The following is a 70,025-nucleotide window of genomic DNA, read 5'->3' as shown; positions in this document are numbered from 1 at the left end:
GAAGGAGCTCTGGTGTAGTATACGTTCCCAGTTGCTCTGAGCCCCCTACACTTGACTGACACCTATGGACGTGTCCTAGGAGGGCAGGGTACCCACCAAGTGCATGGGAGGATTAGTGAAGCACCTGTCGCAGCTGTGCTCTAATTCTTTTAATTTAAGGGAAAACAATGCACAAGTTCCCCAGGTGTCTCTTAGTTGTGGTGAAAGCCAAGGGTGATGCTTTCTGAACTTGGGTTTATGCCTCCATGCAAGTTACAGGATGCTGGGCAAGGTTCTTCCCACAGCGCTCCATAGCCATTTGTGCTTAGGGACTGATGAGCAAGACAAGCATCACCTCCTTGCAGGGACCGGTTTGGGAGAAGCAGGGGTGCTGGGGGAGAGGCAGCGCTCTGGCCTGGTCCCTGAGCCCACACCTGGGGAAAAACCTGCCCACTGCAGCCCAGGCTGCTCTTCTGCCCATGGCCCCACTCAAAGGAACGTGCCCTGGCCCTGCATTGAGATAGTCGGGCATGGAGGGGACCAGATCCAGGCTTTCTGCTGCTCTGCAGAGCAATGGGAAGAGCAAGGCCCAGCGGGTCTCACAGGACATCAGCGCTGGTCCATGGCCCTGCCCGGAGGGATGGGTGCTGCTCCGCTGCTCCCTCCTGTAGCAGCTCCTCAGTGCTCCCAAGGAATCGCCCAGCTCGGGGCTCTGAGAAGCGCAGACATGTGGCACAGCCAGCTCACACCCATCCTCTCTCAGTAAATCATCATCAGGAAAAATAGAGACCCAGGGGGAGCAGCACCCTTTCCCCAGCCTTTCCCCTAAACACCAAACGGTGAGCTGCTTCCTTGCTTTAGCATGAGCAAAAAGCTCAGGGAGGGGCTCTGTTGACCTCAGCATCCCCCAGCCCCACAGCAGCATTCTTCTCGGGGTGGGGGGTTTCACCTTGGGATGGGTACGGCAAACACTAACAGGCACTTTGTTCTTGTTCCTCGCAGGGCTTTGAAGCCGTAGTCCATTTTCTCCTGCCGTGGCCAGGCAGGGCCGTCCCCCAGGCAACGCCGAGAAGAGCAGAGACCCTCCCCGGAATGGACAAAAGATGTGGCTGTGTTTTTTCTTTTTGGTACGAGGAGTCATGGCACCAGCTGTTTTGGTTTTGTTATTTTTTTAAAAAGCGCTCTCTATCTTATATATATTATATATATATACAAACACTCAACAAGACAAGGGACAGTGCTTTTCCAAGAGACTGATGAAGCCAGCTGTATAACGTTGCTGTTTGTAAATTCATGTCATGCATAAATGTATTTATGTTGTAAAGCTATTTATATATTGTTTATAAAGAGATATTTATAAAAAATTATTTATGTAACTAAATGAAAAGTCAAGCATTGTAACATTTTTTTGTCCTAAGTAGTTGAAAAACTTAAAAAAAAAAAAAAATCATTCCATGTGGCATTTTGTAACCTGTCTTTATTTATCAAATTCACATACAATTTAAGTGTCAGATTGATTGATTTTAACCAAGTTGAAGAAGAAATTGTTCAGATGTTTTAGAAAAGTCAGGAGCGAGAGAAAGGCCAAGCTGATATTTTAAGCTTTGATCCCGTATGCAAAAGTAAACTCGCGCCCGATCCTGTGAAGCTCTGACGGACCGAGTCCCGCGCGGCGCTGCGTGCAGCCGCAAACCTCTGCGGAACCCAGCTGAGCAACTGCGAGAGCAGCTCTGTGCCCAGGCCCCGAATGGCATCTGTGGAAATAAGCCCGTCCTGTTCAAGCCTAGACCTGGATCGACAGCACGGCGACAAGAGCGGCGTTTGGCCTTGACGCGTTTTAACCGCTTCCAGTCTGCGGGTTTGGGTCCGAATTCCAGCCCGTGACTCGGGCTGCGTCACCGGGCGCTGTACGGAGATGCAGTCCCTGCCGACAGCAACAAAGAGACCGCGCTGGATCCGGTCCCCGGCCGCACTAGCGGGAACGGAGCTTTATGCCAAAGGCGCTGTTATTCTCAGGATCCAGCAGCTCACTAAGTATCTTGTTGATATTCCCATTTGCCAAACCTTCACCGCTAAGCTGTAAAGTCCCTTCCTCCGGCAGAGATTTGTTTAACTGGGACAATACATAGACAGACTAAAATATACTGAGGGCTGCCTGTAAGGATGCACGGACACAGCTGTTGCTGCAGCTTCTTGCTATGTAAAGTGCATGAAATAAATCGTTAAAATGACTTGGAGATCTAAAAGAAACAGCAAGCGAGGGGGCAGGGAGAGCAGCAAACACACAAACTCCTGCATGGAGGCTCTTTGGTCTTATTCTTCAAAGAGGCCTTAGAAAAAAAGAGCGGCAGGCGCGCAGCCCAGCCGTGACAGGAGTCACAAATTACGCCCTGACCATTGTAGTGAGCTGGGAAACAAGGAGCGTTATGTTCTGCTGGGCTCCAGTGCCTAGGACAGGGCAAAAAGAAAATCACCGAGACCTAGAGGCAAAGAGATCCTTCTCCTTAGCAACCACCAGGAAACCATAGAAACCTCCAGCCAGATTCTCCCCAACTCTTAGCGAACATTTGGTTTAGAGAACAAGAGGATTCATCCAGACACTCCACAGCTCAGTCATCAGGTTAGGAGGGCGCATGTGATGTTTCCAGCCTTGTGTGAGCGAAGCCTCAGAGACAGGTACCCGCCTCACGGTGCCCGCAGAGTCCAGCTGCGTGGGGAGCAGCAGCTGATGGACTATGGAAGAAGTCACTTACGGGGAATAAAATCAACAACCTGGGAGGGAGGGAGGTGGGACAAGGGCATCCAGCAGCTCCATGCTCTGTCCAAGGGGCAGCTAGAGCCCTCCAGAGATGTCTGTAGGCAACAACAACCCACTGTCAGGGCTCTGTAAGACAAACACCCGCAAAGGTCACCCTGCCAGCTCCACACAGCTGTAGAGGAAAGGAGGGGCTGTACCAGGAGCTCCCAAAGAGATGCCCATCAGACGGGACTGTCCACTGTCACCCAGCAAACCTAGGGGACAGTAAGGAAGCACTTACTGTCCAGACCTTGCATACCAGTTCTGAACAGCGGTGCAAGAAGTTGGTACTGCAGGTCCCCCTCAGTGTCCCTGTCCTTGAGCAAGAAGCCAGATTAGTGACCACAACAGAGTGCCAGGCTGGGACCCAGGTAGGGGCAATTCCCCTTCCAGCTTTGGCTTTTTGCTGCAAAGCCAAATAAATCAAATGAAACCATCTGCCTGGTGACAGAAGGCCTCTCCTCAACAGAGCAGAGAGAATTTGGTCTCAGGAATTCAGTCCCTAAAATTGGACAACTTATGTGAGGCACGACCTGAGCTCAGGCTGGGAGAGATCTCGGAGGTCACAGCCTGGGGTTGCGTACGGTCTGGACTTCCAGCTCTCCTCTGCACCACAGTCCGAGGGGAAAAGCACAGCCCTGCATCACGAGTCCCTTCCATCCGCTGGGCTTCCTGGAAAAGAGCAAGGCCAAGGAAAAGGACAAAGCTGCACTGCAAAAGGACACTAATTTGGCAGAAGGAAAGCGATCAGAGTGAAAGCTCCCTGCGTAGAGGGAGGGGATAACAGCTTGGTTCCTCGCTTTGCTGCTTCTGCTCTGATCAGGGAGAAGTCACCCTGTCCCTCGGCGTGCTGGTTTCCCAAACGCAGGACAGCAACGTCGTGCCCAGGTGAGGGTGAGAGCTGATGTGCAAGAGAGAAGGGGCGAAAGGGCACTTAGGAATGCTTTCAGATCCACTCAACCTCAGCACCCACCACTGGGGTCACAGGAGGGTCTGACGGCAGAGCTCAGTTATCAGAGCGCTGACAAGCCCCTTCCTCGGTTCATCGGACAGGCCAGGATGGGGAATGGAAACAGCTCATCAGAGCAGTGAGTGCCTGATAAGGCCACAGGTGGGTCTCCCTGACAAGAGGATCAGTGGGAAACAAGGCAGGCAGGAAAGAGGGGGCCCACAGGAATGTAATTAAGAGGGGAAGAGGCCTCATGTGCAGCAGAAACAAACTGATCTCAAGTCACTGCCTCCCCTGTGGGCCAGTTAGGTCAAATCCTCACAACATCAAGTAAAAGGATGCAGGGCCAGCACTGGAAGACTCCCTTCTCCACATGCCAGCCTGGAGACAGCACAACTGAACAGCAAGCGCTGTCCCGGGTGCAAGCTGCAGCCCCGGGGGTGGCACCCCATGTCTCAGCAGTGGACTCGGAGAATGGCATTTAGCAGAGGAGTGTGTACACACCTGGCAGCGAGGGCGGCAGGAGTCACAGAATCACAGAATGTCCTGAGCTGGAAGGGACCAACAAGGATCATGGAGTCCCGAGCTCCTCTGTCCACAGCAGGTCAAACAAGCACCCATGGGACCTACAGGCTTCCTCCTTTACCAGCTCAACAAGCAGTAGCCACATCCAGCTTCCCAGTGGGAGTGCTCGTGAAATGACACGGGAACAGCCTCGATTTCCCCTCTCCAGGAGCTATTCCTAGCGTGAGAGGAGCCCCGGCCCCCAGCCTGGAAAAGCACACTGCTCTTTAGTGAAAAAGGACACGAGCTTTCTCCAGCGCTGCTGTACAAGTGCCTTGCAAAGCCCAAACAGGCCGGAGCAGACCTTGGAGCTCCCACAACAGGGACACAGTTGCCCTCTAACCTGTGGGAAATCAGTTCTGTTCCCCCAGCCCGCATTGCATGTTTTTCCCTGGTACCATTAAAGCAGCTTTTCCAAAGTATTTATTGCTGAAGAGTTACAAAGCCCAGCTCAGGTGACAGCAAATCCCAAACCAATGAAGAAAAAGAAAAGCTCAGAGCCCCAGAGCAGGAGAGCAGTGGAATTTTCCAGCTGGAAAGAGACTTGAGGCGTTGAGCAGGGACTGCCAGGGGCAGCAGCACACATGCCCCTGCCTCTTGCTCTAGGATTTCTCCAAGCATGGGCTGCTTCCCTCAGAATGCAGAAAAAGCAAAGGGAAGGGATCACAGGGCAGCTTCCAGAGGGAGCCTGCACCTGACACAAGCACAAGTCAAGAACAAGAAGGGAATTGAATCGAGGCCCCTTCCCGTCAGTCAACAACTAACCTTGTCAGAAGGGATGGCGGCACTAACCAAATCAGGCAATTCATTAGGTTGGGGCACACAGCAAAAGCCCACATTCTCCAGAGCAGAACTACAGTGAAAATCCAGGGTAATGAGTTGCAAACTGCCTTTGTAAATGACATTTCTGCAGCGGCTCTGGCAGGCTGGGAAAAGAGCTAATAGGAAAATCATTAGGTAGCATCCCTTTGATACTGTTGAAAACGGCACAGGCTATTTTTCCTGTCCCCTCCATAATTAACCCGGTGTATTACCCATATAACTCCAGGCTGATATTCCCACCGTGCACCACCTTACCTGCACCAGGGAAAAAGAAGGGTATGGTACCCAGGAGGAAGACGACATCTAGAAAAGCTTAAAAGCTTTAAGATTCCCCCTTCCTACCCACATGCGTCTTCTATTCCATGAGCAACAAACCTCTGCCCAGCCACACCAAGGCACTTCACAAACCTCTGTCACAAAGTCAGCACACATGAGATGGGCTGTCCTGCGAAATTCAGCTGCAGAGGAGCTGATTTGCCCGAGGTTGCTTTCTGCAGCTGTAGCAGAGCTGGAATAGGGCACAGTTCTGCACTTTGCCCCTTATTTATATCACTGTCCTTGTCCTTAATTTCCATTATGCTAAACCAGGCAACAGCCTGTGCCTCCCTAGGTGCAGAACAGCTCTGAGCAATGCCTGCCCACCTGGCTCGTCTGCCAACAAGGAGAGGTGTCATCTCACAGTCGTGATGTAAAAGAAATAGCATTACGGTGGGTAGATGATCCTGTAGGAACTGCTGCTCTCCTACAGCTGCGAAGGTGACAACGAAACACCAAGATATTACTCATTGTATCAGCGCAGGGCAGCCTTAGGGCTGTGCTGATGAAGAGGCATCAACTGAAACACCAGGGCTGGTGAGACAAACAGCATCTTCGGGAAGAGTGTGGAGTGTTGGACAAACTTCATACCCATGGCCCTGAAGTCAGACTAGCTCAAAATACTCACAAAAAGGTCAGTCTGATGGAGTGAGGCTTCCCTTACCCACCACAATCAGTTCTTCTGGAAACAGAGAGGTATCATGTGTGCACGAGCATCTGAGCAATGCCCTAATGATAACGAGATGCACAACCCTCTCTAGGAGACCTGGAGCTGTCTACTAAAATTACACCAAGTGATGACTACTGGCAAAAATTCTTTTGCACTCTGTGGGGAAATACACATTTCAGGGCTGTGAAATGACCTTATGGCATCTTATTACTACCTAGAATTTCCAGTGTGAATGTTCATTCACTACAGCAGGGACATCTTCTCAACAAGAAAAAGCCATGGTCACAGCTATCATGCTCAGGCAATTTGCATCCTGGAGCAAATACATCAGGGCATCTCACGAGGTCTACACACTGTGGGAAAAAGAAGCATGAGCGTCTCTGTGTTTGGAGAAATGAAGCAAAATGCTGCTCTGCCTAATCCTTTGCCTGGTTTGCTGTCAGAGATGGGGGTATCACCTCAGTGTCACTAAGAAACAGGGTGCAGCAAACTGGGCAAGGGGGAAAATGCACACTCTCTTTACAGTCCACCTCTCTTGCTCCGATCACTTACCTCTGGTAGCTCTGTGGTAGGGCCAAATTTGATGAAATATCAGTAAAATATCAACAGTCCCTGAGAGACGCCAACTTTCATCACGGAGCAGAGTGAAACAATGACACATTTCTAAAAATTCTGTCAAAAAATTCAATCAGACTATCAGGTTAAAATTCCACAATAAAAATACAAGGTTGGGGTTACAAGTAGGAACCGAGATGACTCTAAACTTTAATTTACCTTTCTTGATGCCCTTGGGTTATTCTTCCTCGGATTACACAAAAACAAGCTACACAGATTCAGGTTTTGGTTCTCTTGCATTAAGCCGGGTGCTATAGAGGACTTAGTGTGGGAGGGAAAAACCACCAGAAAACTTTGTGTGGGAGTAGGTGCCAGAGATCTGGATAGCTGGGTCTATATACTTGGGTTGGGGTTCTTTAATTTCTCCACTTCCCCATTATTAAGAATAACAAAGAGCAATGCTGTTTCTCTTCATTGCAAAGTTTGCAACAGGCAGCAGCACCAACACACCCAGGAACGCACAAGTTTTGACTGTTTTACCTCAGCAGGACGTGGGTTTTATGTGGTTTTCAAAAAATCAGAAGCCTCTAAACAATTTCGATGCACTCGTAGAAATCTGTACAGAACTGAAAGTTTAGGAAAAGTCTGTTCACCCGTGTGTTTTGTTACATTCTAATACGGCTATCAAAACTGACAGCACTCTCCCTTCCGCCCCCCCTGCAATGGGAAAGCACACATGGACCAATGCGTTTTCCCATCACCGGATAAGCAAAACACTAAAAGCAAAACCAAAACCGCCCATTGGGTTCTGCATCATTTTCCATTCTTCCAAGAACAGAAAGCTGCTCAGCAAAATTCACCTTGCAGGGCTGGTGGGAAAATGGTCATGTCTTACTGCCGTTCTCTTCTATGGGAACAAAAGCTTCATTTTCCCCAGCCTCACCCGGGAGAGCAGCTCTGCAGGTCCTACTCCTGCACCCAGCCCATGGAGAGAGACCTGCATGCAACTCCACAAGCACCCATGAAGTCTGCACAGCACTGATTGCAGGATGGGTCTCAAATCTGAACACAGAATGGTCTGTCAGCGTTTACTTGTTTCCCCTCCTGCTCTCAACAGAAGACTAAGCTGGCATTCAACTTACCTAAGGAGGTGAGGAGGGAAGTATAAGAACAATACATTTCAAGTCAAAACCTTTTTTCTGTAAAAAGATTGACATCGGCGTTGCTTTAGCATGTTCCAGAATTGCCTGATGTTAGCTGGTATTAACTGAGTCACAGTAGGAATGCCAGGGACATTTGTTAGCATGAGGCACAGCTTTAGGGCTAGGGCAGCCTACCAGCGCTGCAATCAGCTGAGATCCTCGCTTCCATTTTCCAGCTCAGTGCTCAATGCCATATTAAACAAGTGCTGGTACAAGTGGAGCTGCAGAACACGAAGCCAGACAATAAAGCCCCAAAGAGCAGAGGGAAGGCAGCTCCGTCTACTTTGTCTCCCTCTGGGTGAAGAGGCAAACAGAAGTTCAATAGCTCGAAGTCTGTCCCTCTGCGATCTTGAAGTTGAGCTGCAGCTGGAGCAGCCCGGTGCTGCCATAAAATAAAGTCGAGCGGGATGCTCTCCCACATCAGCGAGCAGTCAGTGTCCAGCTGCAGTAGCTGCCTCCAGCAGGCACATGCCGCACATGGGAGTCTGCATCAAATCCACCTCTGATTACATGTCCCTCTTGTTCCCATAGCACAATTAAGCTCCCCAGGCACTCCCCGCTTGAAACTGTCTGCAATTCAGCTCCCAATTCAGGCAACTCTTGCTCTGAGCTGCTGCCCTCCCTGCAGTCACAGTAACCCAATGCAATCTTTATCTGTTGTCCTTCTCAACCAGCATAGCACCCCCCGCACCCTTCCCTGTTAACAACTGTGCCTTCTGCTTCATTCCTGGAATAGCTTCTAACTCTTTCCTTCAAGCCAGATTCATTAACCAGCTGCTGCAGAGCTGTTTGCCTCCCCCAGGTACTCTGTGCATGTCATTTGTTAATGACTCATCTCAGACTGGGCTCGTTGCAAAGATGCCCCCTCCTTTTGCGGCACCAAGCACATCGCTGGCACACCAGGAAAGCCAAACATGCAAACAGATCAGTTCTCCCCAACACCCCATTCCCTTCTCTGTCCTCTCTCACCATCGAGCATGGGACAGCTCTTTATTCAAAGTGCTATTTCCTCCCATGCTTCTTTGCTGATCAAAGGCAATGTGTACCAAAGCACAAATAAGATCTTCACCACCAGCCAGGCTTTGAGAACAGCAAAAACGTAAGAACGAACTCGAAAACTTCCAACACACTGAAGAAGCTTCTGCAAACTAATGTGACTCCTGTAACTGGCAGGGAACAAACACCGAGGATGCCAAATTCACATCTATTTCCCCAGCAGACTGTGGCTTGCCGAGGAGGCAAAACGATTTCCAAAGGCATTTGCATTCCTCCTGCCTCTTATTAAAAACAGGGAGGAAAGAAAAGAGCTAGTGAGGGCCACAGAACCACTCCTCACTAGTCAAACCTAGTGAGGAACTGGATGACCAGTACACTGCAGCCGCCCACGTGGGAAGCCAGAAACAGACTCACTCCATCTCCGTCACACAGATCTATTATACTTGGGTACACTCAGTCCACCTACACCCCTGAGCAGCTGTCAGCGGGGAGAAGCCAGTACAGAGGGTAGAACTGCCACTGCTTGGGAAACGGTTCCCTTGAGATCCAGGGGAAGGCTTCGTGCTCTGGCCTTATTCGCTTCTCATCCTTCACTGGGAGCTTTTTGGCTGGCATTTCTAGTGGGCAGAGAGCTGATGAAGAATGAGAAATCCAAGGGACTTGACCCAGAGGCAACTGGATGGGAGGTATTTAGATCCACCTCTCGAGACTGAAAGCTGGTGTGCCTGCACTGCAGGAGAAGAAATGGAGAGGCATTTACTTTCACAAGTGAACAAGTTGTGTGACTGAGGACTGAAAACACACAGGCAGCAAAGAATTCCAGCAGCAATAAGAGGAAAGCACGTGTGTTGCACAAGTGCGTGCAGGTGACAGTTGGCTGCAGGACTGGAGCACTGTCACAGTGCTCAGCTTAAACAGCTCTCCTGCCCGCTCACAGAAAGCCCTTCTCTTTACAGCACGGAATGAAGTGAAATGCAGGGGCCAAACTACAAAGCAGGACCTTGCCAGACCCAGCGGAAGGAACCGACTGGCCTAATACCAAGCTCAACTACAAGCCTTCCACAATCAGGCATCAGAGGTGTTTAGGCTCAGGACATTAGGCTCAGCTACCGGCTTTGTCGCAAACCCTTCTACACAAGTTGGACCTTCTGACAACATAACATCAAGAACTGAGTAAATGCTCAAGTGAACAAGTGCTGTTGGACAACGAGCCTAAAGCAGCCCCAAAGGCAAGACTCCAGACTCCAACATTAAATCAGCATTTTTAATTTTTTTCTAAAATGTGCTTTTTTTTGTGAATTGCTGTTTCAATGCCAACCCCATCCTCCCCCTTAAAAAAAACACCCACACCTTGCCAAAATAGGTGCAAATCACCTGAAGTTAGACCGTAACAAATAAAAAAAAACACAAAACAAAGGCTGAAATGCTTTAGAATCACAACAATGTACAAAAAAAAAAAAAAAAAAAGAGGGGAGGAAAATACAACCTGAAAGTGTTCAAAATTCAGAAAGACTAAATCAAGTCCATTGCTTCAGCAAGGGGATGCTGCTGCGACCCCTGCCAGTGGGTCCTGGGCCCCCAGCCTGCCACGATGCTAAATGGGCTCTTCTTCTATGCCGACGGCTGTCACGAGCATCCAAGGAAGAGCGAACACGTTACCCTTTGAAGGTTTGAAGGTATCAGTGGGGGAAACAACTCATAAGCAGTTCTGGGAGGACACATCACATTCAGAAGGAACACAGTTTCTAATATGCCACTAACTACCTGCAAGAAGGAAGGCTCGGAAGAGCAGCCTGCTCCCTCCTTATTGTATTGGTGCCACAGAGATGCAGAACAGTGCTTTAAATCTGTGCGAGATTAACGGGCTTGGTAAGGGCAGTAAACAGACAGTTAAGTAAACAGCCCAGCACTGGATCTCATCTTCACAGAGCGAGGTAGTGTGAATTTCACCCCAGTTTAAAATAGCCAGGGGTAGTGGAAAGGCTGAAGACTTCCATGTAAAGCAGTTCCTGGCCTAGAAACCCTTCTGCGCTCCCTTTGGGAATGAAAACATCTGTGTTGATGGCTTCCTCGCTCCCAGCCTGGCTTTGGTAGCCACACTTCAACCCTGGGATTCAGAGAATTGCTATAGAAGCTCTCCCAAGATCTGATTCAGTACAGCAGCTTCCTCAAGGTTAAGCAGCAATGGGACTGGCTGGGAGGGAGCAAAACTAGCCACAGATTTTTTTTTTCCTGCCTCTTTTGGTTACTCCCTCTCTTTGTAAGTCCCTCTGTACAGGACCAGAACAGGGACACCCTGGAAATTAAAACGGGCTGCACAGCGTAACTTAGCCAGGTGCTGCTAACTGGGAGCTGTATTCAAACAGGGCTTTTATTTCCCAGCCTGGAAGGGACTGGCCCAGAACCCACTGAAAAAGGAGACGCAGGCCCTTTCTTGTTCCTCCTATTGTCATTCATAGCTGAATGACATTTAGATGGTATGTTCTAGTGACGGCTGGAGACCAGCCCTTTGACTTTGGACATCTTCTTTGTGGGCTGCCTTTGTTCTGTGTGTGGAGGGCACTCTCGCTCTACCAGTTGCTGTTCCATCTCCTGTGCCGACGACGAGGCTGTAGCTTTTAATGTTTTCTTTATGTTTGTGACCTGGCCAAGAAGAGACAGTGGATCAGCACCTGTTTTTTCTTCCCCTTGCAGCAGAAATGCTGTTCATAAACATATTGAAAAACCTCTGGAGTATAGAGTGAAGATCATAAAATAAACTCTCGCACCAGAAACAAGCTCTGCACTTGAGTTTATTAAATGTAATGTTTCATCCTCACTTAGCACCAGAGTTGTTAATATTGCCAGTCTGGGTCCAATATGGAATAACCAGAGATTACTATTTTGTTTTTTTTTTTTTCCTAAAAGACAACAGCACAATATTGTACAACTTTTGGGGCTGTCTGGAGGCACCTTGGTGCAGAAGGCAGCCATCCTACCATTCTGTTGGCCAGAAGCAGGAAGGACAAAGGAGATTGTGAAAGGAACAAACTTGCACTTACGACAGTGCTCGAAAAGGGAAAATGCCATTTGGCCTGGCTGGCTGGCTGGCTGAGCCACAGATATTCACTAGAAGTGGGAACAGAAATTGGTTTTGTGGGAGGCAGCAGTAATGCTTCTGCTACTCTGGCTGAAAAGGACAGACAGAACCAGGCACCGCACTCTGTCCCCTGGAACCCTGTAGGGTTCAACAGAAACACAATGAGCAAACCTTAAAAAAACACCAAACAAACAATCACAGGCCAAAATAAGTTTGGGAGTCAGGTGTGCCAACTCCAGGCCAAAGGCATCTGGCAAAGCAAATGTGCTACTGGATGCCAATCAAGCCGCCAAGCATACGCTGCTTCAGAAGGTGAACGTAAACCTGCAGGGGTGCAGCACTCTGCAAGAAATAAACCCTGAGCAAGTGTCTCAGGAGGACCATTTTCACCTTTACAGCTGTATTAGCCAAGATTTGTTCGCACAAGTAAATACACATCAGCAGGGGCTCAGATGGCGTTCCCGTGCTGCCATCTACTGCCCAGCTCAAACGCAACAGGGGCAGGAGCTGAAGAGATCGTGTCAGAGAATCCGCTCTGGGTGCTCAACTTGATCCCAAGAGCCCGAGGGAAGCTGCTGAGGGCACTTTTTGCAAAAGCAGTGAGACTAGAGATTTCTGTTAACTACACTTCCAGGTTTAAAACAAAGTGAACTGGTTTTTCCTTCCTGCCTCCCTTGCCTAAAAGGAACAGAATTGCATCCAAGCTCTGATTTAAAAACATACTTTTCCTAAACAAATCAATTAATACAAAAACAAAAACAGCTAGTGCAGCCACCTAGTCTAAACTTATAAAAATTTATAAATAGAAGTTCCAGCCTGCTCAGAGTGAGCAAATTGGATGTTTGTGGTGTTACTAGTACCTGGAAGCAGATGTGTTTCCTTCCTACTGCAGACCAGCACATCTGATTTGCATGTTTGCTAGCCTACTTCAGACAAGCCACGACCATTAACCAGGGCCTACCAGGTGTTTTCTTCAGTGAACGAACATTTATCAAAAAGCATAGAATGGTCTGAAGTGACTCTGTACCCACCTCCATCTCCACCTGCTGTTGAGTTCGATGATGGTTCTCTTTGTATTGGTTGGCTCTAAGTACTTGCTGCTCAATTCCTAAAAGAACCGCTTCACAACCGTCACACCTGCAAGATATAAACAATGCCAAACAGTGTTTACAAGTTCTCTGTGGAGCAGCTCAATCAGACAATTTGAAAAGTCATGCTCGCCTAGAAGTTTAAGAGATTATGAAATTTATACTTCCTGCTTAAAGATTTGGGTTCCAAAAAGCTGGCAAGAAAAAGCTTTGCTGTTTACTCAATGTATTTCACAGCATTCTTTAGATAGTCCATGTTACTCTTATCTGCCCACCAAGAAGTAAGTGCAAGTTCAATGCATTTGCAACTTCCTTTTCAATCAGAATTACTGTTTAAATGGGGATGTGACACATTTTTCAAAAGTAAAATTTTAAAATTAAAAAAGTCAGACAAAGAATCTCCCAGCCTGTTAAGCATTCCAATACAGAACTTGTAACTGGAGAGGACAGAAAGGGAATTGGCAGTGGGCTCAGTGTTACCTTCCAGACAATGCTGTAAGGTCCTGGAAGCTGCCAGAGCTCTCCCGCTGAGATGGGACTGAGGGAGTTGGAGTAGAGAAGCAAAAACCTGCCCCCACCTCAGGACAGCATATTTGCCCAGCAGTTTAATTACTTTTCATGCACCCATTACCATAGCAACTAGGAAGCGATTCCTACTCAGCTCAGAACTTGCTACAGGCTCCACAGTCTATAGGGGAATTTCTTTGGGTGAGAAGGGAATCCTACAAAACTATGAGAAGCAGCTTCCTGGCAAAGGTACAAAAAGATAGCACTACAGTCCCAATCTGGCTGCATGCAGCCTGCATTTGCAGGAACAAAGAGAAGGCAAACAAAGGCATCTGAGACTTCCCCTCCAAAGAACTCTGATTCTCTAGAATTTGCCCATGCCATTTTCATCACAGTATAAAAGGCTGAAAACTAATGGACGGTTCTGGTTTTGTTATCAAGTGTAACAGCAGAAAGAGGAGTAGCTCCCACCATAAGACCACGAGTGCAGTTTTGTACATTTGTTTGAAAAGGCCTTGATCTCTTGTTGGGGTTCTGTCATGTAAAAGTTACAGAGAGAGCAGAATCTCAACACCCAGTATAGTCTGACTTGATAAGTAACAGAAGTTGAATCCCAGATGGGATCTTGGAAAACTTGCTCAATAGACTCCTATAAGTGCACACTTACAGTGTAAGATTTCTCATAATGGAACACAGCAAAATTGAGCCAGCACTTAAAACTTTGAGGAATAAGAAAAAGACAGGACAAGCTATGTACCAGAACGAGGAAGGTAGAGAGACTGCCTCACCATTCCTGGAGTGTTTTGACAATGTTACTGATGTCCTTCTTCTGAATGTCTCTGCCAATACAGAAATCCACTTCTAGCACCTGATTTCGTTGATCCAGCTTTCCTTGGATAATATCTGTATAAACCGCTTCAATAATCAGATCTTCCAACTCCCTCAGATTCCTCATATCCAGGTCCTTCAGCAACACAGAATAGGGAATGCACTAAAAACAGCAAGTCCAAGAATGAGTTAACAGTCCTATACCGAGAATGAACAGCTAAGTCCCAGAGGGTCAAGACCCAAATGTTTATTGCATTCTACACTTTAGCCTGCCAGTACAGCAGTGACTGACCATGGCAGAACAAACACCTGCTACTAGGCTACCTATTATTCTGACACAACTCTGGTAGTTCCTGAAGCTTTGGTATAGCGTGTTCTGGAGGAGAAAAGGTAATGGGATTGTAGAAGAAATTAGTGTGTTGCTTATTTTTTTTTCCAGAACAAAAAGTGATGTTAAGAATGATTCTCCAACTCCAGCAGTGAAAGAAGCCATACAAAATTTCACAGGCCTTACTGACCAATTTGCACAGCAGTTCTGACACTCCCACATCTCATCCATGGAAGTCCACTAAGCTCACATCCCAACGCACCACGAGAGAACACTGCACGTTACAGTTATTTTCCCAGTTGCAGGATTTTTTGTGAGTACTCATGCAGTCTGATACGACTTCAACACTATGGAATCGATGCCACTTTCAAAAACAAAGAAAAAGACAACTGCTGTCATACACAGTGTACTTTACCTTCATTCTGGAAGCCAGGCTTACAATTGTCAAGTGCTTCAGCTTGTTTTTCTGAGTCGCTGTTAATTCAGGCAGGTTATCTTTGTTTGCTGTTAATGTTAAAAAGACACAAGATTCAGGACTTTTCCTTCAAGAATTATAAAATCCAGGCTGCAGAACTGCAGGCTAGTTACTAAACCCTGAAAGGCTGAACTGCTCCAGCTACTGTGGGTGCTGGTGAGCAGAGAAAACTGCTGCTGCTGCTGCTGGAGAAAGGAAAAAGCAAAAACCAAGTCGGCAATGCCATTCTCTTCTGCTTCTTTAGTAATTCTGGTTTTTGAATTAGAACGTAATTCCTATCTACACAAGTGGTGTCCTGCCAAAATAGCGGGTCATTGCTTTGTTTCTACCACCATCTCATTATTTCATTAACAAGCGACAGGACAAAATCTTTCCCCTTTGCTGATCTGGTTGTAAATACAGCTGGTTTAATTTCTCTGAAGAGCTGCAGATTTTGGTGTAAAGTACGAGGCTGAGGAAGAGAGGAGTAATTATTAATCTAGATACTTACATGGCCTCACTTTCACTGTATTATATTCATGTGCCCCATGAATATTTAAAAACAGAAAGGAAACTGGCAGCTTTCCAAAGTGAAAAACAAACTCTTTAAAACATCTGCTTTAATGGAAATTAGTGTTTCAGGGCCACTCAAGTTCTCCCATCCACCCCACCTCATTCAATGCTCTACATTTTGACTACTTTCCCCTCTTTCTCTTTCCTCACTAGAAAAGAAAGAACAAACCACGCTGTTGTGTGCTGGGACACAAGACCCATGCATAGCAAACACGTCCTGTAATCAGTCACAGAATTCATGAGGCTCCTGTTGCTCCACAGCCACTGGAATTTCCAGTCCTTGTACTTACAGATGCCACTTCTCCTTACAGGAACTAGACAGCTCATCCACCACAGTGATGGCCAGCACTCTGACAGAATTATTTGTCACACTCTTTAATGGTCTGGATTAGGCTTCTACCCACAAATGAAGTAGTAAATTGTAGCAGAATGGAAGCATAAGCACCAGAGATAAAAGCACATCTCGACAGATACTAAGATGACTCACACATAGACTTTTTGAAGCTGTATAAAAGTCATTATTTCAATTTCTGTTCTAGCTAAGAAATACTTCATTTTGTTTCAACAATGCCGTCACAGAATAAAAGGTTACCCCTTAAGCTATAGAGGTTTTTATGAATAATGCAGAACAATTTTGTCCAAGTTTTCCGCACATTCCATAACCACTGTCATCTAAATTTCAAAACAGATTTCTGAACTTGCACTGCACAGAGGTAAGCAACCTGTGAACGTCGATCAACATTGCTACAGGCCAACTCAATGCAGTACTGCAGTCCAGTCCAAACCAGTAAGACACCATAGTTTCTAGCCCTTCCTCCTCATTTTAGCAATTAAAAAGCACATATGACCCAGAGATGCCCTACAAACAATTCTCCTCCCAAGTAAATTCTGTTCTTGGACTCAGCCACACCACACCAGGTACCACAGAAAGCAAAAAACTCCCTCTGACAGTTCTAAAGGGCAACCCAGTCTCTTACCTACATAGTCTGGGTACGTTCCATATGCAAACAGTTTCAGCAACTGAAAGTAAGCAGCATTAGACCCTTCAGCAAGCTGGATGGGAAGAAAACAAAGGAAATTACATGTAACACAGGAACAGCCAACATGACCCTGGTAGGCAGCTTCTCCAGAGAACGTTTTAAATCTACATAGGACAAGCAGTACCCAGAAAAGCAATTCTGTCCTGATCTTAAAGAGCTGGACCCTTTCTAAGGCCTCAGGAACAGCAGCAAATTTCACAGTTTTAGAGTCAAGATGATCCAGATGTTTCTATGCACTAGAACTTAACTTCAGTTTCAACTGTCAACTGCTTTGTGCGGCATCACAGGAGGTAAAAGAAAAAGGTGGCTTTTAATTTCAGCTGACATGCTACAGGGCCAGCTCTTCTCATCATGTGACAAGCGAGCAGGCGACAGTGTTGGCTGGTTAAGCATCCATGCTATTATTGGGAAAGCTAAGACAGCTCACCTGCAGAGCCACAAAAACTTCAAAGCAGAGCAAGCTAGAACATTTTAAGTTGAGTGCATTTGAAGGTAACAGCAGTCCTCTCACATGCAAACATCTCCCTGGAATAACGGCAGCACCAAGCAGTGACTTTCATTCAGTTTTTTTCAATACTATTTGACGCACACAAAGTCAGGAAAAAAAACATACTTGTGATTTGATGCTGAATAACCACAGAGGCATTTTTCAGCATATCTAAGAGCCCATTTGGAAAGTCAAAATTGCTGTATGCCATGCTACCCCAGCTGCAGAGATATTCAACCTCGATTCCCTTATTACAGTAGAGCGGGGTGCTGGTGAGCACTCAATAAAAGCTCTGGAACTTACTTTCCACCTTTGTTTGAAATGGTTTGGATTTGGTTACCACCCAGGCCTGATATGCTAGACATCTGTTCACAAAGACTTTTGGAGAGCATTAAAGTTATGCTTTCCAGGACAACGAAGGAGTAGAAAGGGATTTTTTCACTGTTGGCTGGCTAGGTGCCTTCTTAAAATTGTCACTGTGCTGCTGCCAGGTTTTTGCTGCACTAGCAATCACAATAAGGTAGCAAAGCTTTATATAGGTGTTTTTTAACACCTAATACACAAAGGCAAAAGCAACATCAATCTTTCATACACCAACATCTCAGAACCAAGATAAGTCACACCAGGCCCCTGCTGGCACAGAAATTTAACGCACAGGCTGTCTGTGGAAACTTCTGCGGATCCCTTACACTGGGAGTGCAGAAGGGGCATTAGGATAGAAACTCATCTCTTACCTCTTGCACATTTGTTAACTCCAATAGCTCCCCGAAGACATAAACCCCAGGAGCTTCCAGCACTTGATTTATAAGAGCAGTCAGAGCCGAGCCACTTGTACCTTTGGCTAGTAAAATAAACTGCTCTAGGAGATTGCAGGACGGTTTCTGTTCTCCTGCCATTCTAGGTTTTCAACCTGTCAATAAAAGAACACAATATTAATACATCCTTTCTGCTCTGCTGAATTCTGTCTGCCAGCAGATCAGAAGGTACGCTCAGCATAGCAATGTTTTGGCACCAGCAGAGCCAGGCTTTCCTTTGGCATTCAGAGGGCAGGCCAGGAACCCTGCAGGCTCCAATGCCGCTTTATCTGGGGAGCAAAAATAATTCAGAAAATATCTGAGCAAAATTTCTGCAGACTGCCTGGTCAGTTCCCTAAAACGATCCACAACTGCTGGCAGGAAAGGAGTTTAGATTCCAGAGGAAGGCCTTTCAGTACTTAAAGTGACCTACAAGAAAGCTGGAGAGGGACTTTTTACAAGGGCTTGTAGTGATAGGACAAGGGGTAATGGCTTTAAATTAAAAAAGGGGGATTTAAATTAGATATTAGGAAGAAATTGTTCACCATGAGGATAGCGAGGCCCTAGAACAGGCTGCCCAGAGAAGCTGTGGATGCTCATCCCTGGAAGTGTTCAAGGCCAGGTTGAACAAGTTGGTTTGAGCAACCTGGTCTGGTGGAAGGTGCAGTGGGGTTGGAACTAGATGATCTTTAAGGTTCCTTCCAACCCAAACCATTTCATGACTATGTGATTCCATGCTGTTTTCAGACTTTTTCTTCTACTGATGCTGCCAAATAACGCTAACTGCAAAGATGTTTATTACTGTGTCTACTAAAGGCCAGCTAAAGCTGCCTCCTTCCCCAAACTCATTTAATTCTCTGTGAAGAATTCATCCACCTTGAAGGTCTGCACCATTGTCATTTCTCCTTTCACATCAGCTACAGATAAAGCACGCATACATAATTCCTATAACTTTCTGAGCCTAAAAGGCAAAAAGAACTGTGGTCTGTAAGTAGCTTACCAGTCTACATTGTACAGTTAAAGTATTTTGGTTTAACTGGAAAGCTTAAGTGATAAAAATACCCTTTCTACAAAGGCTCTATTTAAGTCCCCATAAAGAGAGGTCTTTGTCTTCAGCTGCTGCCTGACATTTCTGGTGTGAATGTTGTCTCCCAGCACAACATGTTGCTTTTGAAATGTAAAACACTATTTATTAACAAGTTCAACAAAATAAGTTATTTGTTTACAAACAACTAAGAAACTGAAGCATACTATTCAGACACAAACAAAGAACTTCACAGATCAGGGTTTTTTTTCTGTTAGGTTTATATCAAATAGTTCTCAAGTATAGCAGGCAACCTTTACTCTGGTGAAGAAAACCAGACACCAGAGAACCTGTCTCGTTCTGTGTGACCACTGGGACCACATCTGTCCTCATGGGGGTTGTACAGCCACACGGGTGTTTGCACCTTTTCATCATGAGACATGACAGCAACGCAGCCAGCTTCCTTTATTACTCTAAAAATACATTTTACTCCATCTCATTACAGGTACAAATGGTTTGGACCAGTGTGGGGAAATGTTTTGCACTCTCCACACAAAAATTTCTCGGTTCTTAGCGGGATCTCTTTGGGATTTTTTTCATCAAGGGCACAGGTGCAGCCTGACTGAACAGTACCCCTGTTTCGACAAAGAAATCCCTGCAATACAAGGCTCAATGTGGCTTCCTAACACACCTGAGGGTACACCAGTACTGCTCTCCCTACTCACAGATAAGGAACACACACCGAGGACAGATGGTTTGCTCAGGAAAGCGCATGAACTGACTGAGCTGGCAATGAGATCCAGATTTTGCGGCTCCCAAGCTATTGTTCTCCCTCACAGGTCACCAAAGCGCACGCTGGTGTATGAGGTTACAAAAGACCGTTTGGCTGCACCCGTGCCCTGCTAGGAAAGGAACGGAAACTCTTTCGCCCTTTCCACGTTAACTGTTGCTATCGCAACCCGTCTGCACCACCGTGTCACCGGGACTGCCTCGCTGCTCTTTCCACACCCGACTTAACCTGGCGAGAAGCGACTGAAATACAAACACAAGATACCTTAAAGGAGCTTGCCCGAAGGCTGCAATAACCCGCGCACGGGGATAAACCGGGCTTCTCCCCGTGACCAGGCCTTGCTGTGGCTCTTCCAAGGCACCTGAAAGGGTTCCGCAGACCCCCCGGGAGGGAGCCAGGACCCCCAGGAGGGAACCAAGACCCCCGGGAGGGAACCTGGACCCCGGCCCGCCGTCCCCACAGACCCCCAGGAGGGCGCTCGGGTCCCGCCGGGCCGGGAGCCGGGTCCCACCGTGCGGGCCGAGCCCCGGCGCACAGGGTGATTCCCCCGGGGTCCCGCCGCGGGGCCCTCCCGCCCCTCACAGTCGCCCCGCTCGTTTCACAGGGCTCGGGCAGCCGCACGCCGGGCAGCGCCCAGGCGCGGCCGTGGAGCGGGGAAGGGAAAGGGCCGGTGTGAGGAGGAGCGGGCGGGCAGCTCCTCCCTCCCCCGCTGTTACCTCTCCGCCGGGCCTCCCGCCCCGCGGCTCCCGGCGCCGTCCCCGCCGCGCCTCAGGCCGCCATGATGGCGGCGCCGGTGTCCCCCGCGCGGCTCCTTCCCCCGGAACGCGCGGCCGCGCGGCGAACGTTCCGGTGCGGAGGGGCCGCGGGGCCCGGGAACCTCCCCCGGCATCCCCGGCAACGGGGCCAGGCCCGTGCGCGGCGGGGGTGACACTGGCTGGACCCCGGAGCAGGGGGCGGCCCCCACTGGGCTGCGGCTCAGCAGCCCCAGAGCGAACGGCGCCTCAGCGCATCCCGAGCGGCTGCTCAGTGGCCAGCAGACGTTCCTGCCTCTCTGGTTCGGGGACATGGGGACACGAGGTGCATCGCGGGGATTCTGTGCTCCAGAACGGCCTGTGCGAAGGGCCAGCGTTGTAAGGCCGGGCTTTGGCGCATTCTTTGTTCTGGCGGCGTGGAAGCGCGTCTGTGCCACACGTACAGGTCCCACTCCTCCTTTAAATCCTTGTGTGTGCCACAGAGGGGATTAAATCTTCCTCTTCCTTCCGTGGGGAGGGATCTGGGGGTTCTGGTCAATGGCAAGTTGAGCATGAGCCAACAGTGCGCCCCGGCAGCCAAGAGGGCCAGCTGTGTCCTGGGTGCATCCAGCACAGCATGGCCAGCCGGGCAGGGAGGTGATTGTCCCACTCTGCTCTGCCCTGGTGCGGCTTCACCTGGAGCACTGTGTGCAGGGCTGGGGACACAGGATAAAAAAATATAATAAGCTACTACAGAGTGTCCAGAAGAGGGCTACGGAGCTGGTGAAGGGTTTGGAGAGGAAGCCATATGACGAGCAGCTAAAGTAATTTGGTTTGTTCAGCCTGGAGGAGACTGAGGTGAGACCTCATCATGGTTACAGCTTCCTCACAAGGGGAGGAGGAAGGGTAGGAGCCGATCTCTTCTCTTTAGTGACCAATGACAGAACCCGAGGGACGAGCAGGAACATGTCCCATGGGAGATTCAGGTTGACATGAGGAAAAGTTTCTTCACCCAGAGGTGCTGGACACTGGAACAGGCTCCCCAGGGAGGTGTCACAGCCTCAGGCCTGACAGTGTTCAAGAAGAGACTGGACAACATCCTCAGACACATGGTGTGGACTGTGGGGTTGTTCTGTGCAGGGACAGGGGTTGGACTCAATGATCCTTGTGGGTCCCTTCCAACTCAGGACATTCTATGATTCCATGATTTTATGGCAAGAACCAGGCAATGCCAGAGAAGCTGTAAATGGGGCCATTAACGGCAATAAAGGACAGAACAGTTGCACACGGCAGGACGATGGAGGCTGCCATCCCAGCCAGTCCTCCTAGGGCACGAATGGAAAAATGCCAAGAGATGAGGTAAAAGAGCACAGGGTGCTAGAAGTTATTTTAAACTCCATTGAAAAATGGCCCATACCTATGTCAAACCAAAGGGCAGAGCTCAGTCTGTGGTGTGGCAGGACACAGACCAGGGACCAAAAGCCTCTCCAGGTGGTAGAAGAGCAGAGGTAGAAATACGAGGGATTTTTGGATTCTTACCCTTCCTAAGATCTGTATGCTCATCCATGCCACGCTGTGAATAAAGCATGCAACTGTTAAAAATCCTTTAGTGAAGAGCAAAGTCCTTCTGGCTTTTAGTCAGGTAGTCCCTGAAGATCAAGCCGTGGACCGGCAGCACAAAGACAGGAGAGCTTTCAAGGAATCAACGCCAGAAACCATTAGGAAACCAATGGGGCTTAGCCTGCGTCTCAGAGCCATCCGCAGCAGGTCCCCAGCGTCCCATTGTCCAGAGAAGGGGTGTCAGACATGCAGATGTTCGGATGCTTTTGCAACACTCTGAGCTTAACAACAAATTGGATGTAAAAAAACAGGCTCTGTGCAGGAAGGGAACTCAGCCAGGGCTATAACAAGCCATTCAGTAATTTACTTAAGCCACACTTAGATCTCATCTGCATGGGGAGGGAGAATTACCTCTTTAATCACATCCTAAACAGGCCCTCAACCATGGCTGGTGTCACCCTGCAGACAAGCTGGAACAGTTGCCTTGGGCAAGCAGTGCGTGGCCTCATTTGTCTCAAGAGTCGTTAAAGCTGAAATCCCAGACTGAAATAGAAATGGAAATATATGGTAGTGAGGCATTTCCCATGGATCCTTTCTGCAACTTCTTGCTGGAGCCTGTGGGTACAAACCAGCTGTGTTGGCCTGGTATAGGTCAGCCAGGAGGGTCTGTTAGGCTGCCCTGACACCTCCCAATTGTTGACAGCAAGCCTGGCTGAATGACTTGGATTTGAAGGATAGCATCAGCTAAGCTCAGCTTTTGGGATGGATTTTCTTTTTTTTTAAGAGAAGAATACGAGGATGCCCAGCTGTCTTGTCCCCTTTTAAACTGCTATTGCAACCTCTTGCTCTGCCCATGCAGCTTTCTATGTGCAGGGAGATGTTAATCCATTTTATCTTTTATTGTTGGCATTATCTCTTGACTCACCCCATCTCTTCCCCTTGTGATTCTGCAGTCCAGGTCCCTTTTAGGTAGCAGATAATTCACCTTATTTCCCTGTGTTGCCTGAGAAAATAAACCATAAATCCAGAATAATCTCCTCAAGCAGTGGGGTCATGGAGTCCCAGAGAGACACTGAGAACACAGCTTCCCTCAGTCAGAAGCCAAGGCATGAGGCTACAAAGTCACCTGTAAGGGACAGAGAACAGGAAGGGCATGATTAACGCACAGTGACACCCCTCTGTCCTGTAGCTCGTGTCACACCGAGTTCGGAGTCTGGTTCTTCAGGCTCTTCAGCGCTCTGTGCCTCTGGCTGCTCATCCTGCCAGCATCTGCCTGCCAGGCTGGCGGCACCAGCTGTGCCTTTTGTAGGTCTGCACCTCCCAGGGCCCCGGGACATGGTTCTGGAGCTGCATCTTCCCCTCACAAAGTCCCAATTCTGATGTGTCATTGGCAAGAAAATTACCGGCCGTCCTCAACAAGGGCTGACAGTGAAAGCAGGTACTTCTGTGTTTTGTACCTTTCTCCTCACCTTTCATAAATAAGATGGTTTATATCAAAAACTTGTGAAAAGAGGTATGCTAAGACAATATAGGACCTTAACAATAACTCACATAAAGCACATTATATTCAGAAACCATTCACAAGGCTAGATTGAGCCACCAGGATGAGGATCTGTTTCCTAAAGCGTCTGTAATACTTTTCCTTCCCAAATACATAAAGCAAGATAAAATCAACTGTTGGCACCATGGCCATGTTAGAGCAGAAGCATCTGCCCGTGACTGAATGGCCAGTAGCTCTAGGGGCAATTTGGCCAGAAAACACGAAGGCCCCAAGTCCAAATTCTGGAAACACTCCTACCCCTGTGCTAGAGAAGCCCTTTGATGCTGCAAGAGTTCCTTGCTGTGAGATCCATTTCGTCTTTGGCTCTTTCATCTCTGAGGAGCCTGAACAGAGGCAGGATTGAGTTCCTTACATCTTGTGTAAACTGGCATGTCATGCTTCCACCCAGCAGGCTGTTCCCACACACATGACAATTTGTTTCTGCCTTCTTGAAGTCTGCTCTTCTTCTTGCTAACCTTTTCTTGCCATCAGTCTTTTCCCCTCCGTGATCTTTAGTCCCTCATCCTCAGATAGCATGCAATTACACAGCCCATCTAAAACCCTGGAAGGACTCTTAATAAAAGATAGATATATATTAGCATAACGCACCGCTGGCACTGCGCCCAGATTCAAAATGATCTGTTCATACACTTTTAAACCGATGGTGTGGAACTGAGCATGGATCGCATATATCGGGGAAATAAATGCTACCTATTTTTATTATTAAGATCTCTTATTGGTTATACTGGCAGTGGCCTTGTCCTTATGCATTAAACTCAACCTTTATTAATGTTCATGTTCTTCTCATTTGTACAGCAGCTGATTTGGAGGCAAGTGGAGCCATGAATGTATTGATGGCACCATGATTGTTTGCTGGTTCTGTTCTGAGCCTGGATTACAACAGCTGCCATTATTTTCTTCATGACTTATTAATGCTTTTTAACAGCTATGCTCAGATTGTTAATGGAGGAGTTAATTTGTCATACTCATGTTAAAGAACTTCTAGGATGTGCTAAAGAACCAGAGACTTTCCCCCACAATCTACTTTGTTACACAAAGACCAAATTTCTGCAGTACAAAAAAAGGCTGCTTTTGTTCCAGGGAAAACAAACTATTTATTTTAAACTTTCCCCATCACGCTGTCCCCCTAAGCTCCAGCCTGGGCATGCAGCACTTGCTCTGAACCCAGCAAGCCCCCGTGGCCCCAGAACCGCCCAAACCCACGGCTGGAGCTGGGCTGCGCTACCGCCCAGCGGCCCGAGGGACGAATTCCCCACCGGACCCGCCCGCGGTGTGAGGAGAACCGCCGACCGAGCTCCAGCGGCTCAGGCGCGTTCACACCGACCCGTGAGGGCCCTCGTGGGGCGGCTGCTCCTCCAGCCTGTGGTGGCTCTTCACCCCAGGCTCCCCCTCGCCCGAGCCGCCGCCTGCAGGGGCGCCCGCTCCCTCCGCCGGTCGCGGCCCGCGCCCCCCCGCGGCCCAGCCTCACAGCGCCGGAGCGGCCGGGAAAGGTTCGTCCTGCGGCGACTCCCGTCCCTCGGCGACGTCAGGCTGGGCCGAGGCGTGCGCCTTAACGACCGCTGCGCAGCCGCCCTTGAATGAGGGAGTGAGGGCGGGGGCGCAGACCCGCTGTCTGATTGGTCAACCGCGCCGTCCTTCCTGCGCCAGAAGGCGGGGCGATGAGGAGACGACAGCGGTTGATTGGCTAGTGTGGCTGGCCAGGGGGGCGGGGTAGCGTGAGGCCGCTCGGGTTGGTTGCGCCGGCCAGTGGCGGGTGCGAGGGAGTGTGGGGGGTGGGGTGGGGGGGGGTCCTGAGGCGTCGCTGTCACCGCCGCCTTCCCGCCCAGGGCCGCGCAGCCAGGCCAGCCCGGCCCAGCCCCGTCCGCCCGCGGCGCGGCGCGGCAGGACCATGTCGGCCACGGACGAGCGGGCCAAGGAGATCCTCCGGGGCTTCAAGCTGTATCCTCCCGACGGGGGCCGTGAGGCGGGCGGGTCCCGGCCGGGAAGGAGGGCGGGGGAGGGGGGGAGTACGGGGATCGTCGCCCCCCTGTGGCGAGGGCGCGTGCAGGGCCCCCGAGGCGGGAAGGGGGTTGTCATGGAAACGTCTCCCCAGCTGGGCTGTTCCCGACGGCGTCCTCCCCCCCACACCGCGGGGAGCGGCTGAACCCCCGCGGGGCCGGAGCCCCCGTGGCGCTGGGCCCTGGCTCCCGTCCCTGCGCCCGGGGCGCTGCTGTCAGGCACCGGGTCCCCATCCAGGAGGTGGCAGATGGCCAGAGTCCCCAGGGCGGTGGGGGCGGCATTCGCGGAGCTGTCCGCCGGGGGAGCGGGGCTGGGCCGGGAGGCGGCGGCCCCGGAGCAGCGGGACCCGCCCGCCTCCGCAGCGAGAACGGCTTACGGGAGCAGGTGAAGCGGCTCAGCTCCCGGGAGGATCCGGTCCCTTCCCCTCCAGCTCGCACTGAGGCACCTCTGCTTGGAGAGGAAACACCTGGTGTTCAGGTCCAGAAGCAGCCAAATATTTCACATCGTGAGGTACCAGCAGACATTGCGTTGGTCATACAATATCTTCTATTGCTAACATTGACCTACTCCAGACATTAATGCCATTCTGTGCAGTTTATTTTAAAACTTTTCACGTTGCGGCTTTCAGAAAAGCATTCTTCTTTCATGTCTGTGTTATCTGAATGTGAGTTTAATGCTGTTGAAGTGAGATAGATCTGAGCTTGGAGGAGAAGCAAGATCCCATGTGCACCCTTCTCAACCCAGGATTTCAGTGGAGCAGAGAAAGGCTCAACCTAAAGGCCCATGTGCAAACTGAAGGTGGGAGAAATATGCCACATGTAAAATAAAACTACTGTATTTTACTATAGCAGATTGTTCTAAGCTTAGAGGATAGATGCAGTCTTGCTAGCTTGATCTTTAGACGCCAGAAAATTATTGTGGGTCAGTTTGTTTTCTGTTTTACAGTGAAAGTCAACAGAATGCTCTTTTGATCCAATACTATTATTTCTAAGCAGTGTGGCTTTTTGTGATATTCATAATCTCTATGCCAGCTGTACCAGGATCTAATTTTCTAAGTTGGATTTAGGCAGATAGCTGCTATCAAACTATAAGCAGATGCTTTTAACTTTTGAATAACTATCCCCTCCCCCAGCTGTTAGAACCACATCTGGTTCCTTTGCTTCTGCGTTAACACTGTTGACAGTTCTCTTTATTTATGAAGATGTAGTATTTTAGCTGTCAAAACATGATTTAAAAACCTTTTTGCTGGCAATTAGAAGAAGAATAAGCTTCTGAGAAAACCAGACTAAGCTGTTGGTAGAAGTGAGGAGTGCCTGGAAAGTTAAGCCTAAGGAACAAATTTTTAAGTACTTTTTGCATGCATTTGTATATAGTCTTTGCTGGAGAGCAGAATTTACATGAAGGCATTTGTCCAACTTTGGATGAATTAAACCATTTCATTGTTTGTTGGCTTAAGTAGAAAATGCTTTTTGCCCTTTGAGATGTTAGACAAACCTAAGGTCAACTTGTATTATCTCAAGCAGCTGTAGCATGGACAAAAAGCTTGAGTAGAAATACTCCACAGTTCCAGGTTGAGCTACCTCAAGTTTAGTCTTCTGTTGCTTGTCCTTGAGAAAAGAACCTGATATGATTTTTACTTCTTACGGGACAGTTTTAAGCAAAGCCTTGACTATGCTTCTCAAAAAAATACATTTTAGTACTTCAGCAGCTCAGGTCACTGTCTGCCATGCAGGCCAGGTAGCATAAAGTTTGAGAAAGTAAAAAATTTTCTCCAAACATTTCATAACTGGAACTTTTAGCAAGCTAAAATAGCTGGGGGAAAAAAAAAAAATCTATATATGGCTTTAGAAAACCAGAAGAGTGGCTGAACAGACATTCCTCATTTATGAGGAAGCCTCGAGACGCTGTGCCATCCCCACAGGAAACTCCTTGTGCCCAGATGTGACGCGGTGGCTGTCACGCAGCCATCACCCCAGACTCCCGCTTCCTTCCCTAAGAGTGAGCCTGTATTCTACAGAGCATTGCATTTTAAAGATGTGCTTTATCTTCCACCCATTCCACTGCTGTGTTTGCTAATTCAATTTGCTTAATAGAAAGGAAGAGAAACACTCTCTGAAAAGCTGTTAAGTTTATACTTTGAGTACTTGAAAACTTTTTCCTCCCCTCCCAGGAGGGAAGGAGTTCAACTCCACGGATTTAAGCACACCCTGCAAGCTTGGCACTTTAAATTGAGCTTCATTTTAGCACAAGAAACTAGCACAGTATTACACCTCAGGTCTATCTCTATTAGTTTCCTTGTGTGGCAAGACCAGTTGATGCAGTAGAAAGTGTCATTGAGGAAGCAGGCTTCCAAAATACTTGCTGTAACACAGGAACAGGCACTCTAGTTGGAAATCCAGTTCACATTGAGTAATCAGAGTTTCCTCAAACAGATTGTTTACTTGTGATTCCTGAGAAGAGGTTAATTACAAGCTTTCCAACTGATTGGGACATGCTGCTGTGGAAATTATAGTCCAAATCCACCCTCTTCAATGCAAAGATCTGCTTTCCTTCCTCTGTGACACAAGTGCAAAAACATGTTGTGGCTAGTGTCCTGAAATTCAGGCCAGAAACACTTACTCCCTCTTCTAATGGATTTCACTATTTTGAAAAAGATTAAAACCAAAGGAGAAATATTTGATACTTGCAAGCATATAAGGATATTCATTATACTTTATTATGCTTGTCCTAAGGAATTTTTATGGCATCAGTTAAAAATTGAACACTGACAGTCCAGTAAGCATGTTGCAGTAAAATATCGAAAGCAGCCAGCAAAAACTTTAAGAGTTTGTCACTTCTTCAGAAACAATAATTGTGAGCAGAGCTTGTATGTTCATCAGCTCCCTGTTTTGAAGGCACTCACCTGAACAGCAGTTGTTACACTTAACCTGATAGTAGCTACAGGTAGTCTAATACTACAAAAATGCAGGCTAATATTGCTCTGGAATATTAGCCAAGTCCTATTTTTGCAAGTATTTATGCATGATGGTCCTATAATCTCAAATGCATGAAATTTGATTATGCTGTCTTTCTCCAGAAGATGGGTCAGTTACTCTGTCAAGCTACAGAGCAGTATTTTACTTGACCCTCACCATTTCAACACATTCTTCAGGTTTCATTTTCTCATTTTATCTTTAGAGGTAATGCACACAATTAAATGTATGTATTTATCATACTTTCTCATTAAATAGTAACACTGATCATTTATTTCCCTAACAGGGGAAAACAAAACCCAGGTGGTTTTTTTTGTTTCTTTGTTTTCTATGGCTTCCCTGCCACCAGGCCCCTTCATAATTTGTAGGTTGCCTATTTACCTTTGTTCTGATATAAACACACACAATTTTGGTCTGGGGATTATTTTTTTTAATGCTCTATGTTCACTAGAATGAAGACACTGTAGCCAGCTATCCTATTTTATGTGATTTGCCAACATTTGGCAATTGTATGCGCTTTGCATACATAGCACCCATGCTGTAGATTAGAAATATCCAGTCATGGTTTGCAACAACAGATTCACATCCAACTCTTGAGGGACCACAGTTCAGCTTCTTTATGCTCTTCTTCCTGTAATGTTGTAGCCAGAACAGCAAGGAAGAAAAAAATCCAAACAAATCCAGTTGGGTCTTATAGCATAGTAAAGGTGCTAAAACTAACCTCTCAACATGAAAAAGCACATTCATTTTCTATTTTAAATCTTACAAGTCAAACAAGATATCACCTGTTTTATTTGCTTCTGTACAGAGGAGTCTCGTCAGAATTGGACCTCTGTAAGCGTTAATTGCCATATAGATATTTATCGGTTTAGGATAAGCTTCACCATGAGCTTCCATTTAAGGCTATGCAGTGTATTTTACTGTACTTCAGAAGTCTTCTAAAACAAAATTAACATGGTGAGCATAGGCACATAGAGACAATATTAACTATAGGTCAGAATAATTATGGAGTTATGAAACTAGTATTTGTGGTCAGTATAAACATATGGCAGTAGCTCAAGCACTCCCACATTTGTAGGCACATCTTTGTATGTCAAAGGCTGTCCTGCTTTCTGGAATCCTCAAAGTTCCCTGCGCAACATCCTGACAGCTCCCAGAGCTTCTTACAATCCTTCTCTCACCATTGTTTTTCTGTCTAGACAATCATTCTAGCAGAGCATTAACCTCTTAGAAAGATACATAGAGCTGTAATAAAAATAGAGTTATACCAGAAATCCTTAAGAGATTCTGTGAACTTTATATTACTCTGCAGACAGAGAGACTTTTGTTTCTAACTTTCTAATCTTGTTTCTGCTGTACACAGAGAAACTGTGGTCAATAACAGTCTTGCCTATCAACTCCTAGATAATCACCGAAGCTTTGAACTACTTTGATGCAGCATTCAAAAGTTGAGACGCTCCATCAAATCAAGTTTCCAGTTTGTTAGGCCAGTAGATCTCTAGCTGCTTTTTCACTTAAAATGCTTAACTGTTGTAGTATTTATAAAACTAGCAAGGTAGCAGCTTTAGTTGGCTTAAAAATTCCCCTTTGTTTTGAGGTTTACTCTGGGGCTTCCTCAGATCTCAGTTTGTTTAGACTTCTTGCAATCAAGTAGAAAGATGAATCACCAAATTCATTGGTTAAAAGGAGACGCTGGCCAGGTAAAAGAGGGAGGAGGGCTGCCCAGCTTCTGGGCAGTGTATTCTGGAGAGACCCAAAGCAGAACTTGCATGTAGTTTGCACCAATGCGATCTTCAAACACTCTAGAAAACATGAGTTTGTGCTCCCCTTCCATGTTTCTAGTTTCTAAAAACTGCAACTTACTTTTGTCTAACACAGAATTCATCATTTCTATGATCTGTAAAACCAGTCTTCTCTTGTTCTTGAACTTTGATTAGCCCTTTCTTGTCTAAAGGGTACTTCACAAGCAAAAGTTGTCCGTGTTCACAGTTTGACTGCAGAATAAGTTCCCACCCCGGCAGCATGAAGAACCAGGTTGTACTTGGTATTTAGGTAATTGTTACTGTGGTCACAGTATCTTTAGCATATCAAGGTTGTTTCCAGCACTTACGGAAGTTCTGCAGTAAATGTTGATCTGTACTTCTGCCATCCTAGACGCAGACTTCTCATGTTTCTTATGCATAAATCACGAGGCGTATCTGCAAATAATGTAGGAGCAGTTTTAACAGTTTTGGGTTTACCTGCCTGGTTCCTCAATGAACACCAAAAACTTCATGCACCCCCCACCCTGTTCACTTCAATTGAAACAAAAGTTTAAATATTCAGTGATGTTCAAACAGTGATTCCCATTAAGTTTACTGTTCCTTCCACAGGAAGGATGTCTGAGCTGCAGTCAGTTTTCTGCATTTCAGATTTAATGCAGTCTGCTCAGGGTTGGAGGTGGCATCGAGGGCTCCACCATCCCCAGAAGCAAATGAGTTGCCAGGTGCTACAGATAATACATCTTAACCAACACTGATTTGAAAGTGTAAACTGACATTGACATTCCAGTTCTTCTTTTTAGTCAGCTATAGTGCTTTGACACTTTGTTAGAATTTAGTTATACGATGTGTCCTTTTATCTCTTCAAAGCTTACCCACCCAGCATTTCATTAGAATTATGATTCCGGTATTTTTAATTGCTTCCTTATTGTTGACCTATTAAGATACCTAAAATAATACAGTTGTCATTAGCAATATTATCTTAATATGACATAAAGGAAATAAGGGACAATAATATCAGTTACTCTGTGCATCCTTGGCTGAGATCAAAATCCTTGGAAGTCTTTGGTGCCTTACGCTACAGTCATTGTTACAGAATGTCCACAGAGCAGAACATAGTCATTTAATCCATCAAGTGATAATTGATACAGCTTCTTCCCCACTCCTCGCTCCACCCCCATGCATCTTCACAGCCAGCATGTGCAGAAGAAAACACACTTGCACAGATATAGATGAGTAGGGAAGGCATCTAAAAATCCTGAAATTAAATAGTTACCGTTCAGAGTAAGTGTTTTGATACAGACATCTGATGTGTCTCCTCTGTCTCTGAAAAAAAGAGTTTTCTGTTAGCTAAAGCAGTCTTAGCTTGAAAGCTGATTCACCTTGCACATGTTTACCTCTGAATTTAACATCTGGAAAGAATGTTGAGTCAACATTTTGCTATCTTATGAACTTCATGTAAGGCACTGTACTCTGACTTCCACCTCGACTTCGACAATTCATGCAATATAAGCCTCTTCTATTTCCCCATCTCTAAGCTGGGAAATTAAGGCAGCTTCAAACTTGAGCTCAGACCCTCCAATAAAGATAAGGCAATCCTTTGTTTATACATAGTCAAAGTTTGTGCAGAAGTATGAGGTTGCTAAGTTCCCAGATGTACGTAACAAGCAGAAAACATGATGCTCTCTTAAGGTCCACCTGGCAATATTGACTTTTGTCTTTTTCTGCATATTAGTATAGCAAAATTTATCAAAAGTTAGTTCAGTAAGCACACAAAAGGTGATTTTAGCATGTCTCTTGCATCTACATCTTAAGAAACAGATCATGTATTTTCACTTGATGTGCAAAAAACTACAGTACTGAGCACTAAATACTAAAAACCATTCTCAGGGGCTGCCTTTTTATGCTGACACTACATTAGGAGCACCCACAGAAACAGGAGGTTTGACACCTGTGTAGCATCACTCCCAGAGCAGCATTAAAGAATAGAAGACAGTTTTTGAGGGGACACCCCCATACACTGATGGGGCTTTACTGTGAAGTTCTCAAAGCCGTTTGACATCATGTCCAAGGGGACACAGCAGGACTGTCAGGAGGCTCTGTCCAGAAGACACGTGATAGTCACTGAGGTTCTTGTGAACAACAGTAGAAACCGCATCTCAGCTGCATATTGCTAGAACTGATGGACAGGCAGGATTTTCAGTTGTGATTATGAACCTGAGATTACATTGTCAGATTTCTCCTCAACAGCTTTCTCACTGTGACAGAAATGTTAAGTACAGAAGAGACTTAAGGGAAACAGTATCAGATTAATTCAGCCATGAGTGAAACTTTGAGTTGATTATGTTCATGACTCGAATATCAGACAACATTCTTCTAGAATAATGGTAGGCTTAGGTAAAAAGGAAAATAATTTGTTTTCAGTCAGCCTTTGGGATAACAGGGCACAAAAGCATCATGTTATTAAGTTTATCCACTGCTGTATTGAAAGGATCACTTAACTAACTAGGAACAATATTCTCTTCCATTAGAGAAAATGGGAGAGCAGGGGATTTTACTTTCTAATAATTCTATAGAGCAGTATTTATATGGGCCAGTCTGTATGCTACACTGTGTACATAAGCTTCAGCTACTCTGTAGTGAGTCAGAAGCTCATTTGGTCCTTGGAACAGCTGACTATATGCACCTCTTCCTATTTATTGATCAAGAAAAAGGGAGTGGGATCCTACACTGTAATCACCAATTAATGCACACCCCCCCAAGCAGACTGTCTGTGTGCTTCCCTCCTCCTCACTTCAGATCACTCAATTTAAACCTTTCCAAAAGGAAGGTTACATGTGCTTGGAACCAAGAAATCCATCTGATGTTTTATGAAGTGTGTCAGGAACTTCTAATCAGGGACAGCCTGCTGGGCAAGCAGAGCCTCAACATGAAGTCACTTTGGGTTAGAAAGTCAAAAGGAATTCTATTTTTAGGAAACAGAAAAAACAGCTATTTGCATGGCCTTAAATAAAAATTCCTTCTGTGTTTGGGAAATGCTTATAGTGACCCTCGCTACAGAAGAACTGATCTTCTGTGCATCTGTTGGCATAGACTGTTGCTGGCTCTGTTCTTAAAGCAGCAACCCAGCCATGCTTACAGGAATAAGTTTGCAGAGAGAGGGTAGAAGAACCATCATCCCCATTACTGTACCTCCATGTGGTGGAATAGGCCCACGCATCTGGGAAGTGGACACCAAGAAGTATCTACTGACCTTTAATACAGCGGTCTCCTCTGAAGATACTTGACTGCCAGTTTAAGTCTTTAGGATGGATTCTTTAGTGCACTAGAGTATTGCCTGCCAGTTACTCCCACTTAAGACTTGTTTCTCTACTAAAGTTACTTTATTTTCCAGAAACTGAGACAAGGAGGAAAAAAGCCCTTCTGATTGTGATATCGCTTGAATCTTATTAACCTTGAAGCAATCTTCAAAAAAAAAGTAGCTCAGTCCAGGAAGTGGTGTGGGTTTGTTGCTTCTTCAGAGGAAGGACATCCGAAAGATAACTGCCTTTAGATTGCTCTTGACATGTGTTTCTGTCCCAGCAGCTGTACAGAGCATAGATTACCATCCCCAGCTGCTCGTTACCTTGTTTTCAGATTTACTAGCTGAGCTGCTCAGATGAGCACCACAACCTCCTGTTTCAGTCAGAATGAGGCATACTGGCTTAAACAGCTTAAGCAATAGGTTAAGGAGCAGAGACCTGTGCTGGTCAAGTACATCAGGTTAGCAGTTTCACAAACAGCTCAGCTGTTAGATTTGAGGGAGAAAGTAGACAGCAGCTGAGGGGGCTGTGAACCACCTTCAACCACTGCCACTGGCAGGTGTCATGCCCACAGCCTCGGTCTTAGATGGATTGTTCTCAATGCAGCTTCACACCGTCTTCTCCAGCACTGACTCACCTGAGGACATTTCTCACATTACCACACTCAGTCACCCTCGCAGCACCAACTCTAAAATCCTAGCTCAGCACTATTGACTTGACATTGCTAAATCTGTGGTCATATAACTTCTTTAAGTAAGAGAAATGCACTGAAGATAACTTTGTTAAGGCAGTCATCTTCTCTTCCCCCTTGTTCCATGCAAGAAAACTTCAGCATTAACATGCCATACAACAAGTTCCTACCAAGACACCTGGCAAAGTCACACACGGGGCCTGGGACCATAGAGCAAGTGCCCTTGGAGACTCTGTTCTCCTACAACTCTCATAATGATCCAGACATAGGAAATAATTGGCTGAAAAATCACATGCAGCCTTGGAGAATAAATACATGTTATTTAAAAAATACTCTTTCCAGAAAGAGAGCAGAAAGCCAGTACGTTTCTCAATGCAGTTTGAGCTGCTCATTTATGTTACCCTCATTAACCTGCCAGGAATCATTACAATTACACTGTTGCTATAAAAATACAATATTTAAACAGCTCCAGGAATGTTATACGTGCTTCCACCTGTAATACCTTCAAAGGTATCTGCATTATACTAGCATAACACTGTCCTTAAGTTCAGCTTCTACAGAGAAACATTTTGCTTTATTGAAAGAAAGAAAAAACAGTACCCTTGTTCTCCTAGCATTTTCCATTAGAATAAGTTTTTCAGAGTTTTAAGCAAACAAAACCTCACAAGCCTATAGATGTGTTTTAAAGTAGCCTGAATGAAATACTACTTACAAAATAAAAATAAAGCTTGCCTGAGGAAAATTGTAAGCTCACCTCTTCAATGCTCTGGTCTGTTCCTCAGAAAAGATGAGCAAAGCTCCCTTCTCACCACTGGCAGCCCCACCATAACCTCTTTCTCCCCATCTACACAAAGCAGAAGTGAGGCATTAACCAGGCAGCTGCAAAACAAACCTCTACTCCTCTAAAACCCACAGCCATACTGCCCTCCTCAAGGCCCTCTTTCTCATTTAAATACAGCCCTGCCAGAGGCCAGGTGAAAATGTTTCATGGTTCATGATGGTCTCTTGCATTTGTTTCACTGATAAAACAGGAGTTCCTTGTTTTCCTGCTTAATGTTTGCACAAGTCCCAGTTTTGCCAGTTCTGAGATAGTAAGCGCCATGAATGAGGCAGGGGCATGTTTGAAAAGATGCAAATTCAAATAATTGAAGATTGTATTTAATGTAGGCACACTTGTAAAGAGTCCAGAGAATGCTAATTGTGGTGTTTTTTGAGCTTTCTATGTATAACTTCGCAGCATTGACATTCACCTTAACATAAATGATTATGAAGATACACACTTTAAAACAACAAAATAATTTTTTAAAAACCAATATTTGTATTGACTGTGTGTAACTCTGCCTTTTCAGTAACTAAATTGTTATTATTTTGTTATTATTAATAACTGAATTGAAAGAATCCACTTGTGAACTGCAGCTAATTGTATTATTTACACATGCTGTGCTTTTTCCATGGCAGAAATAATATATTCCTAGATGAAAAATAGATTAATGGATTTCGATTACAACAGATTACAAATACTCTGAACATTACCATATAGCTACAAGCTTATTATAATCTTAGTATAAACGTAACTATAGATTTTATTGACAATGAAAGCTATAGGAGCTGCTTGCATATAATAGAGGCATCACTTTTGTGTCATTTCAGCAGAGATTTCATTATTGTATTCCCACTGTAATTCTTCATCTGAATTCCAGTGCATGTTAAAGCAGAGATGCTGGTTTGGAGAGACTGTCCATCTTCAGGAGGTCCCCTCATGGCACGCTCAGTGGTTCATATCAGTGTAGTTCACATCAGTATATGTGAGGAGGCTGATGAAAGTGGAACATTCAGAACCAAATATTAGTATTTTACCTATTCTAAGCTCGTTTAGAAATGTGGGTTTTACTTGTAATTTCAGTGTGTTGCTGTAGCGCTTTTCCAAACAACTTACTCTCCTTTCAGACTGCCATGCTGTCTAATGCTGGAAAATATCGAGTTGGTTAAACTGTCAAATCACTAATCCACGCAGCAAATTTAAGCACTAGTAGGTTCCTAAAAAAGCCCTGTAATTCTGATATGGAGTCCTTGTTTTTTGAGAGTTGTATCTCAATCTGTGTAAATCCCCCTTTATTCCTCCTCTCTGCCTCCACGTTCAGCAGCCTCTGGTCCATTTACAAGATCAGTTTCCTCATGCAACTGCCAGTCATTCCCTCCTGACTGTATTTTCAATTTTCATTTGATTCTCCACTTGGTGCGTGTGCTCTAAGCTTTCCTCCCTTTCTCAGAAGAGACAAGATAATGAACTTGTTTTCCTTGAATGATCTTAGTCCTGTCACTTTTAAGTGGAAAACCAAAGATTGTTTGATCTATATTGCAGCATGTGGTCCTGCCATTAAGCTAATTTACTGCTTTCGCTTCCTTAAGTGACTTACTTATGTCCCACGTAGCAGCTATTGATTTTTATATCCTATGTTTTTCATACCATGTATCCCAAAATGGCTTATTTTGTATAGCAGCCTCCTATCATGTCAGCGGAAATTGTTCATGGCTCTCAAAAATAACAGTGCCATGTCAGCAGAGGAAAAACGGCTTTAAAAAAGTTGCTACAAAATGGTTCTTTCAATAACTTGCATAGCGTTCCAGAGATGTAACTACTTCCGTGGCTCAGATCCATGACCTATTTTTCTCTTATCCCTTGGAGAACCACCTTTGATTCTCACTGTGGCCTTGTCCTGTGAGTTTTGAGGGCCTCTCACCTTCACCTAATTAATCACATCCTTACTTACTCCCTTGGCTTGGCGTTGAGAGTGTTTGTAATCATTTTTTTCCATTTCATCCCTGGAAAAATAGGGTGGCTGGCAGTGAAGGTGTTCTTTGTGTTTATTCATGGAGGCCCTGGCTGGAAGGGTTGTACTTTTTATAAGGCTAAAGTGTGCTCATTTCTCACACACATATAGCCCAACTTTAAAACAACAACAACACAAACAAAACCCACAAAACCAAACCAAACTAACAAACAAAAACAACAAAAAAAACCAAAACAGAACACCACAGAAAGTATTTGTAAGTTCACTGAGATTCAGGCCAGTACTGTCAGCATGGGTTGTGTATCTGAGGGAGCATTTAGGCTGATGCCAGGAAAAGGGTGACTTGTTCTTCTGCTGTGCCGTGTCAGCAAATAGGGGATTGGCGTTTGTCATTGTGGACTTTATGAAAGTGCTTGTCGTAGCTGTTTCTCTGGCTGATTTGAATTTTTATTTTGTTTATTAGGTGAAGAGTGTTAGTGCCAGGGCTAAATACTGTTTTACTATAAAATCTCAGTAAGATTAAATCCCCTTGTGATTCTCTAATTACATTTCAAGGATACTGAGTTGCTTTCCCAGAGAACTCATGGTGATCTCTAAATGTATCCCTGGTTACAGAACAATGCTGGATTGAAACAGCGAGGGGCACTGTGTCTGAGATATTGTGGGGCAGTGTTCAAGGTGCAGAGGTTCAAGAAAGCCTAAAGTGCTTTGAGTGAACCGCCTTTAGTAGAGCTGAGTGACTTCTGCTCGACCAGCTCCGGTGTCACAGCGGTGCCAGTGGGGATGTGCTGCGTATTGCTGGGAGACTGAACAAAACTGTAGAGCTGGTATTACTTCTGCTGCAATTGTTATTTTTCATTCTTGTCATAAACACAAATCCTTGTCGACTAATTAACAGATGTACTGCAGCAACAGTACTTGTTTCACCTTTTCTCTGAAGGCTGCAATTGGCATTTGGTTTGGAAGCTGTGTGAAGTGTATTTTTTCAGGATTTCATTAATTTTTGTTGGGTTTCAGTACTTGCAAGAGAGGGCAAATGAATGTACCTGGGAAAGGAAGTTCAATTGTCTGGCCTATTTTCCTGAATAGCACACAGAGCTGTAATCCCACCCCGAGGGAATACACACCAGCTCTATGCCAAGTGGCTTGGGCAATATGGAGCTTTTCAGTGCCAGGAGTTTTTGAACTGATGTAGCTACGCTACGCAAATGTACTGCACTGAGATAAAGCAGTGTCTCTGCTTCTCTTCCCCAGTGTCAAAGAAAAGGTGGCTCTGCTGTTGCAAAAAGCTCTAATCTAGATAAAACCATAGGGTTTCTATGCTTAAAATTTACTCCGACTTAACTATTTCTACTTGATTTCCCCACTGTGCATGCCTTTATCCCAGGATGAGTGTGTCCAGTTCCGAATCACAGAAGTCATGTCAAAGCTTTGGATTTGGACTCTCTTGATGGAGAATATTCAGGCAAAGGTTAAATAAGGGATAGTTAGCTCAACTCTAAATTCGCTCCATGCCTTAGTCTGGATTGGCTCCTGTGCATCGACAAGCTCCTAATTAATTCAATTGCTAGTGAAAGGTACTGTTTAAAAATTAACATTGTGTTGATAAGGTATTGAGGAATAAATTCTGTGTCAGTAGAACAAGGGGAGTTTAGACAGAATCAGTGTGTGAATGCAAGAGAAATTCCGTGCTTGATCTTTTATTTGTGCCTTTTATGTCACTCCAACGAGAATCTCTAAGTGCTCACATTACTGTTGATTTTGGTGGTGTGAACACCTGCCTATTAACAATTAGAATAAAAGTCACAAGCTCATTTCCTGGAAGGTAGGAGCTATCAGATGTAATGACTGCAGGCTTTATTGATCTGGTGGGGATTTGGAGTACTAACAGACAGCCTAATGGTTCCATGGCCAAATAAAAATCCCCAAGTCCCTGAAGTCCTTTGCACAAATTAATTCTTCCTCTTTTGCAGACCTTTCTGAAACTGAGACATGTCTCTGTGAAAACTGAGCTACAGGTTTTCCCTAAAAGGAGTTTTTACAGTCTTGCTCAATGGTGATTTTTTGTTTTGTTCTGTATGGGTGGATACCTCACTTGACAGTTCCGCTGGAATCTCCCCTGGGCTCATTGCTGTTCTCAGCAGCACAACCGCATTCATTAACAGATCCATCTAGTACTCTCCAAAAGAGAAGGTGAAGGCAAACCTGCCTATCAGAGCTCTTAGTCTACACAGCAGCAGTTCTTCAAGCAAACATCATCAGTGCCATCTTTTATAGATAAGTCATCGAGTTAACAGACCTTGTTGTGTCCAAACAAAGTCACAGGTGCTGAGTGAATGACCGCGCAGAGGCAGATGGATATTGCTTTCTCATCTCTTTCTGTCAGGATGTAATCAGTGTCTGAACCATAAGGCAGATTGACCCAGCAGACTAAATGTTCTTATAAGTCCCAGGCAGGCCTTAGCAGACCTGATCCCGTACAGCTGATCTCTGAGCCTGTGTGTTCACTGCCCTGGCTTCAGATTTCTTCATGCTGCTTGTACCGTGAGAAGAAATTCATGTTCAGCAACATTGGCTAGGATTGCTTTGCCAATAAGTTCATATTATTTATTTTGTGTATGGTAGTTTTTAGCAGCCACACAAATGTTTGTGGACATAGTGCTGATCTTCAGAAGAAAAAGTATCCCAATAGTCTTTGTAGAGGCACAAATGGGATTCAGTTTTTCTTGTAGATCTGAAGAAGTACTTTAATTTTAGTCTAGAGAGGATGAGTGAAGAAAGCTTTACTTACAACAGGTGACATGCAATAATCTTACTATTGAAGCTGTGAGATTCTGGAATTTACATTTAAGGAAGCCTGGAGTTTCAGGAATTCTGCAGGAGGCTTTTGAGATTGCTTTCAAGAACTGCTATTTTTCTTCATGGGTAGAAACATTGCTGCTTATTAAGGCTTTATTGTTTTAGTTATAGCTTCAACAAGTAGAATAGTTTTTCTTAGATTTTAATGGGGTGAATCAACTTACTGTGTTACACCAAAACTTTAACAGGAAGCAAAGTTCTCACTGATACCTTGAATAAAGATTAAGTATAAAATTTAATCTTAATTTTATAGGTAATGCTAGGTAAAAATTATCCTGGAAATGAAAAGGTTTTCAAACTTGAAGAGTAGCTAACTCAACTAGGGTTAAAAAAATACATGTTCTGTTTTCAACATCTGTCTCTTTTAAAACACATTCAGGATGTAAATATGTAAAGAAATGATGTGAGTCTATTACTTGACGTATTTGCTGCACCTTCATCATCGAACTAAAGTAGGATTGTAAAGAGACTTGGTCTTGAAATTAACTCTTTTTACTGATTTAGAGTTTGAATGTCCAAGTTGTTTGGTTCAACTGAGAAGAATACCAGGGCTAAGCTATCACAGACAACTGCTGATTTTCCTATTCAGATTTCCACTGTCTCACACGTTAATCTTCTGTGCTCTGCTGTGTATCAACAGGGGTACTTCGGTAGAGAGGGAGGAGATGGCTGCTCCTGTGGTAAATAACCTGTTTCTTCTTTCTTAGTACATACATCTGTGTGAGAACATTTTCACCTTACTTCTCGTACCTATGCTTCTCCGCAGAACGATCTTTCTCCAAGGGATATTTAAGGAGCGTACAGCTCAGTCTAGGAGGACTGACCCTTACCTTCCCCTTAATTTGCAGAATTTGGGGGTCTGCAGCTGCTACAAGTTTTGTTTGGGTTTTGCTGATTTTTTTAAGAAGACTGAGAAAAAGGATTCCCCTAAAAGATAGAATATATATTTGTTCTGTGTGGCATATTTTTTGCCAACAGAAATTACAGTAAAATTCTTGAGTAAACAGTATCCATCTGAGAGAGGCAACCAATCTAGCAGGACTACTTCCTTTGTGAACGCTCTTAATCACCTACTTGATGTTGATTTATGGCAGTACAGGAACGATTAGTAGGAGACTTTACAAACAGATGTCTATGCACAATGTGCACCCTGTATGTGTGACCTGCGTGGTGCAGATTTTTGACGTGGGCAGCAGTCCGAAGGTATGAAGAGCCAATGTGGTTGAACTGCTAGACATATTACCGTACCCAGCCTTTTGTATCCGTGGAAATGGAATAAATAAAGGTTCTCTAAAGAGAGGAAGCCCAGTTGAGCAGCTTGGAGTACAGACACAAAAGAATCCGGAATCATTTTTGCAGTGTTGAGGATGGCAGCTTAGTAAAATTGGTGGGTTTTGAAATTAGAGCTCTTTTGGATGAATAAATATAAGGGAAGCCTTTATGCAAAATATTACTGTAACTGCAGGCTCATGTTCTGATTGCCTTATCAGGGGAGATGCATCCTCAGTGGCATCTTTGTTTGTCTTACAATGGCAGAAGATAGAAAATAAGCAATTAAAGCAGACTTATTGAAATGAAAGGCTCTTTGCATGCCACGCATCTGAGCATTCAGCTATGCAGTTGCAGCTAAGATTGTTGGTTAGTTTTTCTATTTAAAAAACCCTAATTTATTGCTGCTTTGTGTACTTGCTTTGTAGTGTGGCCAGACTACTGACAAGAGGTAAATTCTCTTTTTGTTTCAACTGCGATCCTCTTTTCTCTTTCGCTGTTTCTCACCCTAAAGCAGACTTACAAATGTGAACATAGAAATGAGAGGTTAATTACTTCCATTATATTCTTGGGACCCTTGTTATACAAACAAATCTTGTAAAGGAGTACTATAAAATCTGTTACTGGTCAGCTCAAAAATAGATGCACTTTGCTCTGATTGTTTATCAGTTGACATTCTAGTAGGAAATAGTGTGTTTGAGCTTTGTGAAAAATGAAAACCAAACCCCGTGTTCCCCAGCTTGTGGTCTAAGTACCAGCTGGGCATGAGCAAGTCCAACGTGAAATCCATATCTCCCAGGAGCATAAGATACCCCCGGGAAAAATCAGCAGACAGCTTTTATATAGTAAAAAAGAAATACATTTTCAAAAGTAAGTGGTTTGGTTTTATCCTGTAATATAACACCTATTCAGCAGTCTAGTATCAGTGGAAGATTAACATTATTCACTCGTTTAAATGTCAAATCTTTATGGCAAACCAGCGTAGATTTTGAGTTAAATCTCAAAGACTTGCTTTCTCCTTGTGTGTGTGTGTGTTGCTTAATCTCCCTGGCCAGTATCAAGGATGTTGTGATCTCCTTGTTAAAGACGTCACACTGAGAAGATTGTAGTAGAGGAATAAATAGAACAAGTGTTAGGAAGCCAAGCAGCTCATCTTGGTTGAACTAAAATGCACTCCGCACAAACTGGCTTCCCCATAGGTTTGTTTCTTCTAACTTCAAGTAAGAATCCGTTACCATTTTGCAGAGTATCCAGCGGGTTCATGTGAGGTTTTTCGAAGTACATTTGCATCCTTTTCTGAAATGTTGTTGTACCTGTTTGTGTAACAAAGTAGCCAATATTAATTTTACAAGAAGTTATTCCCCTAGTAGAGAGTGACTCCCAAAATGCGAACAGTGCTAAAACACCAAAGTTGTTCCAGGTAGGAGCTGCCAGACCCCTGATGATCTCCATCCAGGTACCAGCTGTATAGTCAGTGTGCATCTTTGCTGAAACGTGTGCTGTTTCTCCTTATAATTGCCCAGTGTGGAGCAATCTGATCAGATAGGGCTAGCAAATGTTCAGACCTCCTTCACAGAGGAGCTCCATCAAAACAAACATACGTGTTTCTGCGTGGGATTTTGTGAAAGCAAAAACAGCAGCCCTATATTTAAAAGTTCAACTACAGGTAGATACCCAAGATTTGAAAGATTCCCCACTAGAATTTTAAACTGGGTGTGTTAATAGACTGCATAAAAAACGATACAAGTGTGAGTGAAAAATGAGTCCTTGCCTGTTCTCAGCTGGATCTGGTGAGGCTGGAACTACTGGAAACCTTTTCAAGCAAAGTTAAGTTAGGAAAAACTTGCTGCTGAAACTTACTGCTATTTTCCAGAAGTTGGGGTTGGTTTTTTGGTCTTGTTTTGTTTTGTTTTAATTCCAGGACTTTCCTTAGGCCTCGTTCTGCTCTGATCCCAGCAGATTCTGAAAGAATGTAATGAAAAAAGGGAACAACACAAGACGCAACAGGGTGAACTCTTCCCTGTAGCAGCTGCCTGCTTGCCATCCCACTCTGGCAAGCTTCAATAGCTGTGGAAACAGCCAGTCCCAAATACAGTTCCATTACAATACAGTGTAAGGGGATATCTCAGTGTTACGGGTCCATTCGTGGATCCTTTTAATAGAGCAGGTCAGGTGGCATTCATTTTGGAAGCACAACTCTGCTTAGCACAGAGTTTATTTTAAGTATTTTAACAAAACAGCTTCAAGACTTGGCATTTTCCCTAACTTAGACTAACGGCTTGACAACCGACTGCTCGTGTTCTGAGTCTGACTGTGAGAGTGCTGATGGAGTGAAGGTGCTGTCCAGCTGTTTGGATTTTAACAAAATATGTTTATATTGGTTCAACTCTTAATAATCCCTTAGATTATAATCTCTGAACGCCATTCTGCACAAAATAGATGGTGCCTTTGTACAAAATGGTGCCTGCGTGTCCCTGCCAGCAACAAACAGCCATAGCATTTGTCCTGAGACTTTGTCCTTTCAGATTAACTGCTGACCGTATTTTGCAAAGTTATTGCTACAGTTCCCAGAGCTGGCAGTTTTGAGGGCAATTTGAATACATGAGAAAGTGCTGTGTTTCCACTCATTCATTGGGCTCCTTCTTTACATCTAATGAAATTTTGTAGAGTGAAGCCCTCTATATAAAAGCATGTTAGGAACTGCTGTGGTGGGTTGATCCTGGCTGGATGCCAGGTACCCACCAAAGCCGCTCTGTCACTCCCGTCCTCAGCTGGACAGGGGAGAGAAAAAAATAGCAGAAGGCTTGTGGGTCAAGGTAAGGACAGGGAGATCACTCAGAAGTTACCATCGTGGGCAAAACAGACTTGGCTTGGGGAAATCAGTTTAATTTATTGCCAAACAAATCAGAGTAGGATAATGAGAAATAAAACCAAATCTTCAAACACCTTCCCCTCACTTCTCCCTTCTTCCCAGGCTTAACTTTACTCCCAAATTCTTTACCTTCTCCCCCAGCAGCATGGAGGGACAGGGAATGTGGGTTGCAGTCAGTTTGTCACATCCTGTCTGTGCCACTTCTTCCTTCTCAGGGGAGAAGCCCTTGCACTCTTCTTCTGCTCCAGCACAGGTCCCTTCCACACGGTGCAGTCCTTCAGGAGCAGACCGCTCCAGCACGGGTCCTCCACGGAGTCACCAGTCCTGCCAGCAAACCCGCTCCAGCATGGGCTCCTCTCTCCACAATGGCACAGGTCCTGCCAGCAAACCCACTCCAGCATGGGCTTCCCACAAGGTCACAGCCTTCTCCAGGCATCCAGCTGCTCCAGTGTGAGGCTCTCCACGGGCTGCAGGTAGATATCTGCTCCACCGTTAACCTCCACGGGCTGCAGGTGGATCTCTGTCTGCTCCACCGTGGGCTGCACCGTGGGCTGCAGGGGAATCTCTGCTCTAGCACCTGGAGCACCTCCTCCCCTTCTTCTTCTGCACTGTTTGCAAAGTCTTTTCTCTCACATATTTTCACTTTTCTCTCTGGCTGCAATTGAGCAGGTGTTGTTTATTGTTGTTTTTGTTTTCTCCTTCTTAACTATGTTATCCCAGAGGTGCTACCACCATCGCTGATGGGCTCAGCCTTGGCCAGCGGCAGATCCATCTTGGCTCTGTTGGACATGGAGGAAGCTTCTAGTGCCTTCTCACAGAAGATATCTCTGTAGACCCCCTGCTACCAAAACCTTGCCATGCAAACCCAGTACAGAGGCATCTCTAGTTTTTAGAATTAAGGAGATTTTTTAACTTAGCTGATTATGTCTCTTAAGTGAACAACAGAACCACCTGTGATATTAAGCATGACCCACAGATGGACTTTGCTGAAGCACTTTTGTATGAGCTCAAAATATGCTTGAGTGTCCACAGTTAAAAATTGAAAAGGAAATCAAGCGTTTTCACAGGAACTCTGAATTAAAATGAACCAAGAAGGGAACAAATGCAGTATTTTCCTCCATGACTCCCCTGTTTTATATTTCTGGTGCTTTAAAGTTGTCTTAACCAACAAGAGTATTATTGATAAGTTTCAGAGTTTTCCTCATTTTTCTAGCTAGAAGCATTTTGCTTCTATTGTCAGAGCTCATACATCTACTTTTTGTCCTGCTTTAATATGCCATTTTAGACACTAAAAAGTACTTCTAATTCTGCAACCAGTCATCTTTATTTCCTTCCTGCCCCTCACTTCCATTAGTAATTCTTGGCAGCGCTTCAGACCCCCCTGCTTCCTAGTTAGGGTGAATGAGAAACCATCAAAAGCCAGAAAAACATGGAGTGAAGGAAACCACCAGCTCTGTAGCGTGATTGCTGCGATTTGTGCTGCTGCAAGGTCGCTCCAAGTCAGAGCAAGAGTTTCCATGAGCCAGAGAGCACAGTTCCTGCCTGGCTGAAGAGAGACAATATTGGCTATTGAAGGACAAGATTTGAAGCCAAACACCTCCCGAGATCCCTTTCCTCTTCTCTTACTGATTCACTGTGGCTGTGGGCAAACCTTCAGGCTTATTTCCCAGCCTCTACAATATGCAGTTACTAAAAAGCTACTTTGAGAACGTTATTGGAAGTTTTTGAAGCAGCACTTAGGACAAGAATTAAGTTAGTAGTCACTGAGCTGTAGCGTATTGCCTATTCAGCGGGACATCCTATCTTTCTAGTTAAATTACAGGATTCGTCTCCTCTCTGGGGTAGCCCCAGGTAGTGACAGTGTGAAGCTGTGCAAACTGGTACCGCAGTGAGGGAGTTAGTGCCAAAGCCTCGTCTCCCATCAGTTTCCAATCTGCAGATCTGTTCTTATAAGTGCATGATACATTAATACCTCCAGTAAATTAAATATTCTAAAATACATGAATCTGATAAATCTATGGTTTATTGGAGCTCAATAGGCTGGTGTGCTAGAGAGCTCTGTAAGGAGAGTCATGAGGTGAAGGAGAAAAAAGCATAAAGATTAATGGGGGGAGAGCATGTAGTCACAACATAAGCACTGGCAGTTGGAAGTCATCTCGGCTTTTTTTGTTGTCAGTTGCTTATTTTACCAGGGGAACCCTTTCAGACCGAGATGTTGCTTGGAGTTCAGAGGACAGATAAACCAAACAGCAGGGGAACCTGCTGATGCTCAGCGATGCCATTTTCAATAAACATCACTTTGCTCAATAGAGAAATTATTGCAGAGGCCTTCAAGGAACAAAGGCATCGACTGGCCACAAACAGTGCTATATAAAACTGCCTTTTTAAAGCCTTTTAGGGTTTTTCTTTTCCACTCTTCACACAAGGGTACAGGTCATTCAAGTGGAACTGTATGAAAACGCCAGCTAAGCAGCCATGTTTATCCCATTTAAAAATCTGATCAAAGAAGTCTTTGTTCCTCTGCTCAGGTCTGGGCCCCGTCAGTAAGGGAAAGTGTGAAGATCCTTTTAGATCTAAAAAAAAATCCACTCCTACAGTGTTGCAAGAATGACATGAAATCAAGCCAAGCTGTCCTTTATGAGCAAGCCAATATGATGCATATTTCAAAACAATTTAATAATAATATAAAGAGGCATATCAAAGTTCAAAATACCTCATTCCATTAAAGCCGTTTTCGTTGCATGACTGTCGTGACATCTTGTGTTTCAACCCTGCAAAGAATAGGCCAGAATGATTTACAGGGAGGTAAGTTCCTTTGAGGGCTTCTGGTTACAACCTCATCTATGAAAATGAAGTTATTCACCAGAACCCCTCGATAGATTATTTCCCTGAAACTCCCTCTAGTTCACTTATTGCTGAGAAACTTGAAATATTATCATAATAGTTCAGCTGTGTTGAAATGATTGAATGTTCCAAAGTAGTGACGACGAAATGAAGTTGTTTCCATCGCCAAATCACTTTTAGCATTTACTTGCAGAAAGGAAAATCACTTGATGTGCTGAAATTAAAAAGTGGGCAAACTGAACCACATGCTCTTTTTATTCCAAATTGGTTTGGGGTTAAAGCATTTAATTTTAAGCATTCTGGATTTAAAAAAATCTCTATCCAGACAGATTTAAATTGCAGGAATGTTGTTCTCTTAAGTGCCTCTCCCTCATGATAGCATTCCCTGGATTGGCTTCTCAAGCTGTCCTGCGAGTTACCTCACATTTGACATAGATGGGCATCTGTAAGGAGGCCCCAGTGCTTTAGTTTCAATTGCATTTTTACTTTCCCTTGTCTCTGTGGACTCTCCATTAGTTTTCTCTTTAGTTACATTCAGTTGCTGCAAGCAACCCATTTTCAAATTGCGCTCTGATAAAGCCCTACAGATTTTAAAGGTCACATTCTCTTCTCGGATTAATACATCATTCCCATTGATTCACCTGCTGTTTCTGCAAACTCAGAGTATTACTGATGACATTAATTATGTTAATATTCAAAAGGCTCTTAGCATGAGCTCAAGCTTTTCTAACATGCTAATTTTTGAGATCCATTTAAAATGCGGGGAAGATGGGGAGGAGTTGGCTGTTGGCGCACTGGAAAAGGGAGAATAATTGTCTTTGTGCAATTCATGCTTCTGAGATGGTCCTGCAAGTAATGATGAGTTTTTCTAAGTTATTGATTGTTTTACTACCTAGGATGGAAAGCAATCTCCAGATACGATTGCGTGGTGTTTCTCCTGCTGGGGCATTGGTATAAAGGAATTCTGTCAAGCCTATTCAGAGAAGGCAAAGAAAAACCTAAAAACATAAGCAGCAGGAAGCAGCACAAAACCCCTGCATCGCTTCAGCTTGCTTTTCTTTTGGCACTGTCATCTGGTTCTAGGAACCATTTTAACATCTGTTTCTAGAGAAAACAAAACACATTTCTAATAGTAGCAAACAACACATTTCCACAGATCTGGCATAGAAAACATAGAAATGCTCCCTCTGACAGGGGAACCTGCCCCATAAGCTGGTCATTTGCTTGTATAGATTTGATTTGGAGCTTATTCCCACTTTAAACAACATTTTATTCAATGTACCACAAGTGTATTTTGGCTTTTCCTTTGACTTCTGTTGTCAGGGATCTCAAATCTTAGTTATTTTCTTTAGGAGCTTAGAAGTGGTTCGTCTTTTTAGGCTGAGCTCGATTCTGGAGAATTACCTGGCACACGCTCCACAAGTGTTGTCGACGTGGCCTTTCTGGTCAAGGCAGCGAGGCACATTTCTCATCTGCTGCAGGGGAACGTCACACATTGTTGCTTTTGTCCAAAGCTTCTTTGCAAATGCCTAAATCGGTTCCAATTGCTCAGCAGTGACAAAAATTGCAGGAATTTGTAGGAGAGTTAAGCTTCTGCAAGATTAGACTCATGAGGACAGAGGAGTCATCTTGAAACAACAATGTCTACATCTGCCCCTAGTTCAGCTGTTTGCAGACCTCTGTAATTTATTCTTTTTTACCTCTTTCTCTCCTGGTGACCCTTAACTTCATCTCAGTACATCTGTAACTCTTTCCTTCAAAATGTAACTCCATTTGTTTCTTGCTCCTTTGGTTTGAGGAGGAGAGAAGTCAGAGAAACAGAAGCCTAGCTCAGTTTGCAAAATGACAAGAGTGAAAATTAAACATAAACTAATGGAAGGCAAACTCTGTGCCTTGTTCTGCTGTGTCACATCACCAGAATGCAATGAAATAAAGATGTATGTTAATTGTTCATTTTGATGAAAATAATGAACAATAATTGTATTATTCAACCTAAACTGTTTGAAAAGCACAAACATTAAACTGGATAGTCTGCATAAAATTTTTATTAGCAAATGTTGGACTTGGCTTTACTGCATTTCCAAAGCAGAAATTATCTGAGTTCTACTTAATATAATATAATGTAGTAATATTAGCATAATCTGCTATTACAACAAGGTAAGGTTGACATGGTACTTGGTAATATGACTGTCTTTCCAAGTACAGGCCAAGAACAGCTTAATCCAGGGCTGTCTGATGTTAGATGAAAATATGTGGTGATATAAGATCCATATAGACAGCATCTGCAGGCAAAGATGGGAGGGGGAAAGTAAAAAGGGAGGTACAAGCGTATAAGCACATGGTATTGTGTTGATTTTTTTGCTATGATGCTATAGCTGTTAAATATATCCCTCCGATTACATCATTTGCTGAGAAATGACTGTGTTGGTTGCTGAGGTCTTCTGCTGCATTTTGCCGTGTGGTTCACATGGATCAGTGGATCTCCCCAGCTTGTGTTGCACAGCAGTTTGTTCTGTGCAGACTTTAAAACCAGGTTCTTTTACAGAAGTGCTTCAAGGCATAACTGGCTTCCTTCCACTCGAGGGTTTAATAGAGCGCCTTTCCAGTCCCCAGCACCTCCCATCATTTGCATCTTGTGCATCACTCCAGGAAATTTGGTTTATAATAGCAGAGTTTTAAAAAATACCTGCTCCTGTAAGAACCGTCACAGTTCACTTTCTGTCTGATCTGGAACCCAGAGGGATGTGCTGCTGTGTGAAAGCAGGAGAGCTCGACAGGGCTATGCCCAAAGGCTCCAGTCGTGTTTTAGGAGTAGCTTCCAGTTTGTGTGTTTGTTTGGATACTTCTGTTCCTAGACAGAATGGATGGATGCTCATTCAGTTCTTTCAGATTTGATTTTGCGCTGAATTTCAGCCTCAGACTAGGAGGAAAGACTCCAGCAGAATGTCTGTGCATATGCTTAAATGTAAGCACTCAATTAAAGAGTTCTGCACAAGCAGGATTTGGGAGTTGCAATAAAAAGTGAGATTAGAGATTGGAAAGATGAGAGGATGAATGGCATGAGTGGAGTAGAAGCACAAGGCCGTTTGGGTGGCCTGCTTCATAATCCTGTAGTTTAGTAGTTACTTTGTGTCATTTACTTTGGTCCCGACTCCTCAAACTGGATTGAAAGAATTGAGACGCACTTATTCTTCTGGGAAAACATATCTGATAAAAACGTAATACCTAAAGTTTGATCTTTACTTATCTGTAACATTATTTCAAGAAACATGCTCAGCTGTGTCAGGAGTCCCTGGTTGTATCTGCTTTTCACAACAGGTGATGTGGAATCAGGAGTGAAAGTTGGGCTGTCCAGATCAGAAGCTTTTCTGGGTCTGCAACAGAGATTAAGTCTGGATTGTTCAGGGCTTTCAGCTCCCCTTCTCCACCTTCTCTTTGTCATTTGGCCCACAGGACAATTCTTATTAACATGCAATAGCTGAGATCCTGTTTGCGCCTGGCATGTAGTGAATTGTTCTTAATACTGCATTTCATGTAAAAAAATAATCTGGCAAAGATGATGAAAGACCTTCCCTTCCAGGAGTGGTTATGAACATTAGGCTTGCTTTTATTATGAAAAGCAAGAGAGCACCATTTCCTAAGGTTTTAGAATAGTGTAAACAGCAAGGAATAAAATGAAAAATGGACCATTTTAATGGAAGGAAAGGCACCTGCTGGTTGCTGCAGCCTTTCAGATATTCAAAAGTGCTAAACATTGCAACATACAAATAATATTCAGGTAGGTTGGGGCAGAACTTCTTTAACCCCATAGTACTTTAATGGTTAGTTTTGTTTCTACCCATTCTCTTTCTTCAAGGTTAATCTTAATTAGCAGTGTGGTAATACATGGAATCTTTTGCAATGCTAAAGCACTTAAAGATAAATATGTATATTTTGATTTGTTTGAACAAGGTGATGTCTATGACAGACACTCAAAAGAAAGGATTTCTGTTCTGACATCAGAGGTATTCAAGACGACAAAACTTGGATTTAGAAATGCACAAACCATTTCCGTTCATCGGGTAAGCAAAGTAGGTCTGTGAGGAAGCTAATTCACGTCATGTATCTAAAGCAAGTCAAATTCCAGCTACTACAAAGCTTTTATGTAAGACTTTGCTGACCCAATAGGTGGTGGAATATAAATAGATCAACACTACACCCTTCCTTCTGCTGTTCTACCTAATCCTTCCTTGCCTTCAGGACTGAAGAGTATTTGATCTATTGAGTCTTAAATCAGACATTTCCTAAAAAAAAAAAAGGGGCAAAATCTAGGAGAATGAAAACTTAATGGTGTAAGAGCATTCTTGTGATTTTAAAATGAGAAGCTGAATTAAGAATAAACTATTGTTCTTCCTTTTTTTTTCATATATATTCACTTCACAAAGCTGTAACTGCCTGGCTCTCCACTTACTCTCCTTCGCTACCCCTGCCAGGTGGCTTGACATGAGCCTCTTCAAAAAGAGTAATTGTGTTAAACCTATATTAATTTACTTTCTCCTTTTCAATAATACTCAAAATGCCCTCTTCATCCTGCCTGCAGGTCTCCACTGCTGCTCGGAAGATGGAGCACTTTTTATTTTTAGTAACAATATCTCTCATGCTGGGATGGAAGAATCTTAAACCAATTAAACACATTAGAAGATAACAGTGTGTGTGGGTTTGGTTCGAGATCTCCATTTTATTCACTCTGGGGTATGTCCTAGTACCAGCCCTTCTATCCAAGATGACAGAAATAGTGTGATAAGCTGCTAACTAGGTAAGCAGTACAGCTGCTGCTTTGTCAGGTGTTCCCTTGCCAAAAAATCACTTGTGATGGGTTTTGCCCTTTTTTTTTTTTTAAATTCCATTACAATTAAGTTTTATAAATGATCTCAAGTTTAACTGAGGAAATTTTTTCAGATGTCTATTTCTTTTTAAACATTTATTTTTTTAAGAGAGTGAATCTCCTGAATGTGAAGTGTTTTTACCAGTAGAAGAGGATTGTGTGTGTGCACTTTTAAGATTTGATAATTTGTTCTTCCCTTTTAATAGTACTTAGTTACTAGGAAAAAAACCTTATGAACTGGCTGGAGTATTCTGACCCCTTAAAATGTATCTGGACCCACATATTTTAACTCTGTGTGTACACTCTGCATAGCAGGTTGATTTCATTTTTTAATTTGCAGAAGCTGGAAAACGTGTTCTCAATCTGCACCAGAAAGCCTTTGGCTACACTGACACTAAACCTTTCTTCATTTGATATGGAATTTCCGTGGGTTAGCAGTGTCTAGATTGTTTAAATACAAGACATTTTCTAGGAACTGAGGCATCCGTTGCTGACCTACGTGCTCTCATCAGCAGGGACACAGTCCTGAGCCTTTTATTTATCCTTCATCTCTAATTCGACAGTCAGAATACAAAGCACAGGACAGGCTGTCCTGCGTGGCTTTACTCTCACAGTGGAACATCAATACAGAATAAAGTCTGATAGCACTTTATGTAAGTCTAACACCCCAAATGTTCACATATCTGGCATTGTTCAGCATGAAATAAACCTTGATTAGGGAGAAGTGACAGAGGTCTGTAGTCTACAGTAGCGTTTTCTCTCACCAGGAATAGTAGGTCACTGTCACCCTGTAACTATGTATTTCAAGCAAGGACAATAATTAAGCTGTGAGGCTACATATACTCTTTGAAGGGCATTTCTGATGTAATACTTTAGAAAATGGCAAACGTGATTTCAGACTACTCCAAAAGCCCATAAAGGAAGAGGGACCGGAAGGTAACGCATGGCATGGCAAGGAAAAAGGAAGAGGGTGCATTAGTTAGGGCACTGGTGCAGCGCTTGGGAGCCTGGATCGGCTCCCGTGCAGGGCTGGGTTTGCTCTTCTGGGTAGTGTTTCCCGTTCAGAGGAACCTGAACACTGCTCAGTTTGGTACCAGCCAGACTATGGCCAGACCTGTTTGCTCAGATAATCCCACTGATATTGATAGTGAACAAATAGCAAGTAAATACTTCTGAAGGGGATCGTTTTTTTAAAGCTAGTATAACTTGCTGATCATCAAGTGCCCAATATACTGAATTACTGTACTGCTAATAGTGTGCATCACAAGGTGTTGTGAAGGTAAATGAATTTGTCAGTGAAATGCTCAGATTGTCTCATTTGTTATTTTCCCCTCATACAAGGCATTCGACAGACTGCACACCGCTTTCTATGCAAATAGCCTCACCCTGACTAGTTTGTATGCTTGTCTGTGGGAAGATGTATCTAAAAATGGTGGATTTTTTGGGACATTTTAAATTACAGCTGGGGAGGTTCCATCCTGTGGGTTGTGTTGGCTGGGGACTTTTTTTTCCAGTTTCCAGCCAGCACCACCAGCCCTGCAGCAGGTTCTCCTGTCCGCACTGCTGCTCATTTTCTTTCTGTGTCCTGCCTGCCTACAGCCCCCGTCTCCCTTGCTCTGGTAGCTGGGGACACATCTCTGCTTTCCAGCTTTCCGCTTGGACGTGGAGGTGGCATACAGGGCCCTCCAAACATGATGCTTTCCCTCTTCTCCCCCTCTCACTTTTGCCCCAATCCCAGAGCAAGTGGTAGCTATTACGTGTTTTAGAACAAGTCTAGAAGGACATGAGCAGGCTGCCCTACGCTCCCTCTTCCCGTGGTTCAAGTTGTTGCCAAGTTTTGGAAGCTGTAAGGCCTTGCCTGTGTAAACAGACACTGTGCTCCCACCTTTCTCCTCCCTCTTGCCCTTTCAGTGGGACATGGAAAGTTTGGCCAGTCTTCAGGAAAGGAAAGGCTCGTCACATCTGCACTGAAGCAACCATCTTCCCTTCCCTCCTCCACACACATAATTTTAAAACAAATCTTACCCTGTAATGCAAAATTTGCTAAAGCATCTGTTTCTTCCCTGGAGCTCTGGAAAAATGTGATCAATGTGACAAGTTTGTGTGAGTCTGCCTGGAAACTGTGTATGTTAGAGGATGAGTTCAATATGCATATCTCTGACAGCTCCTATTTATACCTACATCAAGGTCCATATTGTCCCTCTTCTGTTTCTCTGCCTCCCCAATCAGTTCCTCGAGCAGCTGGTCTCCTCCTCTCCCAGATAGTTTCCAGTATCTTAAGAAGTACTGAGTACTGAGTGCGCTGCCATAAACCAGCAAAAGGAAATACCTGGAAAGGTGATGTTTTGTGTGGCCTTATCTTGCAAATCCTGCTCTGTTCAGGCTGCTTGACGAGCTGCGGCTCAGGATGCTGCTGCGGAGCGACGGCTGCATCCCTGTTCAAAGCAGCAGCGTGCGGGCTCCTTCTGATGTGTCAATGTCTGAGTTACGCTATGGGAGAGATATTTCAAAGGTGTGCTTAGGATCATTATTAATTGTCTCTTTGAAAATGTGTTTCCTACTTGTCTATAAATTTAAGGACTAATTCACTGATCTGGGCTTTTTGAAAGCCAGCACAGCCTCACTTGCTGAGAGTGAAAAGAGAGGAGCTCTCTTTGCTTAGCACTCAGCAGCTGAAGAATTCCCATGAGTGGCAGTTACCAGGTCAACAGCAATGGAACAACCCTTGATATTCATATTTTGTAAGCCAGGAAAACAAGCTCAGTCGGGTGCTATTCTTTTTCCAGTGTTATATAGGGAGTACTTCTTTTTCTAGCATTTTTTAAATGCTGGAGAACAGCAATAGTTTGTGTAGAATTATCTGTTAGCAATGGTCTAGCTTCTCTGCAGCACAGTGACATTGCTTTTATCCTCTAGAAGCAATAGAAAATGATAAATGAGGTTAACAAGCTTCAGCCTAACGTGAAAACGAAATCTGTGACTATGCAACTCTTGTTGCATTCATTCTGGTCAAGGGTTGGTTTGTTCATTTATTTTCTGGGAAAAAGTGTGTCTTCGCCTCCTGAGAATCACAAAACACAACTGAAACTCAGCTGCTCACCTATTTCGGGGCTTAGCAAAGAATAGTAGGCGCAGCATTTAGGGATGCAAATAGCTTGTTTTCCTTAACTGCTTCCCAATCAGAAACTGGATGAACCTTCGGGATGCGGAAACGGGGAAAATCCTCTGGCAAGGAACAGAAGATCTGTCCGTACCTGGAGTGGAGCATGAAGGTACCGTGCACATTTTGGAGCTGGGTGGCTGTGTGTCTGGGTCATCAGAGCTGTGATCGAACCCCTGCTTTCAAGGACACATCCTGGCTATGACTGGACACCTTCGTGGGCTTCCACCACAATAACCTGGGGACACAGGGAGAAGGGTGGGAATGGATCAGTGGCTTGCAAAGGGGACAAGTTAAACAGTGTTAAGCAGGGAGCCCAGCTGGGTAAGGAACGAGTGGATGACCTTTGCTAGGTCACGTGTTGCTTCCAAAATGAAAAGCATAAACATATATTGGCTTTTCTTAGTATAACAACAGGGTTTACTCGAGGTAGAGTTCAAATGGAGAACCAGTGGGGAAGAAGCATACATCTTGCCTGGCCACAGCTGTCCTAATATTCTCCTGCACTGAATTTGAGCTCTGCTTTTAAACCTGGCACATCTGCTCTGCTCTCTGTCCGTCTACCATTGCTAGGAAGGCCTCTTGCCCATCCACTTCTGTCCTCGCTAAATAGCAGAGGACTTGGTAACGTCCCTTGCCAGGAGCTTTGCTTTGGCTCTATGAAGGGTCTGACCTCACTTAATTAATTTTGAAGGCTTTTCTATTATGTCATCTCCAGTAAGTGGAGTGAAGTTGGGTATTTAATTATGCTAGTGACATTGATGTATTTGTGGTTAAACATCAAGGAGTGAGTTCTACCTCTCACTACTAGACCTTACCTCTCCCATAAATTGGAAAATCTGTTGTGTCTGAAGGAAGCAACCAGCATATAAAGATCTCCCTCTGCCCAGAGAGCGTACAGAACATCTGTGGCAAAACACTGTGAGGCCAGTAGTCTAACAATATACCTTGTTTCAAAGCCAGCTTAAGGCACAAGAGAAACAAGTTGTCTTCTCCTCATTTGGTCCCCAGTCAACATTCATCTACTTCAAGAGAAGAGTTCACTAATAGGACCAGTAGTAGGTTGTCTCAACGTAAGAGTGGCCCGATGCCAGATGCAGGTCAGAGCAAGAGGAAAGCAAAGCTGTGACTCAGTGATCACGAAGAGCGTTTTCCAAGCTTTGTCTTCTTCAGCCTTTCTAATTGTATTCACATTCCTATATCAGTGCTACCCTGTTTCCCTGAACATAAGACATACCCTGAAAATAAGCCCTAGCAGGATTTTTCAGGATTTTTGAGGATGCTGGAAATATAACCCCTACTCCAAAAATAAGCCCTAGTTACAGTTCATTAAAAAAAAAGTCAATTTAAATAGTGTCCAGGCAGCTATACATGTACAAAAGTAAGCATTTTTTGGAAAAAAAATTAATACCGACCCTGTCTCTATTTTCAGGGGAACAGCAAACAGTTCTGCTGATAGGCCTTAACAGATATTTACTCATTACTATTGTACAAGATACCTATATTAAAGAAAAGAATTCCAGCACATTCATATACAACTGTAGGAAAGCAATTGAAATACAGCTTTCAAAAGAAATGTGGTAATTCATTAGTTTAATACAAAATATCTTAAACTGCAGGTTAGTGATGATTTGCCTTTTTGAAATAACCATGTAACGGGAGACCTAGGAGAAATGAGGAAAGCAGAAGAAACTCAGCCAGAAGTATTCCAAATCTTCGCAGATTTTGTGCTGTAAAAGCTCCTCCTTGAATGGGCTTTGAATCCTCTTTGCTGTGTCCTCCCCCGAGGGCTGGTTGTGTCGCCCCAGCTCCCTCCTGCCATCTTTCTCACCAGCAAATCACACCACCTCGCTCTGCCACAGATTTTCCTCACGTATAAAACAGGAACCCTCACCTCCCTCAGAGTCGCTTGGGGAATTAATTAAAGCTTGCTCTGGCATGAGATTAATGCCCATTGTACAAGGGGTTGTTAAGACCTTATCTGGTGTGCAGTTCAGTCACCCGTCTAGAAGACGGATGAGTGGAAACTGGAGCAGGTGCAGGGAAGAGCTATTAGGAGAAGCCACTGAAAAGATTACGGATGGGAGGATGGTCTTCCTTAGGAAAAGCAAGGAAAAAAAACATACCTGTATGGCTTAGCAAGAAAAGAAGGCTGAGATTAATAGATTATTCTCAATAAATAGGCTAAGAAAGGGGAGAGGTCTCCAACAAAGGAGGATAATCTGACTATGAGTTAGAAGAAAGCATGAGGAAATGGGATTCTGGTACAGAACAGAAACCATGAGGGCAAATAGAATAATTGTTTTAAAATGAAGGCCATGTGTGTCTCAGAGTCATTATACAGTACATGGCGGGGGGGGGGGGGGGTGTTCTGTGGCCATTTGGGGCAAATCACAGTCTAGACATAGCAAACAAAGAATCAAACGTATATCAGAGTGAATAAAATATATGTCATTTAAACAGGACTCCTGTTTGCTTTTTTAACAGGACTTGTATTTGATTTAAGTAAAGATTTCTTTAAAAAAAAATGAACTTTTAAGTTTCAAATCGTAATACTGTATTACTGCATAAACTTACTATTACCGCTTAAATAAAAATACTATTAATGTGATATTAGATTGCTACCCAAGTCTTAACATGGAACCACTGAAAGTAGTGAAAATCACTGCCTGAGGACCTGAAACTGGAATTAACCATCTAGACCAGCGTCTGCCAGCAGGAGGGCAATCTTGGAGGTGCAAATCCCTAAAGTTTGGTTTCTTCCAATACACAAATAAACCTAATTTTGCAGTCAGCTGCTGAGGTCTGGCACTTGTAGAATCCCCAGCCACCACAGCCACCTTTCGTTCAGGAAATAAAAATAACCTTTCATTATCTAAGAAAAGATGTAGTTTGAAATATGAAATAAGTTGGGCTAAGATAGCTTGCTTTCTTACTTGTCCTACATATTTAAGGTAGTTTTATTAAACTACACGAAAACATGAAATGGATATTTTAATTGAATTTCAGTTTCTAACTGAATGCAGTTGGACCCAAATTACTTGCTTAGTAAATTAGATATGTATAATTTGCCAGTTTCTAATCTGATCAGAATTAAATATATGACTAAATGAATGTTAGCTATATAAGTGCTTAAATAAATGTACAGCTATAGTATACCCTCAAGCTAACAAAAAGCAATACTAAATTTAGGATAAAGTCTATGCTTACCTGCATTTCAGCATCTGTTAAAATTGTTCTAACTGATGAGAATCAAACTTCTTTCTCTTCTTTCTTTTAGATGGAAAAAAAAAGTATAAATTAAAATAAATTTAAAGTAAATAATTTCAATTAAGGTTTTTCTGCTTCATGCTATAAATATTAAAATCTCTTAGATCAGGGGTTTAAAGACTACACAGTCCTACTGCTATTAAAAGTAACCCTTTCTGTAGTTTCACAATATTAAAGCAAACACTCTCAGCAGTTTGTCTTGGGGGTTGAAAGAAATGTAATGACTAAATTGCAGAATAGTTTTAACGAGTCATTTTACACCTAACTGCAAAGGGATGTTTATCCACAACAGGTGTGGTCTGTCCTCTGGGCAGTGCAGGATGGTGCCACGCAGATCTCTGTGCTGAAAATAAAGAAGACTAAAAATAACTAGAGAGCTTTTACATTTACACTTCTAACTTCCTTTCTTTACCTTTTTCTTTTGCTAAAACAAACCATGGGCTGTGTACTTTGCCATAGGATAGAACGGCAGCTTATGTTCCCTAACCCCCCAGCTCTCTAGATTGGTGTCGTGTCTGCGTCCTGCTCCATTAAACTGTTCTACATCAGATGGATTCGCCTGAGCTTTGATAGACTCTTCCTTTTATTAAACACGGATGTTCTGATACACTTTGCATTTAGGAACAGTTTGGCTCATAAAGCACATGCCAGCTGTATTCCCTCCCCTCTTTATATCTAATAAAATTACATGAAACATTTTCTAATACGCAGGAAGGATTATGTACAATCACACCACAGAACCATGACGGGCTTGGGAGATTTTTCTGTATTGACTCTCCCCTGTATTCTCCTGATTAGGACCTTTCAGCGTATAAATCAATTTTCCCAAACAGACATTTTGTGCACTTTTACAGAGCCATGTGAGATGGCTGAAATGTGCTGCTGGGCTGAGAAACGGCCGTTTGTGGTTTGCTGGGGATGCAGAGTCTGAAAGGGAAGGGGAAGCGAGAAGGGCCAACTCACTTGTGCACTACGCAGCCCTTTGGCCGCTAGTGATCCTCAGCACGCTTCCGAAAGTAAAAACTCAAGTCGCATCTCATATTTCAACTTGAAGAACTGTGGGTTGTAACCAGGAGTCTGAGACATCAGTGTTGTACCCCTGGTTCTGTCACAAGTTTCATTTCCTGCCTCCGGGCAAGGTACTCAACCTATTTGCATCTTGGATTTCACACCTGCAAATGTAAAAACAAAGTGATTTTTGTTTGCATTTCTCTTGTACCAGTGCTAATCATTATTTCAAAGTATATTATAATAGCGCCTGAGGCAGCTGGGTGTGTTTTATTGTGTTCAAATAATGCTTCTCTATTTGTTTCACAGCTCGAGTTCCTAAAAAAATCCTGAAATGCAAAGCAGTGTCTCGGGAGTTAAACTTTTCCTCAGCAGAACAGATGGAAAAATTCCGACTGGAGCAGAAAGTGTATTTCAAAGGGCAGTGTCTAGAAGGTACATATCTGCTCTGTGTGCAGACCCCAGCACAGCGGGGATTAGAGAAACTAAACTGGGTTGAACACGGTGATTTTAATTTTTCAGAGTAGCGCCGAAGCGCTCATCTTGTCAGAACTAATGGGCCACAGTATTAGGGATGGCATTTCATAAGTGTATTAACACTTTGTTATGTAAGCAAAAAATCTGAGTGATCATGCTTCAGGGCATAAATCCACCGCAGGCTGCCTGAGGCAAGCAAACAGGTTATTTTAGAGTCACCCAGTGTGGGGATTCATGCATCTTCCCCAGAAGCACCCAGTGCTGGCACCAGACTGGAGGAGCCTCTGGTTTGGTTACAGCGGTGCCACCAAGTATTGTCCCTGTGACTGCGTAGCTGCACATCTGATCTCCCTCACTGCGGTGTCACTCTTCATCTGGGGTGGAGGAGGGGGGACAAAACATTGAGCTCCTTGTCTTTTGGGCAACCAGGCGTGCACTTATGTCCCAACTGGATCCAGGGGTGTCTGCAAGAGGGGGAGTGTGGTTCCCTGGTTCCCAATTAGGTGTGTTGAAACTTCTACTGAATGCTAAGGAAGTGGCCTGGCTTTATCATTACCATCAGCTATTTTAGAAAGGGAGTATCTGCTTTAAGAGGAGGGCCAGGCTTTGTACAGGTTAAGCTGTACAAAATAATGTAAATGTAAAATGTTGGGAGTACAGCAGGACAGTTGAGGGAGTTCTCCAGCCTGTCAGGTGAAAAGCAAAAGGACCATTTGTGGATTTGATCTTCTTTCAAATGCCTCTGGATCTTCTTTTTACTTTGCAGAATGGTTCTTCGAATTCGGTTTTGTGATTCCTAACTCCACAAACACTTGGCAATCCTTGATAGAGGCAGCACCTGAATCACAGATGATGCCAGCAAACGTTTTAACGTGAGTGCCTTGGGCTTACAGCATCTGCGAGCAGGCAAAGAAAGAGCCACGTGTGGCATTTCCTTGGGGGCCACAGTGGGAAGGAGGAGTGGGAGCTGCTACCAGCCCTGAATCACCCTCGCTACTGTTAGCTGTAGGGAGAGAAAAGGGGCTAAGCCAACCTCATTACCTTCTTTCCCATAGGTCCAATTTGCATTAATATAGCTATAAAAGTTTGGAGAAAGTGGAACTGATCCTTTATTAGAGTTGCTTAATTTTTTTTGAAAGGCAAACCGTGAAAGGATTTTAAAATGCTTTGCAGCTTAATACTCCTTACATCCAGAAAAATTAAAAAAGAGACATATTTTGGCCATTTCCAAATCCAGCTCTTGATCACTGACTCTTGTCCAAGGTGGTTGTTTTTCAGGCAGTATATCACCCATCTGCTCTAGCGTTTCTTTCATCACTGTACCATTTTACCAAGCCTGGTGTCTTTTACATCGGATTATAAACTATACGTGTAGCCATATGGAGTTGTATCTGGGGATGAAATACCCTTAACAGGTAGGAAAGAGTCATTTTATCATAAAGAGATTCATACACCTTCCTCATAGATGTCTAGTCCTGGCCACCATTCACACACTTACCCCTGAGTAGGTCAGCGATCGTTTGGACTTCGAATAACGTGTGCCGGGCACGAGCTTTAGTGGGACGATGGAGAAGACTCCTCGAGGGAGCCCCTGGGTAGCTGCAGTCGCTGACAAAAAGCCGCCCTCCCTGCAGCGCTCGATGGGTGCTGGCAAATGCGCGAGGAGCACGTTGCCAGCAGAGACAGAAGGGTTTGGGAATCCTCTGCCAACAAGAGGCAGACGGGGAGCAGCCAGTCTCTCCGCAAGGTCACCGTGTCCTCTGGAAGACCTCCCTCCCCAGCGCTTTTCCCCGTCTGGAGGAAAGCCAGTCGCATAGAGAAGGCACTGGGATGGGAACTACTGTCGCTGATTTCTATTCACAGCACGTTTCAAAGAGAGTGGACTCAGAAGAAAGCGTCGGTGTTTGAATAGTGCTCAGAATCTCATAGGTGCTACATGCATCCTCAGCTCCCCAGAGCTGGTGGCTTTCAGTCAGTACATGAGGAGCCAGGTTTGGGAATCAGAGTAAAGAAACAAAGATGTCTGACAAGTTGGTTTTGACCATCTCAGGAAATCAAGGCATTTGGGGGAACTGGCAGTTATGAGACTCCAGTTCTCGAGTGACCTTGGGGATTTTCCAGTGTCCCGTTCTTTCCCTGGAGTCTGTCCACTTGTCGAGAGCAGCTTGCATCTCTCTCCTATTCGTGGAGGTGTCCTCAAGTCATTCTTGAGGCTTGACACTAGCATCACCAGCCCAAAGAAATCAGCCTTTTTCAGCTGCCAAGCCTTGGAGAGCAGAGCCCCTTGCTTTCTGATATTCCCAAAGACCTCATGTTCACCTCGGTGTTTCCATAGCAGGAGAGAGGGGAGCTGGGCTATTTGGTGCTAACTGAGGCATTCCCGGGATGACTGGACATCAACATTCCCAGGCATTGGAGTTCAATGGCCACACCACAGCACAAACCTTACACTGTGCCAGGTTCAGTGATGCCTGTGTTACAGATACCGAGCGCCACAGTGGCAATGGAACCACTCCTTCGATTTTAGACGTGGTCACATCACACTGCTCAGGTGTCCAAGTGCTGTAATGGCCCCAAAGTTCTTACTTTCATCTACCAAAGTCTCAAAGTCAGCAACTTAAATAATCAGAGCTTTTGTCACACCCATATGCACTCCCATTGCAGTTTGTATAAAATATACTTGTGTGCTCGTATTTAAGCACTTCTTGAGGGGAGTGACATGTTAAGTGGTTTGAAGTATCTTGCTCAGCACTAGAGGAGAGAGATGGGGAATAGAAAAGGAACTCCCATCGGTTTTCACAATTCACTGCAGGAGAGAGGGACCCGAAGGTGCTGGGACTGCTGGTTTGTTTTTAGCAACAGAAACGAGCAGGAGGTGGCTGTTTGTGAGCACACTGCAGCCTGCGCGGCACCGTGCCCAGAAAGGGGGTGCAGGGGAGGGCTGGGGGTCCTGCCCAGTGCGGGAATGCAGTCCAGGGATCCTTCAGCCCCACAGCAGGACACTGTGCCCATCGTGTGCGGCTCCAAACCAAAGCCGGTGTTGCAGGGGGTGAGGTGTCAGCCCAGGCATGTGAGGAGCAGTTGTTTTCTGCTGTTTGTGCACTCTTCTAATACTCTTTTTCTCCTCTTTTCCTTCTGCAGTGGTAATGTTATTATAGAAACCAAATTCTATGATGACGACCTTCTCGTAAGCACTTCCAGAGTGAGACTTTTCTACGTTTGAGATGGGGCTTTTTGGAGCTGTTTTAGTTTTCCTCCATACAGTTCTTGGTGCAGAACCCCCCGACTATCCAGTGGAAGACACTCCCGTAGGCGGTGACCCTGGGGACCAGCTCAGCATCAGTCATGACCTTTGCCCATCAGTTATTTTGCTTTCTCCTCTGACAAGACCAGACCAAACCCTTAGAGACAGAACCACCTGCTCAGCAACGCACTGGGGAACAGCGGCTGTCTCTGAACACGGGCAAACGATGGTCATGCAGAACCAATACTGTAAACTATGTTAGTCTCATCCTTTGTACTTCTCTGGATCCTGGTATAATCTTCCATTTCACACCAAACTCTCGATGCGTTTTGTTTGTGGGAGATTAAGTTAAGTTAACCTTCTCGTTTTTCTCATGTTGTAGGTTTCTATGCTTTCACTGGTTTTTCTGTGTAACTGGTCCACACATCCTCTTATCCTGAACTTGTAAAATAGACTGTGATATCACCTAATGTAATTAAAACAAGTTTCTCAATTAAAACATTCCTACCGTCCAAAGAAGGGAAGAAACATTAGTTCTGTGCGTTTTCCTTGCTGTTATAAAAACCTCACAGCAGATTCCTGTCACTCAGGCCAGCACCAGCGCAGGGATTCCCACAGCCCTGCTTCTTCCACAGCCACATTTCCTTGTCAGATTTCCCTTCCTCCAGCTGACCAGCAGCAAAGGTTTCCCGCCTGCTCCAACCAGGTTTTCTCCTCACCCTCGTTTCTTTCCGTTAATCCCTTGGGGCAGTTTGCCCTGTTTGCCCAGTTTCTTGAGCAGCACTGCACTGTTCCGCTTTGTTAAGTTCCTGGGGACGCACAAACCCCTCTGGGAAACTCGTGTTCCCTTGAGCCCACCAGCGTCAGCCCAGCTGTGCCTGCGCTTGCCGATACCAACAGTCCCCAGGTGTGCACGGCTCTAATGACACACAGCAGTGATTTTGCAATCACAGGCTTCTCGAGCCCCATCGCTGCTCTTCCCCTTCTCATTTACGATTCACTCTAGAACATTAAAATCTTGGGAAGGGGTGGGGGAGCCTCTCCAGCTTATGCTCTTACACATTGCGGGCAGCTTTATGATGCTCGACACCGTGGTCAACCTGTCCTGTGGTTGGGCTTGAGACTCTCAGGAGAGTCGCAGGGAAATAAAACGCCTCATTTCAGATCCTTAATTCAGCCATGGGGTGCATGCGGGAGGGGTGCAGCACACATTTTTAGGTGAATTGAATTTAGAGCATTAATGCCCATGAGAAGAGCGTTTGCCCTTGTGGCAGCTTTCTCAGGAGGCCTCGCTGGTGGACTCACAGGGCAGCACGACCCAGCCCTGATACAAAGAGATGAACCAAACCTGCCTCCTGCACCCACCACGAACAACACCCAGTGGTGCCCATCACCGTCAAAGAGACAAAAGGCAACCAAAAAGGAAAAATTTAAAAGATCACAGGTCTTGAGAGCAAGTACCTCTCTGGGATTTAGGCGGCTGATCCCACAGGTGGCTGCAGCTCCCGCGGGGTGAGCTGCCCTGGGAAAGGACACTGGAGGGATGTTGGGCCTGAGACAGCTCGGGGGGGCCCCCGGAGCCACCTCCCTCCCGTGCCTGGCCCGGGCTGCCCCAGTTTGCCCAGTTCACCCGGTTGGAGCTGGGCGACCCCGCGGCAGCGACTCTGCGGCGGGTCACTGCCGCCCTCAAGTGGCTCCTTGGGAAATCGCGGGCAGCTCACCACTCCCGTCCCGGACCAGCCCCCGCGTCCTCACCAGCCCCCTCCGGTCCCCACCAGCTCCCCCCGGTCCCCACCAGCCCCCCTGGAAGAACCGATGGAGCAAACGGCGGGGCCGGGGAAGAGCAGGGGGCTGGATCCACCCAGCAGAAAGGCCCCACTATGGTGGGAGAGACAGTGTGATCTGATCAGACAGCCCCCCCCCAAAATACACGTGAAGGGCCCCTGGGTGCTCAGAGTGGGAGCCCGAGCTTGGCACAGGCAGCTGTGGGTCACAGAATCCCAGAATGTCAGGGATTGGAAGGGACCTGGAAAGCTCATCCAGTGCAATCCCCCCATGGAGCAGGAACACCCAGCTGAGGTTCCACAGGAAGGTGTCCAGGCGGGTTTGAATGTCTGCAGAGAAGGAGACTCCACAACCTCCCTGGGCAGCCTGGGCCAGGCTCTGGCACCCTCACTGGGAAGAAGTTTCTTCTCATATTTAAGTGGAAACTCCTGTGTTCCAGTTTGAACCCATTGCCCCTTGTCCTGTCACTGGTTGTCACCGAGAAGAGCCTGGCTCCATCCTCCTGACACTCACCCTTCACATATTTGTAAACACTAATGAGGTCACCGCTCAGTCTCCTCCAAGCTCCAGAGCCCCAGCTCCCTCACCCTTTCCTCACACGGGAGATGCTCCACTCCCTTCAGCACCTTTGTTGCCCTACACTGGACTCTCTCCAGCAGTTCCCTGTCCTTCTGGAACTGAGGGGCCACAACTGGACACAATATTCCAGGTGTGGTCTCCCCGGGGCAGAGCAGAGGGGCAGGAGAACCTCTCTGACCTACTGACCACCCCCTTCTAACCCACCCCAGGTACCATTGGCCTTCCTGGCCACAAGGGCCCAGTGCTGGCTCATGGTCACCCTGCTGTCCCCAGGACCCACAGGTCCCTTTCCCCTACACTGCTCTCCAACAGGTCATTCCCCAACTTATACTGGAACCTGGGGTTGTTCCTACCCGGACACAAGACTCTACACTTGCCCTTATTATATTTAATTAAATTTTCCCCTGCCCAACTCTCCAGCCTGTCCAGGCCTCTGGATGGCAGCACAGCCTTCTGGGTGCCCTCACTGGGGGCTGATGGGGACTGGGCAGCCCTGGGAAAAGAGGCAGGTGACACCGCCAGCACGCTGCCCTCAGCATGGCCTGTCCCCAGGGCTGGCACACGGTGCTGACAGCTCTCAGCTCCCTTGCATGGGGCTGTTGGCACCGGGGCAACAAAGGTGACAGCAAAGGGAAAAGTGGGGCTGGAAAGGGTGAGAGCGGAGCAGGAGGTCTGGGAGGTGTGTGTCACCACTGCCACCACCTGTCCCTGTCCCCAGTGTGGTTCTGGCCATAGCATGACGGCAGCCCCATGCCACCCTCTGTGCAAAGGCAGCTGGGGGAGGAGTGGGGAGCAACACAGCAATTCCCCGTTGTATTTACCAAAACAGTTCCCACCTGGTAACTCACAGCGTCAGCCAGCACCTCCAGGACAGGGAATCTTCCCCCAGCCTGGTCCACACACAGGGCTCTGTGCAAGGGGCAGGCTCCACGGTGGTGAGAGGGGCAATTTTGGGAGGGGTTGAACCCGTCTGTGCCAGGTGAGGAGCCTCTCACCACACAGGGCCCTTCCTAAAGCCCAACCGCTCGCGAAAGCCCCAGCTCACCTGGGGCTTCCTGGAGCCGTCGGAGTGCGCCTGGCCAAGCAACACTCGGGAGACGGAACCATCCGGATCCAGCAGCAGCAGCCAGGGGTGAATCCCCACCTCGTTGCTCACAGCTGGGGTGTTTTGGCTTCTGCAGCTCCCATGGTGGACACGAGTAACTTCCAGCCACGGGCGTGCAGCAGGCGCTTGTTTCTGCAACAGCCTGGGCCAGGGAACGTGCTCCTGAGGCTGCTCCTTGCCAGCCAGGCGGCCACCCCAAGGGGAGCAGCCCCATGTCAGGAGGGCTGTGAGCCGCCCCAGCAGCCTGCGGAAACCTGGCGGCGAGGGCAGGGCGGCCCTGCAGGGCCCGGACACACAGCCAGAGGCTGCGCAGGAAGGGGGAAGCAGGAGAGAGCTGGCGATGTGCAGAGCCTGCGGGCAGACAGAGATTTGGGTGAAGCCTATGAAAAGCAAGTTTCATCCTCATCCTGCAGCTGTGTCTCCCCCTGGCAGCCCTCCAAGCTGGGGTGTTGCACAGCTGCTGGGTAAAAGCAGAGAGGCAACACAGGAGGAGAGTGACACACAACACTTAGGGCTTTCAGGAAGCTCTCTGCATAGTTTTGGGGGGTCCATCGCACCACAGAAGCTCGCTGGCACAAGAGCATGGCTTATGGTGATGAAAAACACCCGTCGATGGGATGTTGGGCTGGCTGCAAAGTGGGACCTGGGTGCATTGGGCTCTTGCCTGCACACTGCAATACAGGTGATGGGGACAGGGCCAGCTCCTCCCTACCGCACAGCACGCACCCTCGGTGTCCATGGCCAGCACCCCAGCAGGCTGTGACCCGCCCCGGCACCTTCCCCAGCCACCGCGGGCACTCCGAGCTGCCTGACCGCCCAGCAAAGCCGAACCGGGGCTCCCGCTGGCGCCCTGCCCCAGATCTGCCCTGCCCAATAACGCTCATACGGGGAAGCAGAGCCATCCTAATGCAGTTAATTAGCTGATTCACGAAGGTTACTGGCGAACAAAAGGAGCACAAACAGCCCAGGGCCACATTATGTTCGGTGTCTGCTTTGCTACTCTTACCTTCCCGCGGGTGCCGGCGGCGCGGGCAGGCAGCGCTCGGCAGCACGTGGCAGCGGCCGGCAGCCCGCGGTGCCATCAGCGCCCTGTCCCCGTTCATCTGGCTCTGTCCTCCCCCAGCAGCACCGGGAGAGGGACAGGAGGACTGGGAAGGTTCAAGTCCCTGTGTCCCTTTTGGAGGGGGGACACAGATCCTGCATCTCCAGGGCAGGCAGAGTCCCAGACAGGCATCAACATGGGGACACAGTGACTTCAGGGCTGCCAGGTGACATGGGCACAGCCCCATCTGTCCCCAAAGACAGGAGGGCAGGTCCCCCAAAGGGGCCCTTTTCAGCTCAAGGTGCCCAACTCCTCCTGCCTCTGGCCACCAGCCCCTTGGTGCCACAGGACCCAGGCACCAAAATCCTGCCCAATCTCCCAGCACCAGGCAGGATAGGGAACGTGGCAGGCACCCAGGAGGGATGACAAGGTGGGGACACAGAGCAAGGGGAGGAGGGGACAACAGGACAGTGCTGCAGGAAGGTCCACTGGTGTCTCAGAAGCCAGGTTGGAAAGGGCTGGCATTGCCCCAGGTGTGCAAACGTGGAACAGTGACAAGCTGTGGGAAGGGATCACGCTCACACCAGCTGTGGAAAATGGGCACCAAGAAACCATGGGGGATGCAGGAGGAAGCCATAAGATGGGGAAGACCCTGCCAGTGAGGGACTTACAGAGCTGGCGTCACCTGGCTGACAGAGAAGCTAAAGTGTCTGGAGGAGAGGGCAGAGGCCAAATTTCCATGGAAGAGGGTGGCCCAATTTCCATGGAAGAGGGTGGCAAAACCAGCAGCTGAGGCCAGACACACTTGGCTCAGGAACTGGGAACGTCAGCACACATTGATGCTCCTGACATCCTCACAGGAAATTCCCTGGCACAGAGCAGGGCACAGCGTGGGGACAGGCCAGCAGACACGCTGTTCTGCCTGGTCATCCCCATCACCAACAGCCTGGTTGGGTTTCCTGGCAAGCTGGCCTTGGCAGCACAACCCACGGACACGGGACACCCACGGCCTCTCCCCACAGTGGCACCACAGCTCTGGAGAGGAGCGCTCGGGTGCTGGGCTTCCCCATCCCACAGCACTAGATGGTGCTGCAATACAGCAATATTGCCTGGACCACACAGCGCCTGCACAGCGCCAGCCGAGCGGGAAGGACACGGCCCCGGGTCACCGCACGGGCACAGGTCACACGGGCTGGGACGTGCCACCAGTTCTATGCTAACAGAGAAGCAGCCCCTGTGCTGGGCTGGGCATGCCGAGTCCCTCTTCGTCCCTCTTTCGTCCCTAATGCTGCCAAGCCAGGGGATGGACGAGAAGCCCCGAGAGCCCAAGGCCATGGCAAACTGCTCAGTGGGACTCTCCATGGCCAAACACAGCCCCCAGCTCCACGGTGCACCACATGGGGCTGGAAGCAGCATCTCCTGCACCTACTCGGGGGCAGCTGCCCCACACCTACCCCTTCCCACAGCCCCACTCCTGCCTGCTGCTCATTCCCCACGGCATCACCCCAGAGCTGCAGCTTTGCTCCCACAGCCCATACCGGGGTGCCCCCAGGGAAGCAGCACATCCTCACCATGGGTGGGGGGCAAGCAGGGTTAAGGGGCATTTGCCCCGGGACAGGGACCCAGCCCCTGCAAAGGTGGAGGGTTGACTCCAGCCCCACAATTTGGAGCCAAGTCCCTCCTCTGCCTGTGGGTCTGGGGGCTGGCAGTGCCTGTGCTGCCGGCTGAGGAGTGGGCAGCTCATACCCGCCATGGGTTGTCCTCCTCAGTGTTGCCCATGGGTCATGCACCAACTGAACACCTCAATCTCCAGCTTTGGGGATGAGTTGCATCACCCCTTCCACCTCTTGCCCCAAGCCATGCAAGAGGGTGCTGGTTTCCAGCTCCTTGAAGGACTGGGCCAGGCACCCACTCTACCTGCAGCAAAGGAGAGGGGACAGGGACGTGCTCACAGAGCCCCGTGCCCAAAGCGAGCTGGAGGACCCAGGTCCCCACCTGACACCCAGACGACACGCAGAGAGAGGCAGAGCGCTTCATCCGGGCAGGTAAGGACACATGCATGCAAAGACCTCATTCCTGCAGATTTACAGCCTGAGGTCTCCATCCCTGTGGACTTTCCAAGAGCTAATTGGGTTGAACTTTCTCATCCCCCAGTTACCTCCCTTGGGCTTCCTTAAAAAAGGGACACAAGAGCCTCTCCAGGTCACCACCTGAAGTGTGGGACTTGCTGCTTTCTCCCAGATCTCCTCCTGGGTCATGCATAGTGCAGCACTATGAGGGGAGCCAGCGTCCTCCTTGGGGTATGCAAAGCTGAGCATCCCCTAGAGTCCTTTCTCCTGCCATTGGGAGAGGATCTGCTCAGCCTGACAAGATGGAGCAGCCATCAGTGCAGGGAAGGATGGAGGACTCCCAGTGTCTGTGCAAGAGGAGCCACAGGCA

General features: G+C 46.0%; 3 protein-coding genes and 1 long non-coding RNA gene across 7 annotated transcripts in view; 2 read left to right on the top strand and 2 right to left on the bottom strand.

The window, feature by feature from the left end:
• Positions 1 to 2,204, top strand: part of NPPC (natriuretic peptide C) — a 4,357-nt gene extending 2,153 nt beyond the window's left edge. The window contains exon 3 of the mRNA XM_065844919.2: positions 982 to 2,204. The gene's annotated coding sequence lies outside the window, so the exon portion shown is untranslated. The remainder of the gene's footprint in view (positions 1 to 981) is intronic.
• Positions 2,205 to 10,099: 7,895 nt separating this feature from the next.
• COPS7B (COP9 signalosome subunit 7B) lies at positions 10,100 to 25,219 on the bottom strand. 4 transcript variants are annotated; one of them, XM_065844980.2, is made up of 9 exons: positions 25,162 to 25,219; positions 23,058 to 23,258; positions 22,544 to 22,675; positions 17,968 to 18,143; positions 16,684 to 16,759; positions 15,095 to 15,183; positions 14,312 to 14,514; positions 12,960 to 13,065; positions 10,100 to 11,492 (listed from the first exon to the last, which is right to left on the bottom strand). In XM_065844980.2, the coding sequence occupies exons 4-9, from the start codon at positions 18,127 to 18,129 to the stop codon at positions 11,334 to 11,336; spliced, it is 795 nt and encodes a 264-aa protein (XP_065701052.1). In that variant the 5' UTR covers positions 18,130 to 18,143; positions 22,544 to 22,675; positions 23,058 to 23,258; positions 25,162 to 25,219; the 3' UTR covers positions 10,100 to 11,333. The 4 variants fall into 4 exon arrangements, with proteins under 4 accessions (XP_065701052.1, XP_071668817.1, XP_065701051.1 ...); XM_071812716.1 differs by lacking the exons at positions 22,544 to 22,675; positions 23,058 to 23,258; positions 25,162 to 25,219 and adding an exon at positions 20,558 to 20,669 and having other exon boundaries at positions 14,312 to 14,487; XM_065844979.1 differs by lacking the exons at positions 22,544 to 22,675; positions 23,058 to 23,258; positions 25,162 to 25,219 and adding an exon at positions 20,558 to 20,668.
• A 251-nt stretch (positions 25,220 to 25,470) lies between these two features.
• On the top strand, positions 25,471 to 63,608 carry PDE6D (phosphodiesterase 6D). The gene is made up of 5 exons (XM_065845074.2): positions 25,471 to 25,631; positions 55,100 to 55,188; positions 59,664 to 59,789; positions 60,598 to 60,703; positions 62,973 to 63,608. The coding sequence occupies exons 1-5, from the start codon at positions 25,582 to 25,584 to the stop codon at positions 63,052 to 63,054; spliced, it is 453 nt and encodes a 150-aa protein (XP_065701146.1). The 5' UTR covers positions 25,471 to 25,581; the 3' UTR covers positions 63,055 to 63,608.
• Positions 55,052 to 62,977, bottom strand: LOC139828654 (uncharacterized). The gene is made up of 4 exons (XR_011740548.1): positions 61,330 to 62,977; positions 59,310 to 59,518; positions 58,287 to 58,349; positions 55,052 to 55,314 (listed from the first exon to the last, which is right to left on the bottom strand). It is a non-coding gene; the product is annotated as an uncharacterized lncRNA (long non-coding RNA).
• Positions 63,609 to 70,025: the final 6,417 nt, after the last annotated feature.

Source organism: Patagioenas fasciata, chromosome 9 (assembly GCF_037038585.1).
Source record: "Patagioenas fasciata isolate bPatFas1 chromosome 9, bPatFas1.hap1, whole genome shotgun sequence".
Taxonomy (NCBI): Eukaryota; Metazoa; Chordata; class Aves; order Columbiformes; family Columbidae; genus Patagioenas; species Patagioenas fasciata.
The sequence above is the reverse complement of the archived record's forward strand: the minus strand, read 5'-3'. Positions and strand labels throughout refer to the sequence as shown.

What these genes read in the sequence shown, in the direction of transcription:
- PDE6D (XM_065845074.2), top strand. Translation starts at nt 25,582, where the DNA reads ATGTCGGCCACGGACGAGCGGGCCAAGGAGATCCTCCGGGGCTTCAAG. An exon ending in ATCCTCCGGGGCTTCAAGCT is followed by an intron (nt 25,632 to 55,099) that starts GTATCCTCCCGA and finishes CTTCCCAATCAG; the next exon opens with AAACTGGATGAACCTTCGGG. An exon ending in ACCTGGAGTGGAGCATGAAG is followed by an intron (nt 55,189 to 59,663) that starts GTACCGTGCACA and finishes TTTGTTTCACAG; the next exon opens with CTCGAGTTCCTAAAAAAATC.
- COPS7B (XM_065844980.2), bottom strand. Translation starts at nt 18,129, where the DNA reads ATGGCAGGAGAACAGAAACCGTCCTGCAATCTCCTAGAGCAGTTTATT. An exon ending in GCCTGGCTTCCAGAATGAAG is followed by an intron (nt 14,515 to 15,094) that starts GTAAAGTACACT and finishes TGCTGTTTTTAG; the next exon opens with TGCATTCCCTATTCTGTGTT. An exon ending in GTCAAAACACTCCAGGAATG is followed by an intron (nt 13,066 to 14,311) that starts GTGAGGCAGTCT and finishes TATATCTTGCAG; the next exon opens with GTGTGACGGTTGTGAAGCGG.